Source organism: Gymnoscopelus microlampas, assembly GCF_963454915.1.
Source record: "Gymnoscopelus microlampas genome assembly, chromosome: 24".
Taxonomy (NCBI): domain Eukaryota; kingdom Metazoa; phylum Chordata; class Actinopteri; order Myctophiformes; family Myctophidae; genus Gymnoscopelus; species Gymnoscopelus microlampas.
Window position 1 is genome coordinate 30,358,355 of NC_139961.1, and position 72,089 is coordinate 30,430,443.

At 42.7% G+C, this 72,089-nt stretch overlaps 4 protein-coding genes across 5 annotated transcripts in view; 2 read left to right on the top strand and 2 right to left on the bottom strand.

Annotated features, from left to right (window-relative positions):
• Positions 1-5,960: 5,960 nt before the first annotated feature.
• On the bottom strand, positions 5,961-14,827 carry LOC311040636 (putative ATP-dependent RNA helicase DDX4; the record flags this gene model as incomplete). The annotated part of the gene is made up of 20 exons (XM_084050965.1): positions 5,961-6,018; positions 6,596-6,696; positions 8,700-8,807; positions 8,902-9,172; positions 9,250-9,349; positions 9,505-9,650; positions 9,735-9,901; positions 10,117-10,246; positions 10,423-10,577; positions 10,745-10,897; positions 10,987-11,129; positions 11,216-11,251; positions 11,340-11,352; positions 11,460-11,486; positions 11,846-11,890; positions 12,062-12,112; positions 12,226-12,342; positions 12,506-12,562; positions 14,361-14,399; positions 14,807-14,827. 20 exons carry the CDS (start codon positions 14,825-14,827, stop codon positions 5,961-5,963), a joined length of 1,938 nt encoding a protein of 645 aa, XP_083907091.1.
• Positions 14,828-18,365: 3,538 nt separating this feature from the next.
• On the top strand, positions 18,366-24,629 carry LOC311040637 (putative ATP-dependent RNA helicase DDX4; the record flags this gene model as incomplete). Its single annotated transcript, XM_084050966.1, has 20 exons — positions 18,366-18,386; positions 18,851-18,901; positions 19,447-19,497; positions 20,070-20,090; positions 20,196-20,282; positions 20,435-20,488; positions 20,597-20,612; positions 20,948-21,001; positions 21,222-21,257; positions 21,347-21,382; positions 21,476-21,618; positions 21,708-21,860; positions 22,072-22,226; positions 22,325-22,454; positions 22,873-23,039; positions 23,120-23,265; positions 23,623-23,722; positions 23,802-24,072; positions 24,170-24,277; positions 24,441-24,629. 20 exons carry the CDS (start codon positions 18,366-18,368, stop codon positions 24,501-24,503), a joined length of 1,863 nt encoding a protein of 620 aa, XP_083907092.1. The 3' UTR covers positions 24,504-24,629.
• Positions 24,630-27,691: 3,062 nt separating this feature from the next.
• Positions 27,692-46,790, bottom strand: kpnb3 (karyopherin (importin) beta 3). The gene is made up of 26 exons (XM_084051631.1): positions 46,603-46,790; positions 43,813-43,893; positions 42,629-42,821; positions 42,370-42,472; positions 42,028-42,124; positions 41,389-41,493; positions 40,916-41,038; positions 40,430-40,550; positions 39,559-39,646; positions 38,477-38,583; positions 38,158-38,282; positions 37,609-37,698; positions 36,739-36,912; positions 35,777-35,995; positions 34,708-34,791; positions 34,474-34,606; positions 33,322-33,443; positions 33,020-33,116; positions 32,468-32,640; positions 31,753-31,864; positions 30,937-30,992; positions 30,665-30,787; positions 29,298-29,517; positions 28,668-28,896; positions 28,131-28,272; positions 27,692-27,947 (listed from the first exon to the last, which is right to left on the bottom strand). Exons 1-26 carry the CDS (start codon positions 46,678-46,680, stop codon positions 27,861-27,863), a joined length of 3,282 nt encoding a protein of 1,093 aa, XP_083907757.1. The 5' UTR covers positions 46,681-46,790; the 3' UTR covers positions 27,692-27,860.
• Positions 46,791-57,070: 10,280 nt separating this feature from the next.
• Positions 57,071-72,089, top strand: part of LOC311040383 (semaphorin-5B-like) — a 95,696-nt gene continuing 80,677 nt past the window's right edge. For both annotated transcript variants that reach the window (XR_014600266.1, XM_084050633.1), the window contains exon 1: positions 57,071-57,198. The gene's annotated coding sequence lies outside the window, so the exon portion shown is untranslated. The remainder of the gene's footprint in view (positions 57,199-72,089) is intronic.

The following is a 72,089-nucleotide window of genomic DNA, read 5'->3' on the forward strand; positions in this document are numbered from 1 at the left end:
ACATAAGTCAGTCACCATAGTTCAGCCTTATTTTTATGATTCTCGAATATTAATGTTTAATCATAGTGGCAATTCATAGATTGTCGACCTCTCGTGGTAGTATCCTCGTTGTAGAGGTGAAGGTCAGCTCAATGTTCAGACCCACAAACTGTTAGAATCCTCTGCTCTGAAAACTGGTCCCACACACTGACCTTATCGAAGTCAGTGCAGCTTCTGAGATTATTGTGGGGGTCTGGATCTCCACAAAGCCCTTGTTGAAGAACAGGCACACTCCTGATTGCTGGCGAGAGATGGCCTTGGCTTGTTCATGTGAGAACGCAGGATGTTAGCCTGCTTTTTGAAGCTTCTTTAAGTCTGCACCGTCACAGATCCCACTACCCCTCTCCAGGTTGTCCTTTGCCTTGGCCAGTGCCAGGTTGTAGTAGTTGTGTATGAAGTCTTGCAGCTGCTGCTCTTCTCTGTTTCTCCACTGTGGTGTAGAGCTGCTGCATCTGACACACAAAATGCGTTCTGTCTCAGATCCCACTTCTGCCTCTCCAGCTTGTCCTTTTCCTCCACCAGGGGTATGAAGTCTCGCAGCTGCTCATCTTTACTCTCCAGTGTGATGTCCACTGTGATGCACTTATTCCTCATCTGACACACCTTTTCCTCAACTTGTAGGGTTTCCATGGCTTGGCTTTCATGGCTTGCAGCTTTCTCCAGGGCTTTCTTTGGTTGAGAAAGCTCTGTTGTCTTTATCTCGTTGTTGTTTCTCATTTTGTGCTTCTGCTGCTGCTCTGTAGAGAAAGACGTTTGTGACAACACCTCCTTTTCTCTGATGATCAGTCGGAGTCTCTCCTCTTCTTCCGCCCATTTATTCCTCTCCTCCTTCATCTGTTCCTCTACAGATCTTTTCTCTGCTTCATCCGACCTCTTTTCCATTTCCATGGCTTTAATCTTCCTTCTCATGCTGAAGATCTTGGCATCGGCGGTCAGCATCTCTTTCTCCATGTCTTTAATCTTGTCTGCTTGCCTTTCAAACATTTTGACTCTCATCTCCTCCCACGGGTCGGTTGTTGCATGAGCTGATACAGTGAGCTTGGATACTTCTTCCTCAGTGCGCTTGGATACTTCTTCCTCACCACTGAACGCATTTTCTCTTGCAATGTGCCCTCTCCTCCATCCAGCAGCAGCATGCCTGAATCTGTTCACCAGATGCAGGGATGCAGGGATGCTGATGTTGCAGGCTATCCTATTTTTTGCAAACCTCCGAGGAGTTTTCTCTGAGGTGAAGGTGCCTGCAGCTTCAGCCTGTGGTTCATCCTGAGCTGGAGGTGATGGAGGTGGTGTAGTGATGTTTTGAATCTCCTCTGAGGTGAAGGTGCTTGCAGCTTCAGCCTGTGGTTCATCCTGAGCTGGAGGTGATGGAGGTGGTGTAGTGATGTTTTGAATCTCCTCAGAGGTGAAGGTGCTTGCAGCTTCAGCCTGTGGTTCATCCTGAGCTGAAGGTGATGGAGGTGGTGTAGTAGTGATGTTTTGAATCTCCTCAGAGGTGAAGGTGCTTGCAGCTTCAGCCTGTGGTTCATCCTGAGCTGAAGGTGATGGAGGTGGTGTAGTGATGTTTTGAATCTCCTCTGAGGTGAAGGTGCTTGCAGCTTCAGCCTGTGGTTCATCCTGAGCTGAAGGTGATGGAGGTGGCGTAGTGATGTTTTGAATCTCCTCTGAGGTGAAGGTGCTTGTAGCTTCAGCCTGTGGCTCATCCTGAGCTGAAGGTGAGGTGGTGATATTTGAATCAGCTGTACTCTTTGATTTGCCAAAGAAACGCTTCACCGCCTTCAGGAAACGGGCTGCTTTTCCTGTCCTCCCCTTGCTGGATCCAGGAGCAGTGACAGTGCTGTTCTCCATTCTGAAGGATTCCATGTCAGTTGTTTCTACCATTATGGACATCTGTTAGGCAAGTGTTGGTAAAACTCCTAATGACACTATTCTGCTCTCTAGTACTAGTAGTCACGATCGGATTTCCAGTTTCACACTGGCAGCTGTCTGTCTGTGCCAGCCTTTTATAGTCCAAATCTGGTCCAATTTCAACAAAGTACGCCATCGCTGCTACCATGGTTACAGCAAGCTCCACCTTTCTGTCAACGCAGCAACGTCACCGCTACCGCTATGTCACAAGACACCACGTGACAACCAACACGCGACGCTCGCGCTGGTCCAAATAACGCGTTACCATGGTTACAGCAAGCTCCGTCAGCGTAGCAAGGTCACTCAATCACCTGGGTTCAACGCTACGTGGACGTGGTACGTACGTCACAAGAGACCACGTGTCAACCAACAACGTTTGAATGTTCTGCAGAACGGTAGTGGAGTAAAAGTACAATATTTGCCAATGAGATGTAGTACTTGTGGAGTAGAAGTAAAAGTATGAAATATTGGAAATACTCTAGTAAAGTAAAAAAATACCTCAACATTTAACAGTACTTGAGTAAATGCACTTAGTTACTTTACACCACTGATATAACGCAAGTGGTTTTCATCATTTTTCATCATCAAGGGTTAAAACAAACAAGGTGCCCGAAAATACCCTGAAATCTATCCCCAGACATCAGATTAACATCGAGATCATGGTAAGGAAACAACACAATGCAGGCATTGCAAGACCATTGTGACCAGTTGTTAATATTTAACTTATTTATGGACGTGAATTTTTTTTTTTATGGAATGGACGTCGGCACAGCCAGAATCCGTACCGTTTCCAGTGGTGGAAAAAGTACTACATTTTTTAAATAAGTAAAAGTAGTAATATTGCAATATAAAAATACTCTGTTACAAGTAAAAGTCCAATTGTGTTCAAAATGTTACTTGAGTAAAAGTACAAAAGTATTGGCATCAAAATATACTTAAAGTACCAAAAGTAAAAATACTAAAATGTTTGAAAATAGTAGATCTACAAGCTCACACAACGCCTTGTGAGCTTTTCAAATAGCCTATGTATAAAATAGTGCTGAAGTGGTTAATGTATGTTTTATGATATAATAATTTATTTCTGCAAAGTAACTAACTTAAGTTTTCAAATAATTGTAGTGGAGTAAAAGTACAATATTTGCCTGTAGTGGTGTAGAAGTAAAAGTACTGAAAATGTAAAATATTCCTCAAAATGTTACTTAAGTACAGTATCTTGAGTAAATGTACTTAGTTACTTTACACCACTGACCATTTCTCGTGTAGAATGGGCACCCTTCGTGGACTGCTTGTGGGCAGGAGGAGGGTGGGCAAGCAGCTTATCAAGTCGCAGGTATGCAATGTCCCCACGAGCGCCACCACGGGTAGCTTTCATGGCAGGCAAAAGTTCCTTACGTCAAAGCCTCACTGCCTCGGTGTAATCCTCCTTGATAAACATATAATTCGATTTTTGTTTTGTTTTGCCTTCTCCACAATGGCAAGCTTGTCCTGGAATTTGAGTAGTTTGACGACAATCGGTCTTGGTCAATATCTCCATTTGTTGATCGTTTCCCCCATCCTACTCACGTTCCATCTCCATGGCACGGTGGTCAAGTAGCTTTCTCTGACTGAGATTAGTTTCCGTACCTTCTCCTCGGACCCCGACCAGTTTCTGGGATACCATGGTCCCCCATGGTGAGGAGCTTCCTCACGGGAGGTTTCAGTCAGTGTTGCCATGTCCGTTTATTATAAGCGACCTTTTTAAATGCTTTTATTCCGTTAAATTGCTTGTAAATATTAGTAGGTTGAAGATTTTTAAATAGCCCATGTATAGCCCATGTTTAAAGTGCTCTCGTGGCCGCTTCTTTTGGGCTTGTCTTCCTAGACATGGTTGCTTATTTCTCTTTCAATCTGGCAACACTGGTTTCAGTGTGGAGGGAGGGGAGCTGGGGATCGACAGGGGGTTTAGTTCCTTCATAGATAGGAGGAGGGAGCATTGCAATGGTGACAAAAGTGGGCTAAAAGTATCAAAAACTGCAATGTAGAAATACTCAAAATTTACTTGAGTAAAAGTACAAAAGTATTGGTATCAAAATGTACTCGTTAGTAAGGAGTCGTTACGCAGACTGTCGGTAGCTGACAGTTGCTCAACTGTCAGCTACCAGAAGATGTTGGACAGTGCTTTGTGACCTGGGTTGATAAGTTCAGCATGTATGTGAGTTACTGCAAGAACAAACCTGTCTCCAGTCAACTTATTCTGGAACAGGCTGGAAGCTACTTTGACCACATCTGTCAATTAAAGCATTGGTTCTCAAAGTGGGGTCCGGGGACCCCCAGGGGTACTTGAGGGAGTTCCAGGGGGTCCCCAGCTAAATGATGGATAGTTAATATGGACCCTTATGGGTCTGTAACTCAGAGAGTGTACAAATGGAACCAAATGGACCCTAATGGGTCCATTTGATTCCTTTTGTACACTCTGAGTTAAATTAACATTGATTTTACAATATAAATTGGAGTCCCAGAGATAGAAATGCCATTCAATGGGGCTCCTTAACCTAATGCATGTCAAACTGGGGGTCCTTGAAATTAAAATGGTTGAGAATCACTGCTAGAGCCGTAAAAATCTTCATATCTGGCATATCTTTTCAAATGGGGGTCCGCAGGCTAATAAGTGTCAATTTGGGGGTCCTTGACATTAAAAAGTTTGAGAACCACTGAATTAAAGACACTTTGACCACATCCGTCAAAAGATATGGTCTGGGCCTGGCCAGTTACATTACATTAAATTACATTACATTACATCTGTTACAATTCCAAACATGCAAACATGACCCGCTTACATTACTATGTCTATATTATAGTAGCTTAATGACTAGTATTTAAATATTATTGTCTTTTTTAGGTCCAATGTATTTGTATTTAAGTTCATAAAGTTGACATAAGTATAACTAAATGCATTTGAAATTTTAAAAAAAATGTAACTTTTCAGGATTCAAATAAATAGCTAAAATAAATCAGGATTCCAATTCAACAGTAGAAAAAATAGCAGATCTAGACGCGTTTTGAGCTTGTAGATCGGCTATTTATGCTACTTGTGTGACATATGGCCCGACAGTATATGCATTGTGGCCCTCTGGAGTGAGTGTGGAAGCTGTGAGTACCTTTTCCACCACTGGTTAAATAAACAGATTGACAAATATATCCTACAGAAGACAACATTTTTTAAAGCAGCATGTTCACAGGCCTGGATTACAAGTAGAATGAATGGCGATATACGTGGCTCTGTCGGCAGACAGATATTGCAGCACAAGGCAACTTTTTCTCTGTCAATACAAGTAGTAAGATACACACACGCTATATATCATATGCATCTATATATATGTATAGCATATGTGTGTGTATGTATATATAGTGTGTGTACACACACACACACACATATAGATAAGCACAATAGTGTATGCACATATGATACGTAAATATAGATATGCATGATATGTAGCATAATATCTATCTATCTATCTATATATGTGTATGACGTCACCCCATTGAAAGTAATAGCTAAAAAGATGGCGCCACCTGTCCATTGAACTCCCATTGAATACTCAAGCTATATTGTGATGTGATCATGTTCAATCTTTTTTTTTTTTAAAGTGTGCTGCTTGGCTCTGTAATACAAACATAAGGTTTTCACATAGCAGCTCTTAGACACTTCACAAGCATGCCATAAAAAACATGACTGTAAAATCCTTTCTTAATTTAAGAGGAAACAAGAGCAGACTAAGTACAAAGCCAACTCAGGTATGTTTTACTAAGTATAGAGGGTTTAAGTGGTTCACTTTTTCACTGTGAAACACAGCTGACCCTCTTCTGTTCCTCTGCTCGTGTCTGTAGCCTTGAATCGGCCTCCTGCGGTTAACTGTCCTCGGTTAACAGTTTCACACCACCCTGGCTGGCAACCCCCTGCGAAGATATCTGAACTACCGTGACATTACAACCTATGGGGACACCTGACCCTGACTCAATAGACAGAGCCACCTCTACTAGGCGCCATGTCCTCCTGATGGGGGCTCCTCAATGGCAGGTGAGCCAGTAGTAGCACTGGCAACACATAGTGGGGAGTGTTAATTGACATGAGGGGTAAAAAGAATTGTTGCTCTAAATAAAATGTATTGTATGATTCCATCATACATGTGACAATGGCTTTGTTCCACAACACAGACACCGTCTCATCTTTCTTACTGCTTAACAACCCAGGTAATTAAAAGTCACGTTCACCACTTAAACTGTATAAATTAACACCATAGGTATTAGATAAATACAAAAAAAAACACCACTTCAGTATTACCAAGAAATATTATTTTTTTGAACCTTGAAAACCGCTAATGTTTGTTTACAATTTAACAGCCTTGCTCCACCCCTGCTTAAATAATTTGTAAAACTGCAATGCTAGCTCAACAAGATCCTCGACTAGAGGGCAGACTATTGTCGGAGTTTTTTTTTTTTGCTTTGTTTTGCTTTTTACCTGTACAGCACTTTGGTTGACCTGGTCATGTTAAATGTGCTATATAAATAAACTTTGATTTGATTGTCAATATTCAGGGTTAGGGTGTAGGTAGGCCATGGTGTAGTCTGTCTGCATTATTTGCGTTTCAATAAAAGGTTACCATTTATGTACCTGAGGGTTTCTGCGGCTCTGCCTCCTTTACTGGTGTTCACTGTATACGTGCTGCCTTTACTGGTGTTCACTGTATACATGCTGTTCTGTGGCCAGGATCTCTACATTCTCTTATGAGACAAGGTTTCTTACAGAGTTTTTGTTGAAGATGATCTTTGGTTAAATATGTGTGAATGAGGTAGATTTGTTTCCCATGTATGAGAGGTTTTGTTCAAATACTGAATATTCTTTCCTTCTTTTGATCGATGGTTGGTGTCATTGAAGTCTGGCAACTAAGCTACCAGGAAGGGTTGTCTCGAATTATCTAGACATACACTTTTTCAAAACAACTACACTACTAGGGTAGCTAATGAATTTTAACATCACCACTTGGATTTTTTTCCACACACACACACACACACACACACACACACACACACACACACACACACACACACACACACACACACAGAGTAGTGCAACAAACACAACAAGCATCTCCACTGTTTAAACACCTAAATTACTGGATATACTGTAATTCCAACATTTTGCTGGTATTGCCACCCCGTTTGCTGACTACGGTCTTAGGTTTCTTAGCACCATCTAATCTGACTAAATCTGTAAAATCACAACTCATTACATCACTGAATATACTTTTACCATTAACACATAACAATCAACAGGCCACACCATCATCCATGGAGCCACCACAGGACAAACTACTAAAGGGCTCATCCTCAAACACTCTTTTGCGATGTCACTGAAAATCATTTGAGATACTTCCCATGGTCAAAATAACTTCTGCAACACTCCCTTTGTCATTTCATTGTCCCTGTGATTAGAGATTAGGATTCAGCCAAGCTGATTCCTTAATTCCAGCAACATTTCTCCCATTCCGACCTGCAGGGCAGGTCTTGGCAATGTTTTAAAAGTCTCACTGCACACCCTCAATGCCTGCATCACATCAAACTGCCTTAAGGGAACCGTCTGCTAACCTAACATTAATCAAAAACAAACCTCATCAGCACCACATTCTGAGCAACTTGCTGCCCATTCCCTACTAGTCAACATGCCATCACATTATTCATTTCTTGCCTTTTTACTACCGTTCCTAGCCATCTTGACTTCTGTTTCAGCTAGCGAAGAAAGCTGCAGGACTCTAGTTCACTTCTAACACCGATGGAGCTATCACACTGCAAGAAGTCTGCAAGAATAGGGATGCCATGGTTAAAGTGGTTGAGTACACAGGCATGTATGCATACCCTTTTTGCATCTTCGTTAACTTTAACAAGACAACCAACTAAACACGGTCAGGTTTTCTAAAACATTTTAACGTCCAAAGAACTAGCTGCTAGATGGCCACAGCAGGCATATTGAATTTCAAATAAATACACTGAAAATATATTGAATTCTGCATGTGTTTTTTTTAAAGAAAGTTTTTCAAACTAAAATACAGCAAACAAAATGCAAAAACAACTTATTGTGACAACAACAGAACAGATTCATGCATTAAACTTAACACCATGCAAATTATTAAACTTAACACCATGCAAATTAATGTTTTAACAAACTAAAAATAAAAATGAAGATTGCTGGATAGTGGCAATCTATTCCCAGTCATCATCTCCAGCCTGAGCAGCCATTTGTGGCTGGCTGATTGCAGTTTTGTCAGTGTTGAAAGTTCCCCCCTAAGGACCCAAAAAAAAAAAAAAAAAAACACATGTGAGAATGTTGACTTCACACATTGTCCCACATAGGAAAAGATAAGCTTAGCTCTATTGCACTCGTTGTAGTGACTTACAGACACATTACTGTAGTGAGATCTTTGAGGCAATCCCAGTATCTGTGACATAATCTTGTAAATATACTTAATCATTCTAAAGCTGCTAGATACTGTAATTTGGGATGTATTTTTCTAAACCACCATGCTGGTCACTGTATGACCAGCATGCAATCTGTATGTTCGCATCCAGCCTTGTCGAGCTTGCCTTGCTATCAATCGTGACTCCTATTTTCCAGCTACATGTATATGACCTCTGCACATATACATATACGCTTAATTATTTTTAAATAAAAAAAACTTTAGCACATGCTGTGAAAGAAGTCTACAATTGACAACAATTACCTTCCTAGAGTCGGAGGAAGCAAAGGTGTTCCCTCCTGGGTTGAATGCTGTAGTTCCAGTGGCGCCCATCGCTGAATCCTCAAGCCATGAGGGAACCTCCTGCTGGGCCTATCAATCACAGTCAAACCAAAGGAACCATTAGGTTTTAAGGTTGTGCTTTAAAAGGTGTTGTCAGAGCAGTGCATCGAGTCAGGTCACCTACACTAGAGAGAATTTTAACCAGAGAGCGAGCCAGTTGGTTGTCCTGCTCAGGATCATAAAAGGAAATGGCCTTTCCAGTGTTGCCACAACGACCGGTCCTCCCAATGCGGTGGACGTATTCGTCAATGCCTTTGGGGAGGTCAAAGTTGACCACGTGCTGCACATCTTGTATATCCAGACCTCGTGCAGCCACAGAGGTAGCCACCAGCACGGGACATTTTCCAGAGCGGAAGTCGTGTAGTGCCTGCTCTCGCTCACGCTGCTCACGGTCGCTGTCAGAAGACACGGTACAGGTTCAAATTCTGGAAAAAAGAAAAGAACCGAAGCATTCTATCAAGCTCCCACTTACCCGTGGATGCTAGTAGTAGGAACCTTCTCCTGACACAAGAATGTTGCAATGAAATCAGCTTGTCTCTTTGTCTCCACGAACACCATGGTACGCTCAGTTCCTGCATCACAATATTGTGTTGTTAGTTACAGAGAAGAAAGCTTAAGACTTTTCCCCACAATAGCTGCCATTGTTTCTTTTTCAAGCATGTTCAGGTTATTTATTTCAAATGGCTAAACAGCTGAGACTTGGAGGTAGTGAGGTTAGAGACGTTACCTGTGGTCTTGAGGACATCAATTAGTTGTCCTCTCTTTGAAAACTTGGTGACCTCAATCAACTTCTGCTCCACGTCACTGCACGCTCCGCCCACCACACCCACAGCCAGGAACAAGTAGTCAGCCTTCAGGAAGTCAGCAGACAGCCTGTAACATCCACCACCATGCAGATAAATGAAGTATTGAGGAGTTTCACATAAATACAACCTTTATTAGATACATAAAGTGTACCTTTGGATGTCCTCAGGGAAGGTGGCACTAAACATAAGGGTCTGACGCTCCTCTTTTGTTGGCATGCCAGGAGAGCCCACCAACTTGCGCATGTCAGGTTCAAAGCCCATATCCAACATCCTGTCTGCTTCATCCAACACCAGGTAACGCAACTTGCTGAGACCCACCTTGAGGGCACATCAGTAATAGCTAGATTAAACTTTTATTTTCCCTAGGGGGAAATTCAGATGTTTAGCCATGAGTAGAAACATAGATATACACACACACACACACACACACACACACACAGCGCCTCTCAACAAGTATATAATAAGCTTTGAACCAAGTCAGCTGGAAAGGTTCACCACCATCATAACTGAACTACTGGCAAGGGCTTAATTACCAGTCCTCTTTGAATCATATCTAATAGCCTTCCTGGAGTCCCGCACAACACGTTGCATCCCCTCAGGAGGTCTCTGATTTGGTGTCCAGTAGCGATTCCACCGTATACCACAACAGGACGCACACATGTCCTACACAGATCAGAAGAGAAGAATGTGAACATTCACAGCATGTTCAAAATGCATACACCATAATCTAATGTAGTTTCTTTCAATTGCCAGTATGTATTTTAGTCATTTTACAGACTAAAATAATTATTTTTCATGTGCTGCAACAGAACAAACTATTAATTTGTGACAATACACACCCATGGGCAAACTTTCTAGCCTCCATGTAGATCTGGTTGATAAGTTCTCTGGTTGGAGCAACAATCACCACCTCAGGTTCCTGCTGCTCACTGAACTGACTGGCAGCCACTCCGTCTGTCATCAGCTGCTGGAGGATTGGCAGCAGGAAGGCAGCCTGTGGGGAGGAAAACACATGAACCAAGCTCACCTCAACTTCCTGATCTTCAGAGGAAATGTACAGTAGTAGTTTATTTGCACCACCTGTACTGACAAAAGTGTAAAGTCCTGAACCAAAAGTCATTCTAGAATCTAGATACTGTAAAAGCACCGGCTGAAGCTCACTGTTTTGCCTGATCCAGTCTGGGCACAGGCCATGAGATCTCTGCCCGCTGTGATAATAGGGATGGCATGCTTCTGCACTGGAGTTGGCTTCACATAGCCAGACTTGCTCACGTTCCTTTTCAGGGACTCACAGAATTGGGCCTCCTCGAATGTCTAAAGATGGAGAAAAACTGTTCATTGCTGTCCAAGTAAATTACCCTTTAACTATTGAACAGATGAGAATTCTGCCAACAGATCCATACCATGATGGCCTTTGGTGGGTTGCTGCCGCTAACATTCACCATGATCTGATCATACTTGTCAAAGTTAATTCCAGATTCATAGTGGGAAAAAATGGATTCTTCATCCTCAGGGAGGGCTGGAGGAATATAGGTCACCCTCGGTCCTGGGGAAGAGGTTAGACAGACTTAACAAAAGCATACTAGAAAATATCAACTTTAACGTGTGTTCAGAATAGATACTTTTACTTACTCTCATCACCTCCATCTTCCAAGTTTTCCGTTTGACCTGTCACAGATACACAGAATTACATCTTCACATCTTCACGCAAGCTGACCAAATCAAACATCATACCTGATACACACAAATATCCAACTCAAAGATGGAACCTGATTCACACCAATATTACCTTTAGAGAAGACTTCATCTTTGCTTAAGTTGACTTAACTCATGATTCACTATTTCAGTTTATAGTTATGTACGATGGTGCACGTACCTTCTCCAGAACTTTCTCTTCCATCTTCTGTTCCAATAACAAAAATTAAAAATGTCATTATGTGTCAATACACCTTTACTCCCAGCTAAAATATACCATGGGATTCTGACAACAGTGAGGCAATTTCACACATGTAAGAAAAACAATTAGTCCTTGCATCTCTTTTTTTTAAGATTAAAAAAAAAAAATATATATATATATATATATATATATATATATATATATATATATATATATATATATATATATATATATATATATATATATATATATATATATATATTTGTTTTGTTTGCTTAACAAACCTTTCAAAATAGAATTGCTTAGCATATTAGGAAAGAACTGAAGTTTGTTAAGTGGTAGTTGGCTTTTTAGTCAAAACATACCTTGACGAAAGCCCCCCCGGCCTCCACGACTACCTCCTCCAAACCCTGTGAAGAAATACAATAAAGGCTTACATTTTTCTGCAAGAGTGCCTTGGTCGAACATGCCTGGACAATTTGCCAATCACATAATACAGTCAAGGATAAATGTATGGTTAACAGACATGATCCACTGCCACAGTAACCCAGCCAGTTCATCCGACCTCTCCCCTCCATTACCTTCTCTGGATCCACCATCATCACCATCATTCCTACTTCCTCTACTGCCACCTGTGAAGTAACAATATCACTCTCAGAACCACTGATTTCAATGGATGCCTTGGTTAATGCACGTTTGCATAACCATTTTTACATTGATTTCATTTAAAATTAACCTGTCTCACCTCGGCCTCCTCGTCCTCTGAAGCTCTGCTCTCCTCCTCCACTGGTCCAGCTGCTTCCTTCTCCATTTGTCGAGCTGCTGCCTCCTTCTCCACTGGTCCAACTGCTGCCTCCTCCATCTAAAAGAAACAAACCACACAATTCAACAACTAGAGTGCATAAGGGGTTCATGATATTCAGTACAAAGATTATGCCATGATGTCCCCCGAATTGCAACCGACAAAATTGATCATGCGCAGGAATGTCAATAGTATACCATAACACATAATTAAGTTTGCTTACCTGAAGAAATTTCACTCCTAAATCCTCCCCCCCTTCCTCTTCCTCTTCCTCCACGACCTGTAGAAGACATGTACAACCTCCACTTGAAACATATCAAAGACAATGGTTCTTGTTACAGTGGCTCCCAAGGTAAATCAAGTCATCCCCATTAAGTCAAAACTTGACACATTGAATGACACAAAAACAAAAAATATATATATAAAGAATGACACAAGATTCCTCAACTTAGGTTGCCGTTTCAAACATCTTATGACCCCAATTCACATCCGGGCCACTGGTAGCCCTAGAATGGCTGACCATACATTGCATGCATTCCACATACAGCCATAGAACACAATCAAAGCAATGCATTCTCATGGAGGGATTCACCTCAATGGCATTCTATTTTGTTGTGCTCTTATGTGTACTCAGAAAATGTATATTTAGTAAGTTATATCCACAAGATTCATACAGAACACATTCTCTGTACTCAACGGCATTCACAGCAGCACTAAACATTTGTAAACTTCCTTCAATGAGCACATTATGGGACAGGTGCTTTGCAGTTGGTGAAGGGCAATTGTAATCGCACCTGCACATTTGTGTGCCCCATACATACGTTACGTGCTTATTGAAGGAAGTTGACCTGCGTTTAGTGCTGCTGTGTGAATGTTAAGACTGTGGTCCATGTGAATCTTGTGGCAAAGTGCAATTTGACCAAATGTATGTTTTCTGTCAAAACTCAAATTGATTTGATATCAGAAGAGCTTAATGACAGTCGGAACAACTTTCCATTGGGTGAGTACACAGAGCATGACAAATTAGAACGCTGTGGAATTGAAAACCTCTACGAAAACGTATGGAGTGACTGACTGTATGCAACAGTTGCATGGGCTCCATCCTTTCCTGCCAGAAAGAGGTAATTGCAACGGTTACACCCAGGATTGAAACTTGAACTAGTCCATACATGGGGGTGTGCGCACCCAAACAATGTGATTGTGCAGACTTCAGACTGAAGGCTGCAAATGGCACCACAAATACCATAGCACATTAATGCTAATAAACAACTTTGATAAAAATCTGTTTCAATCAGTTTTAAGATATATACCAGGCCACTCAGGAGAACAATGCATGAGAGCAGCCAAGTCCTGTCCCTGATTTGTCATTTTATCACTGTAGGAGGCAGAGTGCTACCGTGGGTTCTTCCCACACAATTGATGAGACTGTTTACAATTAAAGATTCTGCACTTTATTGACCACACGCATACATATTGCTGCACCAAGTCTACATAGGCCACGTGTAGCCCAGCCTTGCTAGGACAGGCCATTTGTTTAATCAAAGTCCTTTGTAACTTTGCATTGTTGAGTCAGCAATTTCTCTGCTGGCACCGGGGGTGTGTGTGAGTGTGTGTGTTGTCCTGAGCCTAGATACAGCATGCTACCGTGATTGGAAGCACCTCCCAATCAATTAACACTGGCACTGCCGCTGTGAGAGTGGAGACAGACTCACGTTAATGATATAAACAGCTTAAATTTGGGAAGCGAAGAATTTGCTTCCTCACACCCATCATATGCCAATGGTCAATGTACATGTCCGAGTTCAGATTGATTGGTTAAGTAAAAATGTACAGATGGTCACATTGGTCAGGTTTCCTAATGTTCAACCAGTGTCCTGCCGCCTATAGTATGCGACAGGGCCTACATTTCTCAATGGACCACCTCCAACCACAGCTGATAGATGTACTAGTTACATTGCATTAACATACTGTACTCTACCATAAAGATTGGTCAAAGGTTGTATCCATTAAGCTGTATTGCAGCTTTAAGTCTGATTAGGCATTAGTGAATGGATTACACTTCCAAAAATCAATATTACCTCTTCCACCATGACCACCTCCAAATGAGTCACCATTATCTATGGAAACAAACAAGTCATCTCAACACAACCTCTTAGATAAATGATGACCAAATAACATGTTAGTTATAACAAACATCCTAACATTCTGCTGTCCAGAGCCGTTTCCACTGTTCCATGAGGAGAACATTCCACCTACAGACAGTACTTGTAGTTGTAATCATGTGTAAGAAAATAACTTCACTCTGGCATGCATCTAGTCCATTTTACTAACATTAAACACAATTCACATCACTATGAAAGAACCTACCACTCTTGGAGGTATTGGTGAGTGTACTGGTCGCAGCAGGTCCCTGTACATAGTAATACCATTTAAGAAAACAACCATGAGTTGACTGACTTATCAGTTGTCATTACAATTAATTGTTTCAACCAGAACAGCTTATTTCTAAACAAATTTACGTTACCTCTTCTTCCCAGTCGCCCATGGTAGTCTAATAATCTAAAACAGAAAGGGAGGTCAATGTAGTCTACAAACAACTTCTGCACTGAGCTGGAATTTCTAATGTGTCATCATGGCTAACAGAGAAACTTTTTTTTTTTACCACCGCGCTCTGTCTCCTCTCTAGTGTGATATCCTCTTGGAGCATGGGTCTTGGACCCATAAGGGGTCTCCAGAGTTACTACAGGGGGGCCGCCAAATCTTTGTGAGATAGGATGTTTTTTTCCCCCCTTATGTTTGTTACATTACTTGAAGACCCCTGTCTTAGAGTCTATAAAACCAATAACATTTACAAAAGTGATGGGTCTCAATCAGAATGACAAGAGTTTCGGCAATCCAGCCTTCGTCGGCAAGAACTCATTCTTGTCATTCTGAGTGCAACGGCTGCCTGCCTGCAACCTAGCTAGCGTTGGATCAAGACTATTATCATCATAGATTTATTTGTATCGAGTCTGACTTTGACTTTCGTATCTATGATATGCAAAATGTAAAAACCAGTAACATGCATGATCTATGATAGTCTTGATCCAAGGCTATTAGCTGCGACCCATCACTTTTGTAAATGTTGTTCATCGTGGCTAACAATCACTATTTATCTGTAGGTAGACAGGAATTAAGCCGTCTAAATAACTAGCACAATTTTAGATGTCCAAAAAATAAATGAATACGTACAACACAATCTAGTAAAATGAGTGTCTTTGCGGCGCCATGAAGTGGAGCCTCCATGATGAATAGACTTCTAGCAAAACGTCTTTAGAATAGAACAGCTTTTAGACAGACTTTACCTCCAGTTATGAGGAAGACGTGGGTACAAACTGCTAATAAGACATGGTAAACTAACTACATTGTCAAGCCAACTTTAAAGTTGACAAAAGCTCGGACTGGCTTTAAAGTCCACAGTTTGTGGTTTGTCGTACATGAACTTCTGTATGTCGACAGTAAAGACAATGCCAAGTCTATTCAAACCCGTAACATAGCGCTGTTACATTACAAAGACCTACATGGTTTAGAAACTTGTTGAATTGTCCTGTTGGTGACGGGTCTTCGATGTCCACGGTGTACCTTACTGCTAGGCTAGTAGACTGCTGCTGCTGCTGACAGTGAATGTGTGTGTGCGTGTGGTCTATCTATTATATCTCAAGGACGGGTCGCGCTGATTGGCGAGTTTGTTGCCAGGTAGCCTCGGAAACCCAGCCTTTTTTAGTGGGTAACTAGGGACATCTGGGCACCTCGATGTAAAATGTTAAAAAATCAAAGATTTGGAAAATGGTCTTAAGTAATGTAAAGTATACATGATGTGAACATAGACGGACAAGACGGTACATCATTATCAGACTTAATTTTATCCTTCAACTTCTTGTTTATGCCCCAAAATAACTGGATAAAGTGGATATACAGGTTTTGTAGCAATTGTAGAACTATTAGATCTTAATTGTCGAATGTTTAAGCATGTTCTAATCATGTATACTTTACTTTTAACATTTTGGACAAAATAGCCAATTTTACATCGAGGTGCCCAGATGTCCCTAGTGCCCACCTATCCTGTTACCATCTATACATCGAAATAGCCTTTTTCTTTTTAACAGTGTTATTTATTTATTTATTCATTAACAACCAACTATTAAATCCAACATGACATTTATTTTGTATACAACTTTGAACAAAACTACTTTTAATAAAACCACTCGTTGCCTGGCGACGATCTAACCAATCAAGATGCGATCAACCGGCCGGGCTATAGGACGGAACGCGGTCACATCGCTTATCTCGCGATGCAGGGGGCGTGACAGGGCGGGTCTACCAGCACTTTGCTACCTTTTACAGGTCAATCAGCCTGTCAATCATCTCTGCGATGCAGCAGGGGGCGAGGCAGGGCGGGTCTAGCATTACTCCACAACCTGTTACAGGTCAACCAGCCTGTCAATCATCTACACTGAACGCTACGCAGTGACACACGTGCACTGATTAAAACTCCGCCTTTCTTTCTCAACGTTGAAGAGGTAAGACGGTCATCGGCGAAGTTAATGAAGCCTAATAATTAATGCTTTTATGCCCAATTTGCATGACTTGGTGTCCAAACACTTGTATGTAGATTTAATCAACGAGAGTAATTAGTAAGGATTGGAGTTGGGTTGGACTCCAGTCTTTTGAAAAGATTAAGTTAATGTAAAGTTGATTGATGTCATAGAGGCCGCAGCACCACGTGGAAGACAGAATGGCAGCAACACAACTACACAACTTTACAATAATGGCATTACAATACTTTACACATCAATAATGTATTTGAAAATAGCCGATCTACAAGCTCACAATGTGTTGCAAGTTTTTAGATATGCTATTCAAAAATATATACATTTTGAACTTGTGAAATGAGACATTCTACATAATGACTTGCTGCTTTCTACTTTTGGTACTTTAAGTACATTTTTATACCAATACCCTTTTACTCAAGTTATTTTTGAATTCCAGACTTTAAGCCTACTTGTTACAGAGTATTTCTACATTGCAGTATTGATACTTTTACTTTTAAGTAAAACAAATTTGAGTACATTTTCCATCACTATTCAAATGAGGATGACGCAGTTAGTCGCACACTCGTCGTCTTAATGTGATGTCAAAGTAGGCCATTACCTCCCATAACCAAAAATTGCACTATAAAATGAAATGCCAGACTACAGAGGAATTAAACAAACACGTTTATACAAAACAAAGTCTGGAGGGTATGAAGGCAAGGGGACATGGAAACTCCCTATTAGTGGTATTAACATGTTCACACGACGGCATACCCTGAAAGAAGAGTCTTTGGTTTATGTTTAATAATACATGTACATTGCATCGAGGCTACGAGAGACTGCTTCAATAACCAACTACAAATGACCACGAAGTTATGTTATCGACACGATGAGAACTGTTGAAAACACAAGTCAACTTATTTCACCTGATCTGATCTTCAAACAAGAGAACACTTTACAGTTAAAATTCAACGACGTGCAAAGATCCACCTCTTCTAATAAGTTGATGCACAATTCTGATCAACAGTCAGGTCAAACACATTAAATATGAGTGTAGTCAACCCAGGCCAGGTCTTTATGGGGAGGCGCTCTCAATCATTGGTTCTCAACTTAGGGTTCAGGGACCCCCTTGAGAAAGTTCCAGGTGGTCCCCAGCAAAACTTTGAGTTGAATTTCACTATTATTTCACCAGGTAGAAGTTAACCCAGTGAGAGAATGTATAAGAATGACCATTAAGATTATAGGTTTCACTCTCCACTGTTATCTCCCCACAGACAATGGTCTGTACTAAAACAATAATATGTTCTTATGGGTGTCTCAATGGCACAAAATCTTCTCAATTTGTGGTCCGCTGCCTAATATCAATGTGGACTGTCTTGACATGAAGATGTTTGAGAAATACTGCTATGAATACATTTGACGTGTTTGTGTTTAAGATTGTTTTTCTTTATTTTTTAATTATAGACTATATAGTATATATACTACATTTCCTTTGAAAGACTGCTGACAATCATGGCCGACTGGGAGGAAGAGGTAACATAAAATTGAGAGAACTTAACTGTCCTTTTTGAAACATTGAGACTCAGTTGAAATCATAACAGGTTTCATATCTGTGTCCATGTTTACAGGGAACCGGCACCGGTGGTGCATTCACCAGCCAGGCTTCAAGCAGTGGTGGGTTTACTTTTAGCAGCTACACAGCAAAATCCTGACTGTTCTATGACATTGTAAAAATGGACCCATAACTATCTGTTAGATTAACACTCAGAATATTTATCTGTTAGATTAACACTCAGAATATTACTGTATATTGCCAGTAATCTAGACCCTTTTCTTTAAACTAGTCATAAAATAAACTAGTCATAAAATAGAACATTTCTACCAGTGACTTATGGAGTACCTTCATGTACAGTATGTAACAGTGGGTGCAGCAGTTAAGATTGTTATCAGTTGAATGTTCATATGTGTGACAGTGATGGACTTTTGTTTATTTTTAGGAAGCTCCTGGAAAGACAACGGAGGTTTTGGAGGAGGGGACGACAGAAGGGGTAAGTGTTTATGGAAAATGTGATTCCTTTGATTTTGTTCTCCACCACTGGGTCTGGGCCTGATTATATATAGTTGCAAAAGGTCTGAATGGGCTCAAGTGCAATTTTGATAGAGGGACATCAGGTAGTTGAATGTCTTAGACTTTGCACTGACTTTATGGTAAATTCAAAATGGGGGTCCTAAATTGTGAAACCATCAAAATACTGTCTCAAGGGGCAAGTCGAGATAAACAAGTAGGGCTGTCACAATTATGACATTTTACTTGACGATTAATTGTCACTCAAATAATTGCGTTGAAAGTTTGAACATGAATTACATTTCTCTTTGGCTTTTAGGCTGCATAAACTAAAGTTGCACAGGGCAGCTATGACAAATAACACATTTAATGACTTTATTACTTTAAAAAAATAAAAATAATGCAACACAAACAGGTCTGCTCATAGTGCTCATTAGCATGAATTAACGCTCTACGCCTGTATGCACAAGAATAAACGTCCAGCATTAGATGCCATTTACCAAGTGGAGGTTTTTGTTTTTTATACAGGTCGTGGAGGAAGAGGCCGAGGGGGACGAGGAGGAGGATTTAAGAGTGAAGGTAAGGACACATTTGGGCTGCATACAAATATGTGATATACTATTGATATTACTGTGCATGATCAATAAAGACAGTTGCCAATAATCTTGAATGAAATCAAGCATACTGACTATTGGTGAAGGGCACTGAGGGCTAACACAGCAGTTCTGCTTCCACCGTTAAGGTCAACGTCATGTTATACATTTTATACTGAAAATAATTAACCCCTCATGCACACTGTAGCTTTTTTTGTGTTAAAAGCGGATTTCAGAATGAATCAAGTAAACATACATTTACATACAGGCTAGTCAAAAAAGTTCTGCTTTCACCATGCAGTAACATTAACTAATTGTTGTACTCAAACCATTAAACCCTTATGCACACTTGCATTATTTTTAATATTTCATTCTCTGTGTGCTAAAATAATAAGTCAAATTGGAGTTGTGGCAATGTATGCGTGAATCATGATTACATTATTCTGGAATACTATTTTCCAGTCTCATGAAGCCCTACCATACATCTGTGACAACGACATTGTTCCACAACACATTGATAGCTTAAATATAGTTAAACTTTTGACCTTTCTTTTGCAGGAGCTGATGAGAACGGGAATGGTAAGTTAAGTAGTATTATTGGAGTTGACTGTTGGCACTCTTAACGATGTACACTTATATTATACTATGTCTGAGCTGTGTATTTTGTTTGTTGAAATGAAGCAGGTAGCAGCTGGAACAGTGGAGGAGGAGGCGGCGGCAGTAGCTGGAACAGTGGCGGAGGAGAAGAGAGAAGAGGACGAGGAGGCAGAGGTAAGACAGGCTTTGGCTGATAGTTCTACATGTAATTCACACTGGTGAGGCAGCTTCTTTGATGAAATCCATGTGAAAACATGCATTAACAAAGATAACCATTGAAAACAGTGATTCTTACAGGTTAACACAATAATATTTGCATTTGACAGGAGGCAGCAGAGGAGGTAGAAGTGATGGAGATGATGATGGAGGATCCAGAGAAGGTAATGATTGATTAAACTAGATGAACTGGGTTACTGTGGCAATAGGCTGCATCAGCGCTCCTGTTTTCTGACCTAAAGGAGCGTGTTTAACATCTCCGGCGAGAACAGCCGTGTGATCCCATTGGTTCACCGATCTGTCCGTCAGCCCCCGCCCCGTCAACACAACATTACGAGCGACGCCCACTGCACTCTGGTTGGTTGGGGAAATGAAACACTTCCTATATCGGGTACACCGACGCGCTGCTCCAGGCTTTTATTTTTTAGCAAAACTAAACAATAAAAGCCTGGAGATCGAGGCTACTGTGGCAATGATTATATAGATTGTCCATAAATTATTTGCTATTGAACTGATTGTATTTTTCAATCTGTAATAGAATTCCTTTCTCAAGTAGTTAAAATATATGAATGACCGTTATGTCCTTAAAGTGAATGATGGAAAATATGATTAATTCTTCCCAGGGTTTGGAGGAGGTGGTCGTGGAGGAAGAGGAGGCAGGGGAGGCTTCCGTCAAGGTATACTTTTATTCAAGACCCAACTTAAGTTAGGGTTACTGCAAAAAGTTGATATTTAGTTGAAGTGTAATGATATGACGAATGTCTTTTAAGGTGGAACAGAAGGTGGAAGTGAAGGTTCTGGAGGAGGTAAATGAACCATGATACATAACTATGAAATTAATTACTGAGTCATGTTCATGAGTGAATGTCAACTGATGCTTCTTGTGTTATGCTGCAGGATATCGTGGCAAAGACGAAGAAGTCTTTTCCAAAGGTAATTTGTGTGAATCAGCTTCCATGTTTGAGTTGGTCAGCTTTCATTGGGAAACATGCTAAAAATGTAATTTTGTGTATCTGTAACAGATTCAACAGGAAACGCTGAAGATGGAGGTGAAGAGAGTAAGTAAATGTGTCTATTGTGAACCCACTGAAAGCTTTTCTTTTCTACTATGCCTTTGTTTAAAGTCAGCCTAACCTCGTCCCCTTCCCCAGGACCGAGGGTGACCTATATTCCTCAAGACCTCCCTGAGGATGAAGAATCAATTTTTTCCCACTACGAATCTGGCATCAACTTTGACAAGTATGATCAGATCATGGTGGATGTTAGTGGCAGCAACCCACCAAAGGCCATCATGGTATGGATCTTTTTGCAGCGTTCTCATCTGTTCAGTAGTGGTGAGTAGTTTTCTGACTGCAATGAAACTCTGTTTGTCTCCATCTTCAGACTTTCGAGGAGGCACAATTCTGTGAGTCCCTGAAAAAGAATGTGAGCAAGTCCGGCTATGTGAAGCCAACTCCAGTGCAGAAGCATGGCATCCCCATTGTCACAGCAGGCAGAGACCTCATGGCCTGTGCCCAGACTGGATCAGGCAAAACGGTAAGATTCAGCTGATGCTTTCTACTAGAATGACTTGTTATATAACTATGTTATAGGACAGGACACATTTTTCGTTAGTTGTAGGGATTGAAAATATGTTTGAGTACATCAGATGGTGTAATGAACCACTACATTCCCTCTGTAGATCAGGAAGTAGAGGTGAGCTTGGTTCCCTGTCAGGGAGGATTGTAATGTGTTTTCCTCCCTACAGGCTGCCTTCCTGCTGCCAATCCTCCAGCAGCTGATGGCTGACGGAGTGGCAGCCAGTCAGTTCAGTGAGCAGCAGGAACCTGAGGTGGTGATTGTTGCTCCAACCAGAGAACTTATCAACCAGATCTACATGGAGGCTAGAAAGTTTGCCCATGGGTGTGTATTGTCACAAATGCTAGACTCCTTAAGATTATGGTGTATTTTGAACATGCTGTGAACTTCATGTTAACACTTTTCTCTTCTGACCTGTGTAGGACATGTGTGCGTCCTGTTGTGGTGTACGGTGGAATCGCTACTGGACACCAAATCAGGGACATAATGAGGGGATGCAACGTGTTGTGCGGGACTCCGGGAAGGCTGTTAGATATGATTCAAAGAGGAAAGGTAATTAAGCCCTTGCCAGAAGTTCAGTTATGATGGCGGTGAACCTTTTCAGCTGTTTGACAAAGTTCAAGACTTGCAACTATCAATTATTTTCTTAGTGATTATTCTATCGATTACTTTTTAAAATGAATTGAATAATCAAGAAGCATTTTCAATATTAAATGTATGTACAGTATCTATGGATCAATTAACCACACAAGAGTTATTTTATACTTTGTCACACAATTTAGATTTTGTTTTTAAAGATTTTTGTCTATAATGACGTCATTAAATCGATTAGTTGGATCAACTGTTGCACCCCTACTTATATTGTTGAGATGCCTTGTGTTTACATCTATATTTCTACTGACAGTTAAACAGCTGAATTTGCTGGCAGGGAAAATAAACTATGCTATAATAACTCTGATATCTCCTCAAGGTGGGTCTCAGTAAGGTACGTTACCTGGTGTTGGATGAAGCAGACAGGATGTTGGATATGGGCTTTGAACCTGACATGCGCAAGTTGGTGGGCTCTCCTGGCATGCCAACAAAAGAGGAGCGTCAGACCCTGATGTTTAGTGCCACCTTCCCTGTGGACATCCAAAGGTACACTGTGTTAAGCATCTTCTACAGGTTACAGGTTGTCTTACTGTAAAACTCCTAATGCATGGTTATGTTTTTTACAGGCTGGCCGCTGACTTCCTGAAGACTGACTACTTGTTCCTGGCTGTGGGGGTGGTGGGCGGAGCCTGCAGTGATGTGGAGCAGAAGTTGATTGAGGTCACCAAGTTCTCAAAGAGAGAAAAACTAATTGATGTCCTCAAGACCACTGGTAACGTCTCTAACCTCACTACCTACCTCCAAGTCTCTACTATTAAGCCATTTGAAATCAACAACCTGAACATGCTTGAACAAGATAAACAATGGCAGCTATTGAGGAAAAAAGGCTACAATTAACCATGCCTTCTTTAAGCCACTCTCAATCCGCAGGATTCTCTTTCTGCGTGTCCTTTTGGTTTAAACCTTACAACTCACATACACCCGCACACTGTTTATACACTGATCCTCATCTACATTAACTGATATTTTGTTAATTATTTGTAGGCTTAAAAAGCCTATTGTGCCTGTGTCTCCCCATTTTGTTACAAACATATGGCAATAACTAAACAATTTGTTGGGGTTTGTGCAGGAACTGAGCGTACAATGGTGTTTGTGGAGACAAAGAGACAAGCTGATTTCATTGCAACATTCTTGTGTCAGGAGAAGGTTGCTACCACTAGTATCCATGGGTAAGTGGTGGTTTGATACAATGTTTATAGCATGCTCTTAAGCAGAGCAGCATTTGACCTGTACTGTGTCTTCTGACAGCGACCGTGAGCAGCGTGAGCGAGAGCAGGCGCTACAGGACTTCCGCTCTGGAAAATGTCCCGTCCTGGTGGCTACCTCTGTGGCTGCTCGAGGTCTGGATATACGAGATGTGCAGCACGTGGTCAACTTTGACCTCCCCAAAGAAATTGACGAGTACGTCCACCGGATCGGGAGGACCGGTCGTTGTGGCAACACTGGGAAAGCCATTTCCTTCTACGATCGTGAGAACGACAACAATCTGGCTCGCTCCCTGGTTAAAATTCTCTCTAGTGTAGGTGACCTCACTCCTCAACACACTGCTCTGACAATACCTTACTAAGCACAGCACCAGCCCTAATGTTTCGTATTGGTTTGACTGTGATTGACAGGCTCAGCAGGAGGTGCCTGCGTGGCTTGAGGATTCAGCGATGGGCGCCACTGGAACTACAGGCTTCAACCCAGGAGGGAACACCTTTGCTTCCACAGACTCTAGGAAGGTAATGTATTTGCAATTCACGGCAATGAGTGCACTAGAGCAAAGCCTTCACTGTATTTGTAATTCACTGCAATGAGTGCAATAGAGCAAAGCTTTCACTGTTCATATGTGGGGACAAGTTTGACGAAATCAACGTTCTAACATTCTTCTTTTTTTGCCCTCAGGGGGGAGCTGACAACTCTGCAACCAGCCAGCCACAAGCAACTGGAGACGATGAGTGGGAATAGATCGCCACAATCCTGCGGTTATTTTTTGTCTTAAGTTTGTTCAAAGTTAAATGCATTTAGTGTGGTTTTAAGTGAAATGCATTCAAGTGTGGTGTTCTGTTTTAATAGGATTTAGTATGTGACCATCTGTGGCATGCTATGTGATGATTAAAATTGTAATCATCACATAGGCCTATGCTGTTTTCCCAATTGGAGATATATAGATATATATCAGTGAATTTATTTGTAATTGTAACTCTGCAGCCACAAGCAGCTGGCTGCCCAGAATGAAGATGAGTGTCAATAGACCATTTGTACATTGTCAGTATCTTTGCAGTTGAGACTACATTTTTTGAGACAGATTTTTGTGTTAAGTTTACATAGTCACTAACCTGCAGTTAAGGAATAATCTTTGTTCAGTTTGTTTTTCCATTGACTTGAGACCATTACTGGCATATCAGTGGAGATTCCAAACTAATTATATTACAGCCTCACTCTTCCTGGAATGTTAGCATGCTGAATTAAGAAGCCATTGTTCTTGCATCAATAAAAAAGTTTTAGATGCCTATTGTTTATCATTGCTACTGGTAGGCAGATTTCGGAACTGTCCACAACCCCCCACAGACGGAACAATTAGACACCATCTTATGAGCATTAACAAGGAGCATCATATGACGGTACTACTGTTGAAAATAGTTTACATGCTCCTATAACTAGACCTTATGTCCTGCCAAGTCGAACATTATGGTAAAGAATTCAAATTTGCCAATGGAGCTTGTATTTTGTGTACAGGTGCATTAAAAAAAAAGAAATCTGAGTGCATTTTGTCCTGTCATTTTTCAAATATTCTAGAGATTCCATTACACAAAGTGAAACAATTCAAGGTTCGATAACAGCAATATAACTCATGAAAATAAAATAATGTATAATACAGAAATGTCCACAACTGAAAAGTATGTCAATACACTCAGTACTTGGCTGGGCTCCTTAAAAATGAGAAGCCCTGAAAATGTACAAATTTGTCAGCGTTGGTCCAGTGTGAAAATGTAGATTGGCTATTTCCGAATAACATTATGCATAAGACATTAAATGGAATGGTTATGTATTTTAAATCTGAAAAGTATAATTTTAGGAGTAAAATACAATAGTCTCTTTGATGCAGTGGAATAAGAGTATAACATATTGAAAAAAACTCAAGTAAATACCTGAAAATGTACAGAACTTAAGTATACGTGGTCGCTTTCCACTACCGATTTGGTATTGTGATCAATTGGCCAGCCAACTTGCCTGACCTGAACCCCGTAACCCATGGAGGACTGTCATGTTCGATTGAGAACTGTACCTTTATGTTTGAGTTTTTGCACCCTCTAGTGGACAGGGGTAATTGTACTAGTGTTCTTTTCAGTCTTACAAATTTGGCTTGATAATAGGTTTGGAGAAGTACAAACCCTTCAAACTTCACTCTGCCTCTGACCGCCACTTCCAAGTCAATTGTTATCCGTCTGTCTTTGTGTATCCCCTCCACACACATTGAGGACAGAACAGTAAAACAATACTTTACAAGGCACAAAAGTGTGAAGGAATCAAGATGATGAGACACCAGACCAGACAATACAGGCAAGCTGAAGGCCACTATCAAGGCAACCTGGGCTTTCATAGCACCTCAGCAGTGCCACAGGCTGATTCAGTATTTGTATTAAAAAGAGGCTGACCAAGCATTGAGTGTATACATGAACAGACGTTTCAGAAGGTCAACATTTAAATGATTCGATTGGTCTTGCATAATATTCTAATATTTTGAGATACTGGCTTTTTGTTTTGAGCTGCATACCATAATCTCTAGATTAAAAAATAATAGGCTTGAAAGATTTTCCTTTGTGTGCAATTAATCTAGAATATATTAAAGTGACACTTTTTGAAATAATTATTTTTCCTTTCGGAATGTACCTGTATAAAGGGGAATTAACTTCCATTACGTGAATGACACTCCATATAAATGTCAGCCTACCTGGCATAATCATAACACAAATGTAGCCACTTCCTGATGACTTCCAACTTCCGTGCCCTTTGCCTTTTCTTAAGAGGAATATCATTTTGTTCCAAACGATCCAGCAGATACTGCACTTCACAAGCAGAATGACACCAACAGACAGTCCAAGCGGATTGGTGAGATGGATCCCCTTTTGTCCCATGTGAGACAGACAAACTAAGCTGATTATTGAATGTCATAAATGTATAATGTACAACTATAATTCAAAATGTTGTTCCAACACTGATGTACTTGTTTTAGTTCCAACTAGCATACATGGCCTGCGGCAGCCTTTAAAACTTTCAAAGATGACACATTCTTCAAAATTCTCTCAACTGGAATTTTATTAGTAGGTCGATGGCAAATCTCCCAGACAACAATGATGTGCGTTAACTATATCAATTTTTTCCCCCCAGAAAAGGAGTGAGAGTTAGCCACTGACACACATGCTGTTAAGTCTTCTGACATTACCCCCGTGAGCTGGGGGCAAACAGATGCCATTTCCCCCCCAGGTCACACACTGGGAATTACAGATCGAGAAAATAAAAAAAAGAACAAAATAAAAAGAAATTAAACAAAAATAAAATTAAAACGATTCACAGGAGGCAGGCAGTGATCACCCCATGTGCACAGTGCACACGCCCCCACCACCTCGTACAATTCAGCAGTCAAAGTCTCAGTCTCAAGTCCCATCCCCCTGTTTCACCATCTCTGGCCACCCAGAGCACTGACAATTCCAACAGTTAGTTTTCACTGGGCAATATTGAAGTAAAAGAATATATAAAGATCATCTCATGAATGATACAGCTAACCGTCAGGTAATGCACTCCAAGGAAAAAGTAAAATGCCCTGATATGAGATAATTTCGGAACATTTGGAGTTGAGGGCAAATAATGATGTACTTTAAGCTTTTCCCTCGGCGCATGTTGAGAACCAACATCACTTCTGTCCGGAAGTAGGGAGACAAGTCTGCTCAGTAAAAGGATGGCGGGCGTGGCCCGGCGGGGTTGTGGCTTTGGAGATGGGAGGGATATCCTCCATGGAAAACCAAAAGCGAGGAGAGAGGGAGGGGGCCCTCCTTGTCGCTCAGTCCAATCTAATCCAGTGCTTCCGGTACACCCAATTTCTTAGAGGGTCATAGACTTATCAGGGTGGAAGGAAGGATTTGGGAATGGGGGGGGTTGGGAGTGTGTGAAACCGGAGCCAGGCTACAAAGAAGTCCATACATACACACACTTGCTCGCTACAGGTCAGAGCAGGAGGGATTCTATGAGCCAGATGTTAAGTCATGGTCTGATTATATGGTTGTTTGCAGGTGAGGTGAGGAAGGGGTGGGTGGTTATGATGGTTCAAGCCGTATTGAGGAGATCCTGGATGGCTTTTTGCTGAGTTTCGTTCAATGTCGACACACACTGCGTCCACAGTCCTCCGGACACCTGGCGGGGAAGAGAACAATATGGTCAATTGCTGTGGGAGCAGCCTTAAAATATTTCGTCTCTTAGAGGAACCTTAGTTTAGCCAAAGAAAGTTCAGTCTTTTCAAGACAATACTCTGAGCAGACCCATTGCCACCACACATTTCTAGGAAAAAAAGAAATGTAAAGGTTTATTTCTCTGTACCTGTACTTGACGGATGACATTTGCCAACCGTTTGCTGCATGCGTCCTCACTTTTGACCGATTCATTGGCTACTCCGTCTGCGATGATGAGGAATATTTTGGGGAGGTTTGAGTTGTCTGGTCCGAGGACGATAGGATTGTTGCTATAAGGATCAGGGATACAAAATTGTGAGGAAGGATCGCAAGGCTTATAAGAAAATAAATCAAGTAATGTGTGCATGCTCTACATTCATATACATAATAGATTATGTACAGATGAACAAACATGGCCACTAGGGTCAAGTACTATCCCACCTTTAATCAAGATCGCCTAAATTGCACTATAATTTATGTAGCGATGTAGTGGTGAATGGTGATGCCTCTTTTCATTTTTGTCCTTTATTTTTAAATCGTTGCAACAATTAAGATGGGAAAGAATTGTTTTGTGAATTCTCGTCAATATCAAAGTATGAGGCTGGTAGACAAGAGCACACATACAGTACAGACAACCTTACAACACCCGGTTAGCAGTGTTCTGTGATTGGCCCCTCCGCCTTACCTTTCAATGAGATCACACAGGAAGTCAAAGGTGTGCACGGCCTCTTCCTTGTCCTCGTTGAGTGGCAGCCAGTTCAGCCAATGGGGCAGGATCTCGTTGACGTTGGCACACTCGGGCCGGAACCTCATCACCTTGCCCACGGCCGAGATGCAGTTCTCTGTGGCGTTGACGTTCTCCTTGGAGCGAGCCTCTGCAGCCTGGATGACGCCCACCAGCAGGGGGATGGCCTCTGGAGAGGGAGGGAGAGGGGTACAGAAGGAGACCACGGTCAGGGGAAAAGATGGAGGCTTGAGTTGCCTACGATAATAGCACACAAGGTTTGTGTCACCAACAAGGCAAGGTGGCCAAGATCACTGGCTTTTAACCACTCGCAACGAATAGGCATACGTAGTAGAAAAGGGATGCTAGAGTTCAATTAAACCCTGGTTGTCAGGGTACCCACAGTGCTGCTGGTTTTATACATTACCAGGAAAAGACCTGGAGTCCCGGGTCCATCATGTACAAAGGAAACCAGAGGAATGCATTTCACTTTCAGGTAGGACAGTGCCAGGGTTCCTCCAAGGACTAGGGTTGGTAAAACGAATCGAAACCCTTTGAGCCCGGGGGGGGGGGGGGCAAGGGGTGTGCTACCTGTGCAGAATGGCCTGTAGTTCTCCCCGCCATTCTGGGCCATGACCCCAACACCATAGGCTGCTGCCTGCCGCACCTCGGGACTGGTATCACACAGGGACTGGAGCATGGGTCGCAGGAAGACTTCTGCGTATTTGAAGGAGGTGGGACTGCAGTGCTCCACCACATCGTCAAAGATGCACAGACCCCACTGTCTGTCTGCCCACGGTCTGCTGGGGCACTGGAGTAGAGGGGGAATGTATTTAGAACATAATAACTTAAAGAATATGAGCACAACTCGGTACCAATAAGTAGTCTTTACCAGGTGCACGGCTTGTACCGTATAAACAGAACAAAATACCAGCACTCACACAAATGTGCTTCAGGTCCTTTTTATTTAGGTAGGCACAAACCCAAATAAAAAGTATATTTGTGAGTGCTGGAATTAAAGGCTGAGAATACTCCATATTCAAATGTTCCTTAGAATATTAGACATTAAAGAATGTTCGACTGGCGAAACGCTGGGCGACTAAAACCTTACACGGCAGCTGGTCTCGCGAGATCACAGAGCCGTCTAGAGACGAGAAGCACCCAGGTACTATTAAGAGAGACCGCAAGCAGCAGTTTATACTTCATACGTACAACGGTGTCCCACACGAACGTGAGCCCATCTATAAGTCCAAAATGCGTCGCTGATGCAACGCATTGTGGCCTTGTAGATTGTCTGTTTTTGCCACGGGACACCATACGAGAAAGGCAAAATCAGCTGCCTTGCTGCGCTGCCTGTAAACACAGACTTCCCACAGCAGACATACCCACAGTAATCCGACACCCGAGTTACCAGACTCACTCTGTACTAGAAAGCGCACACACACACACACACACACACTTAATCACACAACGTCACTTTAATTCATTCAAAATGATAACAGGTCAAGCAGAAACGGGTAATTAATTTGGTAGTGATGACCGACAGTTTACGAGACTCACCGAAAATGAGGCTATACAATAAAATAAGTATGAATCATTCATTTGATCTCGCACCATGAGGTGGGACCAGCGCAAAGAGAGAGGAAGACTTTTTCAGTCTTTAAATAAATGTTTTTGCATACAATATTTTATTTAAAAAAAAATGCATTTGAAAATTGATTGTGGTGTTTAAAAGGAATATTGAAAAGCTATTTTTGTCCAATTCTAACAGCCAATTCTAAATTGTAAGTGATGTTTTTCGTTTAACAGTTTTGTTAATATGTTAAAGCTCTACGTTCTGATGATGCTCAATGCTGACGTAGGTGTGAGGGCCACGTAGCAACCCGAACTCTAGTTTAACAAAATGTTATCTCAATCTCATCACACCACCTTGACTTCTACCCCCACCAAGTACTCACTATTAGCTGGACGATTAGCTGCAGGAGTTGTTCGAACCAAGGCAGCACTTTCTCTTTGTAGCTGCTGAAGACTGAATGCAGAATGTCTGACACTTTGGTCAGGATGTACACGTCATTCTCATCCTGATTGAAAACAAAAACAAACATAACTAAGCGTATTGCAGAACACACACAAAAGTCAATAGCCTCCAGTAGGAATGTTTGAATAGTAAAGTTGTTCTTGAGGATTTGGTCAAGACAGATGGGAGGTCTATATAGTGTCAAATTCTCACCTCATCCTGTAACGTTTCCTCTACTTGCTCATCATAGTCCTCATCGTCTCTCTTAGCTGTGGGGAACAGAGGAAGGTTCAGGGAATTCTTGCCCAAACAGCAAAAAACAAAACTTCTCAAAAAAAAAAAAATCTAAACCAAATTTGCATACTTAGGGGGTGAATCTCAGTGTCAGTGAGCCAATAAGGATGCTTGTATCAAGATCAAAGTTTCGGTTTCATATAGTGAACACGTCACATGTAGTGAAAACAACTGTGCTCCCACATGTAGTGAAAACAACGTCATGTAACAGAAACAGCACTCTCGTGCGGCTGTATTTTGAGAGGTTTGACAACGCTGTGCGCCGCATGGGTGTAAACAATGTGTAAGAGATCAAAAGTGTGGCCCACTTATATCAGGTGATATGGCAATAGCACGCAATGCAATACAGTATGCAAAAATGGGATAAAGTATGCAAAAAAAGGACAATACTGCCAAGACAGGCAACAAGTCAAATTTGATGAAACAATATAACGTGCACGGAATAAATGCTTGATCCGTGTTGCAGAGGATGCTGCTATGACAACTGGGATTTTAGCAGGTAACAATTAGGTCATTAAATACTTTTGGTGGGAGACTAGTAGCCTACTGATGCAAACGTAGGCGCCCTTAAATACTTGAATTTATAAAATTGGTATAAAAATAATAAGTATTATTACTCAGTCAAGGTATCAACAGTATCAACATATTTGATCAGTCAAGGTATCAACACCAGTAACGAACATTTCTGAACTAAGCCCTACTAACGACAGGCTGAAGGAATCACAAAGGACGCACCATGTCTAAGCTCCTGGTTCTTAAAGTGCTCCTCTAGTTTCCCTTTCAGAATGCCTCCCAGCTCCTCAAAGTGCTCGTTGTTAAGGCAGCCGTCTCCCATCAGCTCGATGCACTGCCAAAGGAAGAAAAGATTAATTAGCAACGCAATAGCACGGAGTGGTTCAGGGATGACGTAATTCTGTATTCGGAAGCTAGCACCTTCCTGGTTCTCTTGAAATGAAGTTTTGCATTGGATTTTTGTAAAAAGCTGACTTTGAGCTATGAACAAACGACACCATGGTCGCATGTCTAAAACATCTCCATCATGAATGCTTGTGTGTTCGACGTGGAATATCCCTGACATCATAGAACAGACCTGATTCCAGGCATTCAACCAAAAGTCTGTTAAAAAAGCCTATATACTTGAGAACCAGGAAATGCAAAATGCTAACTCATTGCCACACTTAGTGAAAATGTTGCCAACATTTGTTAAATTTAGTTTTTTTTTTCCTCTTTTGAGCCATTGTGTCCCTAATTTAGTCCAACCCACAACCTCCGTGGTGGTGGGCAGACACATTACCTTTGCGCCACCCGAGCGCTCCAAAAAGTAGCACATTCAGTCATTTAAGGAAAGATTTAATGGCAGAAAATGCTATGTCCATATAGTATGTCAATAAATTATCCCACAATGTTTTTATACTGAAGGGCTTAAACCCAGGGTATATAATCACCTTACCTTGGCGAATGAGTGCATGATTTCTGATAGAACGTCGGAGTCTGGCTCGGTGCCGATGGCTGTGATGAGGGCGCCGCACATGAAGTGCCACATCTGGGTGAGGTACTCGGGGCCTCGAACCCGCGCACACTCCAGCAGCAGTGGCATGGACTCAGCGGCTGCCACCCGGACACGTAAGTCACAGTCAAGGAACATGGCGAACAGTTACAGCGTTCCAAATGCCTATACACCTAAACACCCAGGCACGTGACACTCGAGCACCCTTTAAGTATATTTAACCACATGAACTGGACACTAGCGTCCTTTTTATTGCCTGTCATAATAGGCAAACGTCAGCAAAAATAGCAGATCTACAAGCTCAGCTCGTTGCAGCACATTTTTTAAGAGATGTGGTGCAGAGGGAAAAAAGGAAGGGGTTCAAGTACAGACACCTTGAGGACCCCAGTCGACGAAGTACTGTATATAGACTTTAAATTAACACGTTAATTAACACAATATCTTAACAACAACAGGAATAATAACCCATGTGGGGGTCAAAGGTGAAAAGGATATCATCATGGAAGTAGAATTTGAGCAGAGGCACCATCAGTTTCACCACCTGTTCTGTGTACTCCACAAACCCTTCCTTCAACTCTTTGGCATAGCATACCTGCAACAGAAACATTAAATAACAGTTGACAATAGTTTAATCAACTCTTGCAAATAAACCCAACACAATCATTGGCTATTGTATGAAGCCATGTTGCAGTGTCTCAAGCAAATGTCAAAAAAGTGGCCTAGATGTGAATGAACACTTACACTATGACTTACTTACAGTCAAGTCATATATAAGTTTCTATTCAATAATGACTCACCAACATCTGGCAGGCAGTGGCCTTCTCCTCCAGGCCTGCCGTCTTAATGCCGAAGCTCTGCTGGTCCCCAAGGTTGACAAACTCCCAGCCATCGTCCTCTGACATGTTCTCCATGTCCTGGGCTAAAATAAATAGGGTGGGTTACAGACATCCTCAGTACAGTATACACACCAAGGGGCCAGCCTGAGATTTTTACATTGACGCCAATACGGAAGAGACAGTTCATATTCATAGGCCTGTAGTTTCGCCGTTTTACCCATGCGGGTGTCAGAAAGAAATATTAACGCAAGCGGATGGGTTTTTGACACATTTTAGACTAGATTTTCTTACCTTAATAAAAATTGTCATAAATACTATATGCTTCCAGTCGCTAGTTTAAAGTCTCCTTTCAATCATCATGATATGCGTTTTGGTAAACTATGGTCCCATTTATTTTAAAATTGACGATAAAGTAGGTTATGCTCTGGGAGGGGCGGGATGATTTGATTGACAAGCTACACAACCAATAGCATTCATTCCCCACCCCCGCTTTTGATTGACAAGCTACCCCAACCAATAATGGTCTGGTTTCATTCTGCAGGATATGACGCGATATTGAAAGATGGCGGATTGCACACAGCTGAACAATCGGCTTCATTTACGGTCTGTAGAGTATAGGGGCGTAACGCTGTCCATTCATTTTATACAGTCTATGATACAAACACGCAAACAACACATTGTGAGCTTGTAGATCGGTGATTTTCGCCACACAACACCATCATACGACAAAGTATGATGCGTACAGGTATTATGAAAGCTCTTTTTTTGCCATATTGTAATGCATTTCAAACTGCTTTACTAAGTAGAAAACGTCCTTTTGCACACCTACTGAAATGGACAGGTGCGTAGGAACTTAAGAGCAAAAAGGAGTCCCACACCGTCTTCACTTACAGAAAAATAGTTGAATGCAGATACTACGTTTCGGTCGCTCGGACCTTCATCAGGCAGACAAATCTTGCAGCCAGAGTGGCATACACAAACAGGTTTTGCACAGGCTCAAATAATGGCCCTTCGAGGTGCAGTAGAGGTCAGGATTCAATTCCCATGAAGGAAATTCAACTCCAGCACACACACATCGATTGACGAGGCCATCAGTTAATTTGGGGGACTTACTGTCCAGGAGAGCGACCTCGGGTTTGATGGAGGCCGTCTTCATCAGGGGACCCATGACCACAGGCAGGTACTGCTGGAACTCCTTACCCAGAATTTTACACATCCTAGCCCACGCCGAGATCATGTAGGAGATCTAACACACACACATAATATCAGTTTAGAAGAACTGTAACTGAATATAGAAATTCTCTACAGAAAAATGAAACCACTGTGTGGGTCTCTCCTGCTTCCTACCTGAGGATCGTCATCTTCCAGATCGTTGAAGTCCGTCTGTGTTTTGAGCAGCAGTTGCATCACGGCAGAGGCATCAGGCATGAACTATCACACACAGAATACAAGAGGAGGGTTAAAGGAGTTCATGTAATGTGATCTGGGAGCGCCACTTACACTTCAGTCCACTGGAAGGTGCTGTGGGGGGGGGGGGGGGGGGGGGTACTTTACAAACACCAACAACCACACACCTGCCCCTTCCCATTACTTCCAATTTCAAAGCCACATACAGATTTCACATTAGTTACTTCAAGCTGGTTTTAATAGAACCGTGGATTACTTACAAGGTGCTGTGTCCTGCTAAACACGCCAACCCATTGGGTGGATAGGAGTGGTATAATAACCATAATACCACGGGTACGGAGTCTAATGTCTTTTACAGTTTCAATGTCCAAAGCTAGTCAGTGAAATATTGTGAACGCATCAAAGCCATTTCATTGTCTAAAGCTGGTCAATGAAATGGTTGCGAGCGCATCAAAGCAGTTTCATTGTCTAAAACTGGTCAATGAAATGTTGTGAGAGCATCAAAGCTGAAGCGGTCATTGTCCAAAGCTGGTCAATGAAATGTTTCTATGCCAGTAACAGAAACGGCAAAGAATGACAGGCAGCGCAGCACAAGGATGACACTGATGAACTTCCAATCAAAAACAAAAGTGCATGGCAACCACAGGCAGTCTGGGACTACAAATTATTGCATGAAATAGAAACTGCTACTTAAAAACAGCATATGTCTAATTTTAATATTGCCATATATGACTTTGGCAACCATTTTATAAAATGAATAAGGGGGTTGTCGCCCGCTTAGTTGTGATAATGTGATATAGTCACATAATCACGGCCTATTGAGAGTTATTGCTTAAGTATACATTACAAATATTTAGATGGAAGCTGTAATGCCAGCGGCAATTTTTGACCACAGCAGCCTTGGGTAACAATTCCGATGTTTAACGCTGTTGAGTGCCTCTAACGGCATACCATGTCCTTGCCCACAGCCAAGCCAATGAGGCTGATGCACTCTGCTCTAACAGCATACCTTGTCCTTGCCTACAGCCAGGCCAATGAGGCTGATGCACTCGATGGTCTTGCCACGGAGCAGACGCAGCTCCTTCTGCACGGCGTTTTCCACGATGTGCTTGAGCGACGGCATGAACAGGTCGTAATACGGCACAAACTTCTCCTCCGCAGTGTCGGCTACCGAGGCAATGGACGTCACCACCTGCTCCAGGACCAGCTTGGTGCCCTTCTGGATCAGCTGGGAAGAGAAAGGAGTGTGTATTGAGAGCTTCATCTTAGTATGGAGACACAGTGGTTTCTAAACCATTACAACAACCCCGGTTTTATTCTGGCTGGACACCACCCTCCTGTCTTTCTACTATCCAGTATAGTCTAAAAAGGGGCCTCAGCTTAGTATGGCAAAGTTTCCAGGTGAAATAATGTTAACTTGTCTTTACCATGCAATTTTCACCATTTTATAGAATACAGTACATCAAGCACTAGCTAAACAAAAGCCAAGGCTAGCTAGAGATGTGTTAAGTTGAGCACTTAAGCACCCTCTGGTGGACAAATGTACAAATAGTATGACACTCAAAAGTTTTGCAGCGCTTTGCAGCTCAACTCATTTAAATTTCCATCCTTCAAGCACCACAGGTTTCGTTTGTACATAACACACACAATATTATTTAGTCTGATGATGCCAACAAATCAATTCTTCAAATACTGTCATCTTTGACTCACACAATGGATGTGCACACACACAGAAATTAAAACCCCAGGCACACTGTAGCATTTAGTCTGATGATGCCAACAAACCGATTATTCAAATACGGTCATCTTTGACTCACAATGGATGTGCGCACACACACACACACACACCTCAATTAAAACCCCAGGCACATGATGCAGAGAAGCAAAACAAAGAATTGCAATCATTAATATTCAAATTCGAGCCATGTGCCAAAAACAAATGGCACTGTGTGTGTGTGTTCACGTATATACCTCCTGAAGCTTGGCGACCATGATGACATGGAGATGCTGCACCAGGCTGTCCAAGTAGGGGAGGAGCAGCGACTTGGGGCAGTCCTCTGTAAAGTTGATGAGGGCGGCTGCAGCGTGAGCCTGCACCCTGGGATTGGTCTGGTCCTCCATGGTCTTCAGTAACGCTTCGATGACCTGGGGGTGGAGAGGGTGAGGGAGCGGAAAGGCCATGGGTTTATTTGTGACCAATTATTTATTAGATTATTATTTTACCATTTGTTTAATGCATTTAGTTTTACACCAGAAGAATCCTGGTTACGCTTGGCTATAAAAAAAATCTCCATCCATTCAACAAGCTCCACCTGAACAGAACACGATTTATCCATCTTCAGCACAGACACAAAACCCAACAATGTGACACCAGTCAGGCCCCAGCTAACATAGGGTGATTATGATACCGTTTAGCAAATCTTGGCATCGATTAATTTTCCACCTTGATTTCCACATGAAGTGATACTTTGTTCAGCGCTTTGTGCTGAGTGAGAAGCATTGTTCGCCGTCACCCAGAGGGGGACAGGGATGCACGATACAGATGATCGCACAAGGAGTCGATGATATTGTCATAGGAAACCAGGGTTTAAGGTTACATGTGCATGTGGGTCAAGCATCTATATCAAAAAATGCCTTTTTTTTACATTACACACACACACACACACACACACACACACACAACACAAAGAATTCCCGATCCAATGTGTGACCAAATCGATGCCATGAAACTCACATATTCCTGTCTCAATGGTGTTTAAGAGGCTATTGGAACAAGTTGATCTCCTTCACAGTGGTTTAACACGTTTGTTTTTTTAACAACTCAAGTGATTTGATACCAACCTTGTCGTGGAATTTCTTTTGGAAGGTGGGGGCGAAGTCTGTGGCCATCTGGCCGATGGCGTTGCAGGCCGCATAACGCACCCTGGGGTGCTGGAGACAGAAGAGCAGAGTCAACATCACTAAAATACCAGGGGGGACATTACTATACATTCAAAGCCCAAAAAAATGGCTTTTCATTTGCATCAAGCACAGAGGGTAAACACACACACACACACACACGTTAATCATCTTTTGCATCACTGTGTGAATGGCTGTGCGGAATGACAAATGAAGGGAGCAAGCTGAACTTGCTGTGCATGCAAATCATGACAAAGCTGTCCCAGACAATAGGCTGAAGTACATTTGACCATTCTTTATCATTTAATTGCAATACTGCAAATGAAGTAACACAAAGTGAAACAGAAATTTCAAATGTGACTGCAGGTGAAACAAACAGTTTAAGTGACATAATCTGCATGCCGTTTCTGTGTGGTTAGGCTATAAGCAAACCAGTTAAAGAGACAAAGCACTATTCAAACAGCATTACTTAAACATGCATGTGTGTCTTACAGGGTCAGAGCAGAAGAGTAGGACAAAGCTGACTATCTCGTTAAGGATCGCCTCCATCTGCTGGTGGCAGCCCTCTCCGATGGCCGACAGAGCCATCAAGCCTGCATGGCGATACTTCCAGTCAGCTGCAGGCAGAGAACGAAACAAAATATGTTTAAAAAAAAAAAGGCAATTGTTGCTAAATAAACATTAAAATAATTAATAAGTCTCCTTGCATGGCTGCCAACCCGTATGACATGAGCAAGATGGCTGCTATGTGAATACGGTCAATATGTTGTTTGAAAGAGCGTGTGTGTGCGTGCATCATGTGAAAACGTACGGTTCTGCAGCATTTGCATGATGTGCTGTTTGATCATCGGCAGGACGATCTTGCCTCCGAGCCCACAGGCGATCCTGTCCAGGGCGCTCTCCCCCGCCACTGCGTTACTATTGGGACACAGCGGAAAACACCTTTCAAACCTCATCGTATCCCACAAACAGAACATAGCCACCCAGAGGTGTGCATAGATGAACCACTTGGCTCACCGCCTTTCATTATGCAGGGCTTGAAATTGGAATAGTTTTGGTTGTATATTCTCCCGAAAATTGTGTCTGTGCAACCTTGAAATATAACTGGGAGCATTTGTGTGAGTGCAAATAATTGTACATTGTAGTTAGTACACACTGTATGTAGATTCTAGTAAATACATTCGGTGTGTCTTGAGATGACAGTAGGTGCTCTGCAGCATGGACAGTTTGCTCATTGGAACAACTTAACAGAGAAGTCACATGAATGCTGCCGCACCGACATTCAAATCACACGAGAGAGAGATTGAAAGAGGCGGCGCAATATTAACCAACTGTCCAGAACACCTTCTCGTATTTCTCAATCAAAACCGCAAAGGCTCTGCGCACTTGTAATCATCAGTAAGTTGACACCATGACAAGACACGCAAACTATATGACCGAGAGGCAAGGCTGCTCCATGTGGGAAACTGGATGTGTGTGCCTGTCGCTCAGTTTTCCACTAGGAAACTAGTGGTGTCACACCACAAAAGCAAACAACCCCACATTGACACAATTGTCGTGAACTGCAGAATTTTATTTAAAGCCATAGTGGTGGCCTATGATGCGTTTTTATGACCGTACTGTCATATCGTTTTTGTAAAAAAAATCATTTGTATTTTCTTTTATTGGTACTCCTTACATTTTGGTCTGGGTGTTCCTAACTTTTTGAAGTTGAGAGCACTAGTCCTACCAAGTAAAAGAAGAAACGTTCCTCTCCAGACCCGTTAACCATTAACATGACATACAGTGCACACTTGCATGGGCAGAGAGTAAGTCATTTCTGGGCAGGTTGTTGAAAAGATGTTATGCGTGTGGCGAACATAGGGTGTGTGTGTGACGAACAGAAGGTGTCACCTGTCAAAGTCGTCATCCTCAAGTTCGTCGGCCATAGCCCACTCCTCATCTTCCTCTAAGTCCACCATCATGGTCAACATCTGGGGCACTGAACACACAAACAAAATAAAACCCATGGTTAGCACTGCAATGAGCACAGGTTGAGTGAAACACCCACAGCACTGTACTTGGAACCCCTAGTGTGGCATTAACAAGACAAGTCCTGAATCTACATCCACTTACAATTAGTTGACCAGACTCCCCATATTTGGTCCACGCCCGTTTTCTCTCTACACCAACACCGCAGAAAATAGCCGGTCTACAAGCTCACAATGCAATGCGTTGTGAGCTTGTAGACCGGCTATTGTCAGCGAATGCTTGCCCCAGAATAGGGATGCTAGGGTTCATGTGGTTAAAATGCAAGGCCTGAAATCTACACATCTGAGTTAAAGGAGTAGTTCACCCAAAAAATTACTTATTTTCTATCAATTAAACACCCCATGAAGCATTGAATTCATGGATATTCTTTTGTTTTTGTCGTATTCCTAAGACAATAATATGACGATAATAAATTATTATCATCATATTATAATATATAATATTATTATTAATAATAAAGACCCTGATGTATCCGGTAGGAGACACAAGAGAGAGTCTCCTTTGTGTCTCCTACCGGATACATAAGGGTCTTTATTATCATCAAATCATTGGCTTAGGAATACGATAAAAACAGAAAAATATCCATGAATTCACGTCTTTATGGGGTGGGTAATCGATAGGAAAAAAAGTCATTTTGGGGGTGAACTATCCCTTTAAAGAGGTAGGTGAAAGGCAGTGATTCAAAGGACAGTATATGGGTTGGGTGCGAGAGCTGCTTGGCTTCCTCTCTCACCACTCTGAGCCACGATGGCTGTGTGCTTCCGCAGCATGGCCGCCGCCGTCTCCGACAGTGTGACGATGACCTCCAGGGCCAGCTGCCTCTGCATGTTGCTGAGGTTGGTGTCTGCACATAACTGGAGAGGAGGGGACCGGGTTAAGGCAATGACTGACAATTAACAAAACAGGACCTGGTCACCTAAATAGAAATGAAATGATTTTGAATCGTACATTTAAGGGTAATGTTTATCTATTACATGACAGAGGACAAAGCTGAAAAATATGAATTGCATGCATGTCCAGAATTAAATCTTACATAATGGAGCTAAAATGTTGAAACAGTAACTTTGTACAAGAATTTAAAAAGCAGCTGCAATCAATCAAAACTCTTTGAACTGGAATCATGCAGCAGAAATGCCTTTTAAATGGAAATGCCTGCTAGAAAAAAGATGAACCGACACAAGGGGAATATGATATGAGCGATGGAAACATGTGCACTCACCTTCAGACTGAGCTGCAGTGTGGCCTCCAAGTTGGGTCTCAGGTATTTTGGCGCCGTGTCTGCGATCTCGACTAGAGACTTGAGCACAGAGTCATCTCCCTGATAACATGACTCGTTCACCGCCTGGTGGGAGAAATTATGTGTGGTCACTGGTCAACCATTGTCAATTACGTGTGCGGAAAATACATGGGTAGCTGGCTGCCATCAAAAAAAGATGTGCAGTGTTATTGTCCACACACATGGAAACATTAAATTTACATTGGTTCAATTTGCCACATGAACCCTACTGTCCTTCTTCTGTGGAGAACATTCAGCGAAAATGGCAGACCTATATGCTCGTAACGCATCCCGATGCATTTTGAGCTTACAGTTCGGCTATAAAAAAAACTCTAGTGAAATATGACCACACCCACTGTGACATCTTGACTCGCTGAAGCATTGAAGATAAGCAGTTTTTAAATGTGCCTACTGACCTGCAGAATGCCAGGCAGCAGGTCAGCGAAGTGTTTAAGCAGGGCTGTGTTGCTCTCATTGGATAAGACGAAGGATGCAGCAGCGCGTGCCGCCAGCATACGGATCTGAAAAGAAAGAAATATACATTTTAATTCCTCTAGGGCTAAATTCTAAATTTTCAGGCAATCATAACACATTTCCTGCCATTGACGGAGATCGCGCAAGTGTATAATCTTTGGGGAAAATTATGCTAGAGGATGCTCTTCCCCAACCTAGGAATGATCCCTCGACTCAGAGAGAATGATAGAAGCAGAAATGAAGTCATCCCAAAAACAGTCACTACATCCACTCCCATGTTATGAGATATAGAAAAACACATCTAGCTCGTATTTCTTTTTTTTTAATGAAAACGAGCCATATTCAACTGCCGGTAACAGAATTGCGGTAACGATTGCGGCAAAAAAAAAATGTTCCAGTGGATAGACGAGACCCTCCCCCCAGACAGCCTTTGTTTACATACGTGTCCACAACGTGGCTTCCGTGGCGCTCCGTGGATCAAAATACGGATTAATTCATTAATACCTGGCAGAGAATGTGTTAAGATGTTGTGCTCTAGTCTAGTGTTGAAATCAGTACAATCAAGTATCCTGAATCTTTACCTGTGGGTTCTCCTGGTCCTGCATGCACTGGACCAGCATGCGTTTTATAACCTCCATGTAATGCTGCTGCTGGTTGCCAAAGATCCCAGGGAAGTTCCTACACATATGTAAAAGAAAAACATGTGTCAGTGGCCAGTGACACATGGCTTAACAGTTATAAAACTATATAAACAAAAGAACTCCCACTTGCTGTAATGCCTGGATAAAATTGGCAGAATATCTTGGAAACGTCATCATGATTTGATCTACAGGTTGAAACCATCTGCATGCATTTGGAGGTTCTGAAGAGAAATATCTTAACTGCTGCACCACTGACAAAAACATGTTTTAGGTGGAGCTCACCAGAATATGTGCAGGGCAGCCTCTCGCAGGCCCACGTTCTGAGAGTTGACAGAGTCAAACAGGAACTTAAGCAACTCTGGCCATTGGTTGTTACCGTCGTCATCTAGAGATGGGAGGGTGCATTAATAGAAAATACAGCTTCAATGGAAATCATTATGGTCAGCACTCAGACATTTCTAATATCTTCCGATATGTTCTTCCAAAACCATGACTCCCTGAGTGAGGGGGACGTGTGAGAAGGAGGAGGAAGTGTCTTTACCGATGAGATTGCGACACAGCTCGGCAGCGATGTCGCAGACCTTCTTGCGGATGGTAGGCGCGGCCTCCTGCTGGATGCTGGTGACCAGCTCTGTCTTTATGGCCGTCTGCATCTCCAGCGTCAGGCCGGGGTAGATCTCCTCAAACGACGATGAGAGCAGCCGCCGGAGCAGCACTGCCGCCATCTGTTTGACCTGGACCAGGGGGTGATTTGATGTTATACACAGTTATGTGCGGTCACCAGGACGATGAGTGCATTTAAATGGCTCCATGTCATTCTAGCAGTCTGTTCTTTAGACCTCTGGGTCAACAGGTAAATCGAGCCAAATGTAGAAAACTATCAATACCAGGGGTCAAAAACAGTGTTTTTTTTTAAAGGTATGGATCGTTATGAAAACAGGAGTGCTTTGACAGTTCCAACAAGAACTTGCAGCATCTCACAACACAAAAAGGCAGAGTCACACTCTGCCGGGCCAACCATCCATTTAGCTGCTCCCGTTTCAAAGCTCTAAAAATAATCAGTCATGAGGTAAAAGGAGGAAGAGAGAGAGGAGGCACGAAAGGGCCAGGCTGCCCCGTTGACGACAGCGAGTAGCCACTCGCCAAAATCATGACGCGCACCAATAAGTCTTGAGGGGGGCCATGTGTACGCGTATTTCCTAATAGCGTCTCAGCTCAACAGGGGCAGACTTCAAAGCAAAGTTAAACCAGATTTACACTTAGCTGCATCTTGCATGCCAGTGTCACGTATCGAAAATAGCAGATCTACAAGCTCACAATACATTGTGCTGCTATTTTGTGACACAGCAGGCAGGCAACAAAGTATAAATCAGGCATTGCAGTGTAAAAGAAAGAATGCAAAATGCTTAACATCAAATGTGACAAGAGGCATTTATGCACACCACATAATTACAACAGTTAGCACACAAGCAGCTCATGACCTGCCAGTCACTCATCTTACAAAGAAAAAGAGGGTACAAAACATTCAACCATCTTGCCTCTCCCCACTAGCTTTACAGGGGAGATGAGGAGATAAACAATAAGAATGTTGGAAACACAGTGACATCCAATTCTCTGGGGAGGAGTGATTTCCTTTCGAGTCGAACGGGCGTAAATGGATAAAGGCCTTGTGCACTAGTGGTAATAGCTAGGGGGACCAGAGATGATGTCGTCGAGCTTACATACCTCCTCTGTGGCGGCTGCATCTCTGATAGCCTGCAGCAAAAATGTGATCTTGTTCTGGCCAGGGATGCTGTCGTAGGTCTCCTGCAAAAACAATCACAACAGCAATAGGAAGGAAATTAGATTGTTTGGATATGGATATGATCAACTACACGTACATCATGCCATTTTTGGTGCAAGCAGCTTTTACAAAGCAAGCCGAAGTGTGTAGCCAAAGTGTGTAGATTTGTAACATGGTTGGTCCTGTCGAGGGCTAAACTCACTGACCCCAGCAGGTTTCAGTGCAGCGTTTCACTAGACTTGATATGGAATAGAACCCTCAACCCTGGCTTTGTTGGTGTCCTGCCCATTTAAGTAAACTATGAGACCCAGCTAGCTAATAGAACAAACAATACACTATAGTAATTGAGCTACACAGCATTTGTATACCTGTGAATAACAAGAGCCTTGGAGGAACATGCTTTACCAAGAAACAACACATTTCACTGGACTAGTGCGCATCGAGAGGAGCCATGCCTGTGGATGAGCTTCATTTAACACACTGATACATGCTTTAAATTCACAGGCTTCTTGAAAAATTCAAGGAATGTGAGGCTGGGATGCTTGGTGATGCAATGGGGTTTCTCCTGCCCCAGCTATGAGAGAAGCCTTGGGGGTGTGTGCTAGGCTAGCACACACTCTATGTACAGCTGCCAGTTGCTTACTTCAACCAGCTCAACGTGGTGGGGTATTAAATGTCTGATGGGGCATGGGAGATCCAAGCCTTTGCTGTTGTCATCGCCCAACCTTGAGTCACTGTATTCTCTCCAATCTGGCCTCTTCCTTGCCTCACATCATAAGAGCACCTACCCAAAACTGTTGTACAGCAGAAATGCTTATCGACTCAATGGCAATCTCATGACAGTCTTGATAGCCTGCAAGTCTTGGTTGTATACACAAACATGCCAGCTCAATTTTGTTTTTTTCCATGTAACTAACTGGTGTGAATTTTTAACTGTTTTTCAATTAAAATGATGCTGATGTCCGGACACAGTCATACAACAAGCCTGGCCATATTGGTTTTATGACCCATCCAGCTGGATCATTCCTCTAGTGTGTGTCTGTCTCTCTCTCTAACAGGGTGGATTCCAGTGAGCTTAGCCATCAGGCCAGTGATTGTGTATCAGAAAGGAAAGTGCTGACCACTGGGTGAGGGATGAGGGCGATAAGATTCATCCAGCTGCCACCCAAAAAACGAGAGAGGAAAGCGGTTGGCTAACAATACCACGGATCCCCGGATGATGAGGCTAATCGCGGTGTGGTGGTGGGGGCAAGAGAAAGTGAATAGGCCAGCTAGACTGTGTGGCCATTCAAATCCCCTGGGATTGACTAATCCACTGACTCACACCAGACAGTGTCCGGTCAGGGAGGGAGCAACGCGCCAAATGGAGCTAATTAACCCCACAGATTAGCTGTAATCATAAACTATACAGAGGTTTCATGTACTCTGTACATATAGTGTGATGATAGTGGTTTTTGGTGTTATTTTTGTGTTATGTGGACGAATTGAATACAGAGGACCCCAATGGAAACAAGTCCACAAGGACTTTTTTGTGTACATCCTTTTAGACCAAGTGTATGACTGACTGTACTCGTCCTGTATGCATTTCTGTCTAATAAAGTATTCAATACAATCAAAGACACGATGGGTAGTTCATTTGGTCTTTCAGTTGTGTTTTTTTAATACTTTAATGAACCAAATCCAGGCCACAGCAGGGGGTTTGCTTGTGGTCGGCATACATAGTGATAGTCCCCCCGCAGACAGACACCTGAGTGAAACATTATTGAGCTTTTCACGTCTCACTGGAACGTGTTTCCATTTAAAGCTGGCTCATCATCGCTTTAGCGCTGGCCAACACACATTATTAGCCTGCTAGCCCAGCGGCTACTACGACGTGCTAGCAGGTAGACGCTAACATCTATGTGTGATTGTGTGTGTGTGTGTGTGTGTGTGTGTGTGTAGAGGGAGAAGGACCGCCACTTCCATCTGGACAACCCCAACACGGGCAACACGCCGCCTCGTCGGGCATCGTGTGCTCTCGGCGTCCGAGCATTGTGAGGCCTCAAGATGGTTGACGGTGCCAACAAACTACGCAACAACATGGTTGAGTGTGTGTGGTTAGCTGTGTGCAGCTAGCGGTAGTTAGCGGACTAGTGCTGTCTGTGTGAGGCTTCAGCGAGCAACTCACACACGTGTTGCTACCGGGACTGTGCCAGTGTTGCCAGAGTTTACGAGAGAGATAAGCAACCAGATCTAGGAAAACAAGCCCAAAAGATGTACCTTAGGCCACATGAGCACTGCAAACTGTATACATCCGCTTTTTGTATCAACCCGATCTACAAGCTCACAGTGCGTCACGATGCAACGCGCTGTGGGCTTGTAGATCTGCTATTACATACATGGATGATTTTTGAAAACATTCCAACACAAATATGGTATGTGGGGCTCCAGCTGGCCCCGCATACAAAATATCACACAAAAAAAACTTACACTTCAGAAACAAGACAAAAAAGACGCAACCCACCAACATCCACAAGCAACTTTACAGAAAAAAACAAGTCGCTTATAATAAGCAGACATGGCAACACAGGGCTGTGCTAGGATAGATAGCTCCGGATAGCAGGGGCGTGCTAACGCAGGCTACAAGCGAGCCGAGGGACCCGGTGGGGCAGCCAGCCAGCAGCTCCCCGGCTCTCCTCTCCTCCTACCCGGCCTAAGGGAGGAACGATCAACCGGGGATAAGCGACGCTCACCTCGGACTGTTTCCTGATGCTGTTGTCGGGGCTCATCAGGTTGCCCAGGAGGAGGTAGAACTGCTGCTGCTCCGCCATTGTGGAAGAAGATAGAAGAAGGACCAGGGGTAGGAAGGAGGGCCGTGAGATAAAGCACCCGGCTCTCACACTCACTCAACGTTATGCCTGGTGCCGAGTCCGACTCGCCTCTAGTCTGCTCCTTACCCGGACACACAATCAGCGTTGCCAAATTTTGAGAGAGAAATAAGCAATCAGAATCCGTGTACCTTTCGTTCAATTGATTTTCAAAATAAAATCCGACACATTGAAAAAGCATTCAATATTTGTTTCTAAAACCAAGGCTTTTTGAAAATAGCCGACCTACAAGCTCACAACGCGTCGCATCTTGTAGATCTGCTATTTTCAAAAACATTATTTGGAATTTTGGAATATATTTTTTATGTTGTTTGATGTTAAAAACACAAATCTTGTATGGGGGAGGGGGTTCTCTGGCACAAAAAAGCAACTACACTTGAGAAACAAGCCCAAAAAACCGCAACTCACAACTATCAATATAAGCGACTTAACAGAAAAACAAGCCCAAAGTCGCTTATAAAAGGCGGACATGGCAACCCTGCACACAATGCTGCCCCGGCCCCCATTGGCTCTTCTCCACGGCCGCACTCGTCGCTGGTTGGCTGCTCTGTGCTGCGGTAAACGCACCCGATTGGCCTCGCAGAATCGCTGCCACGCGATTGGATGGAATCCGCGCGGAAAGGCGGATGGGTTCTCCCGATTGGGCCAGCGCGCGAATTGTGAAAGCGCGGGAAATGGACACATGTTGAGGAAAGTAGAAAACAATATAGCATTCAATAGACATAATGAAGCCCGCCTGATACGCCTGTTGATGATGGTGAATCTGCGTTGTCGTCATGAGGAGGCAAGGCAAGTTTATGTGTGTATTGCATTTCAATAAGAAGGCTATTCACACACAGTGATTTACACAACATATTAAGCATTATGACACAAACACATGAGCAAAAACACACAATAAGACATTTGAGTACAATAAAATAGAAAAATATGAGAATAAAATTACAAGTCAAATAATACAAGATGAGCATCTGATATAGAGAGATAGATAGACAGACAGACGGACGGACGGACGCATGGATGGATGGATGGATGGATGGATGGATGGATTATGGATGGATAGATGATGGATATACGGATGGAGAGGGACCGGGACGGACAGACAGACAGACAGACAGACAGAGAAACATCTCCATAGCTGTGGTGATAAGTACAAAAAAAAGTATTATATAAGTATACAGGAAGTGATCACACAGTAAATTACTTTCGTATCTGTAAACTGAACCTAAATGCACTGGGTGGGTACCAGATTACTGAGATTAGACCATAAAAGCAGTCTAAACCTGACTGCTACAACACTTTAAGTGCTTGAATGGCTAAACTGTAAATTGTAAGTGTAAGTGTTTTCTCTATGGTTGTTGCACTATCACCAAGTGGAAATAAATACAGTCCTCTTAAGAATCATTAGAAAGTAATTAACCTGGGGTAATGGTGTGGATGTACTTTACTGGTTGTGTCCCTCCACAGGCCTAGAGAACAGAGTGGGTAAACCCACTGTTTGCTGGAAGGGTTTATCACTGTGAAGCTAAAACCACCACTATGAAAAAGTGTGCCCTTTAGGCGTTTGGCCATACTACTTGCAAGCCCCCTATCTGTAATATGTAATTTATTCTGAGGCAATACCCAAATCCATGTATGTAATCTGACTATGTTCAATGTCTTAATTGAGAGTGCAATGCATTTACACATTTGGTTACGTGAAACTATATCTTTACTGAGTCCAGGGCTAGGCAAAGATACAACAAATATTAATTTATATAAAAATAAACTACAAAATACTACAAGAGGAGCTTTAGATCAGTGGTTCACAAACCACCACATCTCCAGTCACCCAAAAAAAGTCCTTATTCAGTTGAATAAGGACTGCAAGTAGTATAGATCAAATGCATCTATTGTATAGTGTATGCTAAAATAATGATTTTACTGAAAGACGTAGTAATGCCTGCACAGTCACACTTGCGTTACATATTTTTAAGATTTTTAAAAATAAAAAAAAATAAAAATAATGTTTCTAGCGCAATAAAACATCACCATCAAATAGACAAATCTGAGGCCCTAGTCTACAGGAAGGGACCATGCAAGCTGTTCTTCCTTTGGATGCTCAGGGCCTTGAGCACAGGCTGTTGCAGATGTTCTACCAATCTGTAGTAGCCAGTGTTCTCTACTTTGCTGTAGGGGGATGAGGAGGAAGCTGGATGGTATTCTGGTGAACCCCTCTCATCCCTTCTAGGATGTGCTGGTGGGGATGAGGATCACATTGCGATAGACTCATCTTCCCCCAGCACAAAACAAAACAACTTGGACAGCCCTTTGTGCCAGTAGTAATCAGGTTCCACAACAAAGCCTGACCTCATTATTTTCTGTTCTGTTCTTGGATTAATGACTCCTGCTTGACTCTGGCACACTTGCACATTGACTACTCTACAGAACCATGACAGATGCCTGTTAAGAATAACTGTTGTGAGACTCACTTACAGTATTCATAGAGTGCACTATTATCCAGACATCCGTCTGCCATAATACCAACCGTATTATGGCAATATTCTGTATGTGTATTCATGCATATATTCACTCATATATTGTACATTTATACTTATTGATTATTTATTATATGTTATTATTTATAATATACAGTTTGATAGTATACATATACCTCAGTCAGACTAAGTGCAGATGTCCAGAGTCAGCCTCTAAAGTCTATTTTATTTTATTATCTCCCTACTCTTACCTGTACCTATCCTGTGTTGGTCGTACTGCTAATGGTGCTATGGCACCTGAATTTGCACACAGGGATCAATAAAGGTTTATCTTATCTTAAAATAAAAATACACATATCAGAAATATTGCCAGTTATTGACTGATTAGAGCAGTTGTAATCACCAGTGCTGAATAGTACTTAATAGAAATATTAAGCCCTGGACTGAAAGGGGATTGTTTATGGTTTAAATATAGATATTCTGTATCCAGCGTGATATATTGCACATTGATATTGCCTTCCTATAATGTAGTGATCACAATTTAACACTAGATGGCAATGAAGGACTAATCAATGACCATCTCAACCAATTCCTTTGTTCATAGTTTCAACTTGAGACTTTTTCATTATTATCTGTTGTATTCATTGTGTGTTCATTTTCATTAATTTAATTCCTCACATCAACCTTTCTTTAAGCAATTAATTTTTTTAATTGAGACAAATGTCTTTTTTTATATATCCTGATTTCAACTTGACTGAACCATATTGTAAAGGCACAGTTAGCCTACTACAGCTTTATTATCTGTTGTTGTCTGCTGTTCAGGAGTGGTAATGTTTTTTTTGTCTTCAACTTTATGTTCACAATATGTACTGTACCTGTTGTGAATGTGAAGGCACAGTTACAACTTATATATCTGTTGTTGTCTGATGTCTGTTTGTAGTTAAGGGGTGGGGATCTTTGGCATTTATGAGTTGGTGTGCAGTCTGTGGTCTACTTTGTGGTAAGGTTGTTTAGGTTACTCGTGTTGTGTTGGTCTGCCTTGTTGAGGATACTGCAATAACAGAATGCACACAGGTATGGCTTTAGTTATGGACATCTGTCTTTCTCTCTCTATCCAACTCTCTTGCTTTATTTGTTTCTATCAGAGAAAGACGGAGGACAGCTGTAAAGAGCATAACAAGAGGGTTTGTGCAGGGTCACACAAGGTTTCATTGAATATGCAAAACTCATAAGGCATTGCTAATCCAATCCTGGCTAGGTAGTTTTTGAATACACTTTGAATAGCTGAAAAACAATGTTTGTGTTAATTTGAAAGGAATCTATTTCCCTGTTGGGCTGGCTCTGTGTCTGACATTAGTCAACCCTCAACTCTATAACAGCAACTGCCAAAACAAGCCTACGTATTTTCACCTTTCATGCAGGAATGGGCACACGTTTTCACATTCATACAATTATATGCACACCCAGGTGTGCATCCATACCACATCAAGTGCCTTGCTCAAAGACAGAGATTTGACTCTCAACAAGTTATTGAGAATGATAACATTCTAGTGACAGGGCAGCCTCTTACTGGGAACCCATACTTCCTAAACTGACAACTCTACATATATATTCTTATATGTTAAAACATGTCTTGTGAGCAATCCCTAGAGCAGATTTCCTTGTATGTAGAAGACCTACCTCATTACAGTAAACAATGCTCTAGATCAGCGTCCTTATTCTATACTTCCAGCAGGTGTCAGTCTCCACTAAAAAACTGTAGACAAAATAGAAACAGTAAAGGTAAAAAACAGTATGCATACAGTATGCATGTGTGTGTGTGTGTGTGTGTGTGTGTGTGTGTGTGTGTGTGTGTGTGTGTGTGTGTGTGTGTGTGTGTGTGTGTGTGTGTGTGTGTGCGCGCTCGCGCACGTGTGTGTGCGCGTGTGCGTGCATGCGTGCGTATGCGTGCGTGCGTATGTGTGGAGACGGCAGGCAGACTGGGGAGGGAGATACTGGTGGTGGAAGAGCCACAATGCTTGCACTATCTTACATTGCTCAGTGGGCTCATTGTGCTCAGAACCACATGGCCCCCCTCCTCTGGCATGGCTTCAGATGGTGAAGGAGGGAGAGAGATAGAAAGTGAGAGAGAGAGATTTGGGGGGGGGGGGGGTCAGGTTTTTTACACTCTTCAGATACTTTTGTAGTGTGCACGGATAACAGAACCTTGCACACCACGCCATCTGGTCAGTGCGTCTTCGACCCAGCTGTTCAGCCAGTTAAGTGAGCGTACACAGTAAACACTGTGCACAAATGAAACCCAATAGATCCATTTGGTTTCATTTGTGCAGTAAAGCACAGACATACAAAGGGTCATGGGTTCAAACCTGTGGTGTGGTACGCTTGCTCCGCATTTCTTTCTGCTCTCTCTCTCTCTTTCTGCAGAGAGAGAGAGAGAGAGAGAGAGAGAGAGAGAGAGAGAGAGAGAGAGAGAGAGAGAGAGAGAGAGAGAGAGAGAGAGAGAGAGAGAGAGAGAGAGAGAGAGAGAGAGAGAGAGAGAGAGAGAGAGAGAGAGAGAGATTTGGATCCAGGTTGTGGAGGATTTTTGCTGAGATACTGGGAGCATAACGCAGACATATGGTAGAAAGAAGATAGCAAGGCCTGTTGGCATATAGTACAAAACATGTGGCACAGAGAACGAGATGCTGAGAGGGAATTGGATCCAGATTTGCGGTTATTCTCAGGGGGTTAACAGGTGCAACAGTCACTGGGTGCAATTTCATCCAGATTTACTACCATTTCTATAGCACCTTTATCAAGGCACTTTACAATGTGCCTATATATTTCACACACTCACACACACACACACACACACACACATCCAGAACACACACACACACACACACACACACACACACACACACACACACGGGAAAGGCAATCATGCAAGACACCAACCTGCTCATCAGCAGCAGGTTCAGTATGATGCTCAAGGACACTTGGAGAGTAAGCCAGAATGAGCCGGGGATCGAAACAGACCCCAAATGGCCACTCTATCTCCTGATCCACCGCTGCCCCACACTGTATTTTCTGCTCTCACTGGTTTTGCACAATGTCCCCCTCTCATCACTGTGATTCTTGTAGGTCAGTGGTTTTCTACCCTTTTCATATCAAGGTCCATTATTCATTCACCGTTTGATGAGATTTAGACTCTCAGACCCAAGACTTAGAATACTAAGCTCTTTGAGAGTGTAAAATGAAACGGGTCCATTGGTTTCATTTTACACTCCTAAGAGTTAAAGATCTATAAGGGTTCATTACCAACTCTCCATTACCAACTCTCCATCCTTTAGCTGGGGAACACCTGGAACCCCCTCAAGGACCACTGGTGGTCCCCGGACCACTGGTTGAGAACCACTGCTATCTAATCCTTTCTATCCAATCTTGTGATTCTCAAACATTTATGTATGTCAAGGACCCCTAAATTGATATTTATTTGGCTGCGGACCCCCTTCTGAAAAGTGTTTGTAGAGACCCCATAAGAGAATATAAACATTTGTATGTTCAAACTTTTCAAAATTGTTAAAACCTTCAGAGAATTTTAAAGAGCAAAATATTAATTTGATTATAACAAATAGTCAAATAGTCTTTGCAAATAATAATAAATAATTCAGTGGGCTATTATCTTTTTTTATAATTGTCTGGAGTGCCAGTGGGCTGGGGTGCACATTCAGGGTTTATCATGGTAGTTCAGATACTAAATTGTCAGTCACAGAAGAACACATTTATTCTCAAATTCTTTCGTATTATTATTAGAGATGCCAGTGGCTCAGGACAGGAGTGGCAATTGGAAGGCTCCTGGTTCAATCCCCAGCTCCTCCTGGGTGCACATCGAAGTGATAACATTGATGTGTGAATGGGTGAATGTAGCTAATGCACAAAGTGCATTGGAGAAAGGCACTATACCGTATAAATGCACCATTAGTATTTAAAGGTGGTATAAGTGAGCGGTCTCCCTATCCCCATCTCTCCAACTCTTTGCTAAACTGAAAGTTATTTTCAGGTTTTCAGGTTTTGTTTTAGTTTTTTTTCAAATGAAACATATCACCCCCTTTAACTTCTCTGCATTCACATAAGCTCTCAGTAATATCCTTGCGTGTCCATTTTTACACTGTCAGAGTTAAATAAACATTGAGGAATGTGCTGTGTGTTATAGTGCCTGGTAGCATGCGGGTACTGGCCTAGTTAATAACATCACATGTTTTAACCTCAACTGACAACCAGCATACAGCATTTCTTTCTTTCTTTCTTTTTTTGCATTGCATGTCACCTCTTGTCTTACTTTTTGCAGATTACTTTAAGCCCTGCTTTGCCGTATGACAAAGAGCAAAAATTGATCGATCTACAAGCTTACAATGCATCACGTCATGATGCGTTGTGAATTTGTAGATCTGATGTAGATTTGTTTGAAAACATGTAGATTTGTTTTTGAAATGTTAGAAAATGTGACCAAAGTGGGAATACTAGGATTAATGTGGTTAAAAGAGTTATCTGCAAAACTTCCTGGCACTTATTGTAGCATCCTATACCGAACTATACTCATCATTATTGTGGGCCCTCCAGCCAGATCAAACAAATGCAAAGTATGGAACCTATATCGTTGGGTCTGGCATTTCAAGGAGCAAGGATGAATGGTGTTTCAGTGGCACATCTTATCAAGGCTCAATGAGTTCAGTGGAGCAGCTGGCATGGTGCCTGGCAAGGTGGGCAATGCCAGCCTACAGTATACTGTCACCATGCCAAACTCTCCCCCCTGCTATTCTCTCTGTCTTTTTCTTTCATTCTCTATGCAGAGAGAAAACACAAGAGAGGGAGGGGGGGTTGGGGGAGGGGGTTGAGTGAGAGAGAGAGAGACTGTTTTAATGTGTTCACTGTACAGTGAAGGCCCACGTTTTGCCTAAAGCATCTGCTGCTAAAATTGCTTTTTCATTCTTCATCTGTTGGCTTGCAACAGCAACGACAGTCCTACTCCTTTAGTCCTCATTGTTAAACAGACGGTAAATCACTATCAATCAAAATGAAATTTGTGTGTGAAGCCTCACCTGGAAATGAGGACAATCTAGAAAGCCAGGTCTGGGAGTGTTGAGCGAGGGTCAGCACCTGGCGTCAGCCTGGCAGGGCAATCCACATTTAGGCTAAAATAGGATATGTTTTTATTCATCTGTGTCTTCTTGTCACAACCAAGATCAGGATCTTTGACAGTAACATGAAGTCAATCCTACTTGACAGTGCCGGGACATGAGTAAACTACCAACTAGACAATCCAAACATTCATCAACAAAAAGACGAAAGGATTCGCCTACTACGAATCCTCCAGATTTGCTGGCCTAACACCATCGGCAACAAAGAACTGTGGCAACAAAATAAGCAGGATATATACTCCAATGGCATTGCAGATGGATAGGTCATACTCTCCTCCACAAACCAGCCTCGGACACCAAGACACACTAAGAGACACTAATCACGAAAAACCTAGTCTTGCATTGTCATAGGTATCGTAGATCTCTGGCTAGCGATATGTCTGGTGACATCTAAATTCAGTGTAGGGGCTAAAACTGTGTGGAAACAATTTGTAGATTTGAAAAATAACTGCATTACAGAACCAATGGAAAGACTTTAGGGTGGTCCTGGATCAGGGTTGGTTTTCAAAGCAGTGAGTGTGTTACCGGGTGTTTTTTCCGCTGGTCTAGTCCTGCATTGAATTTATATTTCAGGCATATCGGTAGACAGAGATCTCTGATATGTCTGGCTATGCAAGACTTACAAAACACCTGGTGCCGAAACTTGAATGTAGATGCCATGAGGATGGGCCACACCTAGGAACAGCTGGATAGGTTGGCTCAGGACCGGGATGCTTGCTTGGAGAACCCTTATATTGACAGCCTATGCCCCAGGAGGGGTAATAGGTGTTACATAAGCAACTAAGTCTAGTTTGGAATTAATGTAACATATTGTCGACAGGAAGCAAATTGAAAGTCAGCAGAACAGTATCACAGATGTGCAGTTGGCCCAAAGTAGACACATGGGTGTGTTGAAAATGGCACTTCATTTTAAACAGCGTGGTGCTGCTGATTATGGTCTTAACATTTGGATGACCTCAGAATCAAGTGTGACACATTATGAGTAGCGAGTAAAAAAACAAAACATGAATCCTATTTGGAATCCTGCTGTGATAAATCACCCCAAACAAATCTGACAGTGAGTCAACTATCTGTGGATATAAGCTTTGTGACTCTCCATAAACAACTTTTTAATATTAAGCAGTCCCACTGAAAAATCTGTAATTTCTGTTCTCAAGAGTTTAAGAGAGAACTGTCTAAAAATGAACACTTCACTATTCAATCGATTAATCTTGGTTGGCAACTTGGCAGGGCAATGCAATGCAGGCCAAACTCCAGAGCTCAGGACGGGGTTTCAATTAAGTGAAACAAGCAAAGAAGATCAGCGAGGACTGACAGGAGGAGATAGGGAGTAGCCTACACCAGAAGAGTCTGCTGTCACCATGGACGGCTCATGTCCAATAAATTGTGTCTGGTCCAGCAGTCACCGGTGCAGTGTTGCATTGAGCTGAGTCAGCAGAAAGCAAGCGCCACTTGCTGTGTATTTACAAGCACCCGTTAACTGTCACTGAGTCATGCACCACCAGGAGCTGTGAGCAAACTGCCTAATGCCCATCGCTGACTTGCATATCCGAAACATTTAAAACGTATCCCTTCAAAACAAATAAAGCTTCATCTCTATTAGGCAGGTGACAGACAAACTCATAACCCACTATAGGCTAAATGGCAAAATGATTAAATCAGTTTTGGAGGGTTATAGAATAGAATAGTCCCCACTCCTTGTTTTTTGTCACTTAAGTTAAATTTGTCTTTGCATTCATCCATCCTATAACTACTAGGAGCCGTGAGCAGTCATTCTACAGCGCTTGGGATCTTGCTCAGGGACACACACTGAAATCGAACCTGGGACAACCAGGGCTTCTGGCTTCCCAGGTTGGCTCACTAACCACTCAGCTATGGACACGCTGCTGATTCTTACTATATACAATGCCTACCTCCACAAAGAAAATTATAGAATTGAAAGCAGAGCCTTTAGGATGTCATAATTCTCAATTTACGCACCTATACTGGAAAATGACCTCCAATCTTACAGACACAGATTATTGACCCTTGATTTAATTCTGTCCAGGCAGTGTTCACATGTTCACCACTTGTCAATGAAGTGATGTGTAGCCTACTATTAGATGATGATCACAGGGCAGAGAGCGATGGGAACAGGGCTACTTTGGATGGACTCTTGCCATTCAGTTCATCCCATCAGAAAAATAAACATGCACAGTAAGTAAACTCGCATGTTGCCCAGTGTCTGCTTCTGAGCTCTAATGGGGCACCCTATTAGCTTGACTGATAAATAAATAAATGGTCCCAATATAAATGTATGCACTCTCACACACACACACACACACACACACACACACACACACACACACACACACACACACACACACACACACACACACACACACACACACACAGTATACTGTATATGTAATAATAGCCTAAAAGTTCACTAGGCTACTGCTACTCCACCCGTCGGACAATCTGCCTTTCACTTTGCAAAGCTTGAACGGTGAGAGAGAGAGAGAGAGAGAGAGAGAGAGAGAGAGAGAGAGAGAGAGAGAGAGAGAGAGAGAGAGAGCGCGCGAGAGCGAAAGAGGGTGGTGGGGGGTGGTCGAGAGAGAGAGAGAGAGAGAGAGAGAGAGAGAGAGAGAGAGAGAGGGAGGGGGGTCGAGAGAGAGAGAGAGAGAGAGAGAGAGAGAGAGCGTGAGTTGCAGTGTTCTCCGCGGCCGTGCACCTCTGTGCGCCATCTATCGCCTCTGGGTCTGCAAGTTACAGCTGCGACAACTTGAATTCTGCTGGAATCCCTGAGTTAAAACGCGTCGTCTCAGGTAAAGCAATGTTATTATGTAGTACTCTGATTGCGTGCAGCTGCGCTGAAGCTTTGTTGTGGGGAGGGAGTGTGTGCACAATCATAGAGTTATAATATAATATCGTGCACAAATTGCACAATGGACCCTCAGTCGCAAATATTCGGGAAAGTTTGACCGCTTGAAGGGATTGGGCCACGATTCGCACCACTTTAGATTGATGTCACTTACTTCGGTTTGCAGAGGGAGCCTGCATGTTGTAAATCTATGTAGGCTACATTCTGAAATCAGTATTACTATCAGAGAAGTGTTAGTTGTGTATTGGCCTGTATAGGCATGTACCAAAGAGAATTGCAAAGTTAACATAATTTTTAGCATGTGACTGGCAGGTCATAGACTGGTTTACAATCATCACATCAAGTTATTATCAGTGCTGCCATGTCCGCTTATTATAAGCGACTTTGGGCTTGTCTTTCTGTAAAGTTGCTTGTAAATATTGGTTCGTATACTGTAGTTGCGGGTTGCGTTTTTTGGGGTTTGTTTCTAAAGTGTAGTTGCTTATTTTGGCTTGTTTCCTAATGTTGTTTAAACCAGTGAGTGGTTCTTAAACATTTTCATGGCAAGGACCCCCAAATTAATATGTATTTGTCCACGGTCCCGCATCTTGTCATGCCACGGACCTCCCATACAAGATCTGAATTGTTAAAAATATTCCACATTTTGAAAATAGCAGATCAACAAGCTGTGAGCTTGTAGATCAGCTGTTTTCAAATAGCCAATGTAGGCTGCATTATGTTTAAAGGGCGAAGGGTTCGCTTTCTTTTGGGCTTGTTTTCATAGACCTGTTTGCTTGTTTCTCTCGCGAAACCTGGCAACACTGGTTTGCAATCATCACATCACATTATTATCCATCACCACTAATTGTATAGTGGCGTAAACAGGAGGTGACAACACCAAAAGTTCTGTTTGCATTACAAGTTGGTTAAGCATAAAATATATTACATTAGCCTGTGTAGCCCCGTTAAGCTACCAGCCAGCCCTCCAAGTTGTAGGGTTTGCAGATGATTTATGAGGATAGATGTCTGTGAGACTTGCCCTGTCCACGGCGTCTTGGCATTTTGTTTTAAATATACAAAATGACTATCCTTTTTGGTCATTGATGGTATGGCAGACTTAAGTAAACTGCTGGTAGTCTAGAGTGACTCTTTTAGTGATTTTAGGAAGAGGGGAAAATCCACTTACAGACCTTCTGTTGTGCAAAATCAGGACACTGCTTCGGCCAGGTGTTGAGCAACTTGAGCTTTAAACATCTCTGACTCTGAGCAGCAGTGTCAATTCAATTCAAAGGGCTTTATTGACATGAGAAAACATATTGCCAAAGCAAAAGTGTAACAATACAGTCAAAACAAAATAATGTAGGCTTTGTGCAATTAAAATGTAATAGAAATGATGTATACACAGAGCTGTTGCATTGCAACTGAGGGAAAACTTACAAAACCATAAGAATTGTGCATTTGCTGTCAGAAATAGTATATAGGGCAGGCTAAGAAGGCTATAATAGCCTATAGGCTATAGCCTATATCCACATAGGACAAGTGTCTCTCAGCCAGTGGGTCCGGGACTATTGACACTGGTCCTGGACCTACTGGTCCATACAAATGGCCCAAGAGTGGACCTTCAACACTGGACAGTTTTAATAGGTTTGGTGTGTTTTTATTGTCTTCAACGTGATGACTTCACCTGCAAATTCGGGTCCCAGTGAGAAACCTGCATTGCACTGTACAGTATAATAGTTACCTTTAGTCCTAGACAGTAGTAGGCCTCTACTATTGTGATTGATAGTAATATACAGTAGATACAGCTTTAGGTGCGTGTTTGTGCATGTTATAAAGCTGTAAGTCCTGAGGGGAAGACTTCTATCTAGCTGTCTCTGCCTCTGTTGTGTCTCTGCCATATTTCTCCGCTGGAATTGCTTTGCTTTTTTAATTGCTTTGTTTTCTCAGCAACAAACAGATTAAATAGACTATGAATATGAACAACACTTAAAACCACTTAGTGTCCATGGTCTACTGGTTTAGCGAGGAATTCACAATAGATATATTGATAGCTGTTTTCAACTCAGTTAACAGTAGCTGCAGTGCACCTTAAATTCAGAAATTGTTTAATACATGGACATGCCTTGACATCTGGTCTCAAAGGTGACATTTACATCTTATGTTTTAGTGTGGGTAGGTTACTCAGCTTATCCATGTTGTAATTATGGTATTTTGGCTTGTGCGGTATGTACTTTTTCATACTGTCCTCACTTTTTGACATTTCACCTAGGTATACCATAGGGCACACATGGGCAACATACGGGGGCTGGACCCGGCCCTTTGACCATCTCAATCCGGCCCTCGGAGTCCTCAGAGAAAAACTAAATGAAACCCCACAAATCTACATCAAACAAGGCAGCATTGTGTTCATGGTTTTTGGAGAACTTAATTTAATTGACTCCAATTAATTATTAGTTATTAATACGTATGTACAATTTGAGCACATACCTGCATTCCATATTCCTGTATGTACTCCAATGTCAAATGTTTATAATGTAACAATGAAACAGTCTGCCATGGATCCATATTTATAACATAATGCAATGGGCCTTATGTCTTATAACTAATCTTATTATTGTTTTTTTTTTTTTTTTTGCATTTCAAAATAGTGAAAATACAGTAGCTGATGTACAGCGACCCTATTGTAAAGTAGTCTATCGTGTCTATCAAATTCATGCAGTTTTAACATAATTCAGCACTATGAGTTTCAAGTTTCAATTCAAAAATCCAATGTGTGGCCCTTCACTCACTTTATTGAAGTCAGTATGGCCCCCTGGAAAAAAATGCTGCCCACCCCTGCCATAGGGGGTATACGGCACATGATGGTCCTGTATTAGTCTTGTGTACAGTGACAGTGTATTTCATTGTTGCTCCTCATAGCATTTATATGTAGAAGAGACTTATAATGTTGCACAGGTAAAAACGTATGGTAAGGCTAATAATCTCTGGTAAATGTCAGACTGCAAGAATGACTTCATGTTGGCATAATTTATTGCTCAGGCACTCTCACTGTTTTCTCAGGATTTTAAAAGAAAAGGGGGTTAGAGTTAGTTCAGGGGGTCATTTGGAATCCCACACCCCCACCCAGATATTTACTAAACAATAAAATCTATTAACCCTGGTATCTGTTTGAGGGCCCTCCCTTGTCAGCTCAGGGCCCCTTGGGACCTTTTCCAATTGTTCACCCCTCTCTGTCCCCTCTTTAAGGGTCCGTCTGGGTCTCTTCTTACACTCTCAGAGTTAAATTAATGCTGAGGACTTTACTGTGCACCTGGCTAGGCCCTTCCCTGGGCAAACAGTGCCCCCCTCTGATAGAGGTTCAGGCCTTGCTGCCAGACAAGCGACAGCCGAAAATATATACGAGCACCTCCCCCACTGGCCCCGAAATGGAAGTGGCCCTTATATCATTTGATTGACCTGCCCTGCGGCACACGCAGACACCCGAACCTCACAACCATGCTGACCGCAGTCCTGCTCCAGCAGCACACACACACACACACACACACACACACACACACACACACACACACACACACACACACACACACACACACACACACACACACACACACACACACCTTTCCCGCCAGGATGAGGTCAGGGAGAAGTAGAAAAAGGGCATAGAGAGGGATGGATGGAGAGAGAGGGATTACCGTTTACCCGCGTAGCTGGCAGGGTGGCAGGTGGGGTTTATGGGTGTTTGGGTGGATGTTGATCGTTCTGTGAGTGGCAGTGGCTTAGTTGCTGCTCAGTGCCCCCAGTGTTTGCATGCGCTCCCTCTGTGTGTGTGTGTGTGTGTGTGTGTGTGTGTGTGTGTGTGTGTGTGCGTGTGCGTGTGCGTGTGTGTGTGTGTTTAGGCCTATTTGCAAAAACACACCTCCTGGTCTCGTGTGTGTGTGTATTTTCTACATTCGTGTGAGCATTACTGTATCTCCCGAGCAGAAAGGTAAACCCCAGTGACTCCATCATGTGGGTTTGTCCAAAAGCAACACTGCTATGCTTGTCTTCTGATGTATATAAAGTCAATATTTCTGCACTACGTGTGGCAGCAACCCCCCACCCCCCCACCCCCCCACCAGCTCACAGTGGAGCGCTATGTAACGGACAAGGCAACCATTGATGACCAGCATGGGGTGGGGATCAGGCAGAGGGTGTGTGTGTGTGTGTGTGGGGGGGGGGGGGGGGGGGGGTTAGCCCCCCTTTCAACTTGTCGTGTTGCATGGAAAATCTAACCATTTCCGTGGTTAAGATGTGATTGATATGTATGACTGTGACTAATTTTAAGGAGAGCGGACCGGTCCACACCTCTTTTTTGAATGTTTTGTGTTTTTATTTTTATTTGCCTCTATTCAAACAGACGATATAATATAACAATATAAACGACTGACTCCAAGACAAATTTAAGTTCCGTTTTGAATCACAACTTTTGCGTGGATTTAGTAATAAGCACAAAATGTGGAGAAAAAACACTTCATTTGTGATGCTCTGGTAATGACGTGTCAACTTGTGGAGTCTCTAGCATGATGATGAATCGGATGCATCTTGGCTATTTCCGGAGATTCACACATGTGCACGTGCGCGCACGCACACACTCACACTCACACACACACACACACACACACACACACACACACACACACACACACACACACACACACACACACACACACACACACACACACACACATGCATACCGATGTTATGAGAATAGAATGTACCTCAGATGGCTTTGTTCCTTTTGAACTGATTGGTGTACGTGGATCGGTCAGCCGCAGGTTAATTTTCTTTGGTCAATTATGCTAAGCATGTTTTAATCCCATTCCATTTCCATATCAGATAGGCCTCTAATGGCTGTCAGGATTGTACATTTGCATTCTATAGCACGGCTGATGGGCGCTCGGGGTCACGGTCAAGATGATCTTACAGGCAGAAAGGTAGATAGGCCCAGAAAAAACCCAATTACATATAGGCGGCAGAGAAGCTGCATGGCTGACATACAGACAGACAAACAGACAGACAGACAGACCCTTTTTTTAAAAACCTTTGTAATGCTAGTATCTACTATCAATTCAATGGTTGCTACCCTATTGGTTGCTACTGTACCCTCTATCTGTATCTTCTCCTTTATGTTATCTGCGTATCTGCCCTATGTTTTCTTACTGCTGTGATGCCATTGGCAACTGAATTTCCCCTGTGGGATCAATAAAGGTCTATCTGCCAGGATGAAAGTGGGTAACCAATGAAAAGTATTGGAGCGTGTGACTAAATCTCATAACTCCATCGATTGAAACTTCTTTCTTTTTTTCGTTTCATGAAAATGTACAGTTCTGGACATACAAGGTTTCCACCTCGGGTTGCTGTCATGTGGAAACCTTGTGTCCAATATAAAACCCACAGACAGACTTAAAAAAATAATAATAATAATCTAAAATTGCGAATAGCAAATCTTATCTTGTAGTGTTTCTCTTCCTCTCACTCTATTTTTGCTACTTTTGCGTGACATTGTCATAGGACGATGTATAAAATGTATGAAAAAAACATAAAAAGATGAACTATGGAGATACATGGTTTCTGCATGATACAATATTTAGTAGTATGTATATTAGTCAGACAAATAATTACACACAACCATGTTGGTGCCCGCTGGCCTAGCGGTCCAGGCACATTCCACATATAGGCTCTAATGCAGCTTGACAGTGTGTTGCCGGTTCGAGCCCCGATCCCGACGACCTTTGCTGCGTGACACTCCCCGTCTCTCTCTCCCTGTTTCCTGTCAATCTGCACTGGTGCTATCATGTTTAACCCATTCAATCCGGGAACAGATCTTTGTCATTCTAGATTTTATTATTTTATACTTTGGCTATTCAAAAACAGCCGCACTATGAGCTTGTATATCTGCTGTTTTTGAATAGCCAAATAAATCTACAATGACATCGATGCGTTCCTGGTCTTAATGGCTTAATTTATGGTCCGTCACACAATGGGGTCACGTGTTGAAAATAGCTGATCTATAAGCTCTCAATCCACTTGCAAATGTGTCTCTCTCTACCAGCCCCCCCCCCCCCCCCCCCCCCCCCCCACGGCTTCCATTGTGGACACATGCATCATATTTATCTGTCAGAGCTCCATTAGGGAACTTCGAGCTGATGGCTAGTAGGCAGCAGAGCAGATATCTGGCAAATGTCCAGGCTTGGCGGTGCTCAGTCCTAAGGCATGTACCGCGCACTACCTGGTATGGATCTGGGGGAGGAGGTGTAGTCTTTCATGGTACGGGGCCAACAAGTGTTGACAGGCTGAAAATTGGTTTTTCGAAGTCGCAATGTTGGCACCGGTCTCTCTTGGTAGGTTGTCTCCGTGGTCTCAGCGGGTCCCTTTTGCAAGGGTTCGGTGGCTCCGAATTCACTGCTAGGGTTAGTGTCAGGCACTGCAATTACTGTGGGAGCCACCCGTGCTAACAAGTAACCAACTTGCTTCACCGTAAAGCTGTTTCTGGCATTGAAATTGTTGAACAAAAGAGCTGTACTGTATGCTTTCATTTCCACTGCTGTGAAAGCCCTGAGCCTTTGTTTGACTCGAATATCTCCTTTCTCTCATTTGCATGCACAGCAAAATCCTGACTGTTAATTTAACTAATTTCAGAGTTAAATCAAACGAACGGTATGTTCTGTCTTTCTCTCAGTTTCTCTCGGTTTCTCTCTCTCTTTCTCTCTCTCTCTCGCAAACACCCTATGGGTCATGAAAACATGACTGAAATCCATTCCTCTCTCTTTTTTTTCTACCTGCATGTTCGGCTCGTTGCTCAACCCCCCCCCCCCCCTCCGTCTGTCTCCGCCTCCACTCTTCTAGCCATGTAGCGATGACAGGCGGAGGCCTATGAAAGCAGACCCGCGGGTCATCACAAAGTTTGCACAGGAGATAGAGCCCCCCCGCCCCCCCTCACCCGGGGGGCCGTGAGGAGGCGGGTCAGTGCTCTGTGGCAACCGAGAGGCTTGAGAAAGATGAATCGCCTGGTCTGTAAAAGGTTGGGGGACGACACACAAGGGAAGAGCTATTTGTCTCCTACGCTCCACTGGGCACGCCGGCAGCTAAATGGTACCCCCCCCCCCCCCCCCCCCCCCCCACCCTGTTTTCTTTTTTGTCTCCCAACGGCATCATGTATGATTTATGACCGTCATTAATTGCCATTACGTGAAGCTGAACGGAGGTCATTCCCTTTTTGCCCTCGCCCTAGCTTCTCCAATCTCATCTTGGATTGGCACCTAAGTCCACCAGGGCCTGGCTGTTAGGGGAGAACGCACCCTGGTGATCTTAGATCTTAAGAGGACCAATCACAGTTGACCCCCTCCGCTTCACTTCTTAGGCTCACTGTCATTGGCCTCTCACTCTGCCAGTCAGGCTGTCCAGTGGCGTGCTTCCAAGTGGATGAATTGCGGTCGACCGTCTCTGCTGTCCTGCCCTGGATGCCACATCTCAGCTGTTTGGATAGTAAACAAATATTAGCCATGGCTAACGGTATTCGTTATTGACTTTGTCTCCCGGCTCATTTGCACGTTAATGGTGGCGGTGCTGTTCGACCAGCATGGTAATGCGAGGCTCATTTCGCAGCGAAATTAATTAGGTGTCACTGTGGAGAAGGGAACCCAAACAAGTCTTCCAGTGGGATGGTCGCTGGAAGCCCTCGAGTTATTTACAGAACACAGGGAGTGATTTTATACTTGTGCTCCGTTATCTGGCTAAAGGGTGTGTAAACTTTGTAATCTGTTTTAAGTGTCTCAGCCAGCTAAACACATCCTCCACACCTCAACGTATTCAAATATTTGAAAGTGAAAAGAAGCCAGAGATTACTGTAGCCCAGAGCCAAGCACAGACAGACACAGTTGGGCCATTAAACAAACATTGGTGTTTACGTTACATGCTGTACCTTTACTTGTATAACTATGCATATATATACACACAGTGGCAGGGATGATTAGTTGTGTTAGTTGAAAGGAGAGAGATGTCTTTGGTGATTTTTCATAACTTATGGCAGATCTCCCTGGAGATGTTGGCTGTGTTTGGTGGTCTTGAGATGAATGACCGTCAGAATTCATCTGGAGAACAAGTCAGATTGAGCTGTTTTCCAGTGTCTCTGTCTCAATCTATCACACACACATGCACACGCACAACACACCACGCATGCCTTCAAAGCTAACCTCAAACTGTAGAGATACCAGATGCTAGATGCTTCATGTATGGATTCCCTTTTCTTAGTGTCTTTTAACCCTCCGCACTAAGACTTGTAACAGAAGCTGGTCTATGAAATACCCACTAGATTTGTTGCATGAGCCCCAGCATTTTAAAAGGCCGTAAACTTTTGAGCAACAAGAGCAGTAACTCACAAGGTAGGCCCAAGTTTCTCGACTGTGTGGCACTCTTGGGTGCACTCGGCCATGTGAAGAGTCAACATTCTGTACTGTAGAAGGTACAGGGTTTGTTATTCACACGCTTGTGCCATGTTTGTACATTGTCATTCATTTCAGAAATGCTATTAATAGGTTTATTGTCATTTCAGAAATGCTAATATAGGTTTATTCTGAGAACTCAGACATGTCAACACACTTAATCAAGGTTTTCATTTCAATTTATCGTGTCAGAATAGCCTGCATTGATTAAAGTTTATCTTGTCCAAAAGCATAGCTAAGAAAGCAGAACTCACTCAACTCACCATCTCTCATCATATTTTAAGTAATGATAATTTTGCACAATGGTTCTAAATATATATATATATATACTGTATATATTATTTTATAATGGTTTGGTTCAAGGACACATCTATGGCAAACTAAGATAATGGCTTCAATCTGTCTCTCTCCCTCCTCCGTAGGGATGGGGATTAGAAAATGGCAATAAACAGTGTACACACAGTTAAATGTTAAACTTACCGTAAATGAACACTATGGATTTGACTGTGCAGTGGTAGTGTGTGTGTGTGTGTGTGTGTGTGTGTGTGTGTGTGTGTGTGTGTGTGTGTGTGTGTGTGTGTGTGTGTGTGTGTGTGTGTGTGTGTGTGTGTGTGTGTGGGGGGGGGGGGTCCCTCTTGTCCTAAGGTCAAAGTCTACTAATGAATAGATTATTACATTTCTTAAACTCAGAGGTGTGTGTGTGTGTGTGTGTGTGTGTGTATGTATGTGTGTGTGCATCTGCATGTGTGTGGTTAGACTGAGTATGCCAGCGGCAGGGTCAGTCTGTTTCGAGCTGCATGTGCAACTAAACATCTTTAATGAAGCTCTGTTTTTTTGTGGGGAAATAGCAGTATCTGACTCAGTGTCATCACCGTGACAAACGAATAAGCAGTCTATTGTGAAATGTGTTTTGGGAGAAAAACAACAATGGAATCTCTGAAATGTGAAATATATGTTAGTATTTTCCAGCCAAGGGCTTTAAGTCAGCTTACTGACTAACTTTTAAAAATACATTTTTATTATAATCCTCTGCTTTGAATACCCTCTGCTGCCGTGTATGGGAAACAGACATGGAATTTGTTTTGCCATTGCTGCATACACCTCACATTAAACATAAAATAACAATGTGCATGAATTTACTGATGGATCACTGACGACAAAAGTTGGGAACCACTGTTATAGGGGATTTAATGGCCATTCACACTGAGCACTATAACTATAAAGATAACTATATAACTATATCGTTCACTATTGCATTTTGTTTATAGTTGGTATGAACTCTGCCATCCACTTCATTTTTAAAACTATATATTTAAGTAAGTAAGTGAGAATCATCAGGTGTGTGTGTGTGTGTGTGTGTGTGTGTGTGTGTGTGTGTGTGTGTGTGTGTGTGTGTGTGTGTGTGTGTGTGTGTGTGTGTGTGTGTGTGTGTGTGTGTGTGTGTGTGTGTGTGTGTGTGTGTGTGTGTGTGACTGTGTGTGTGTGCGTGTGTGTGCGTGTGGGTTGGTGGAAGACATTTAGGGTCGGGATGTTGGTATAGGGTTGGTAAAATATGTAGTCACATCTATAATTAAAGTGTTCTATGATGACAGCTTTACGTAGCGGAGAGTGATAATGAAAGCAACCATCACGCAGAATACTGGGTAATAGCATCTGCCCAATTGGCCTAAAATTTCAAAGATCAGGCTGTCAGTCCACTGCCATTTATCTGTATTGAGCTCGGCAGTGGGAGTTGAATTTCGGTGGTGCTCTGAACCAACCTGCGTGGCTGCTACCCTGTCATTACAACTAATAATTGACCTTGTTGTTTTGCAAGGAAAAGTATATGCGCCAGTTGTTGACTCGCTGCACCCGACCGCAACCGGCGAGAGGCTTTGTCATCAAAAAACGGACGCTTTTTCTAATTTCCAACCCTGAGCACTGTGTCTCACAACTAATTACAACTACACAGCCGCTTTGGGCGCTCAACCCCACTCCATTATTCTCACTTTCTCGATGGGCGGAAATGAAAAACAGCCGGCTTTCACATCAATCAGGGAAATTGATGGTATCGGCAGTGTAGCTCCTGGTTTTAATTTCTCGACACTCAAATAGGTTTTAATGGCTTTGTCATGTTTTATGTATGGAATAACTCCACTGACAGGAACCGCCAGAGAAACATGGAGATAGATTACAGTTGGTTGCAATAGTGTCTGTCATCCACCTGTCATCATCTGCTGTACCTGCAGTCATCACACACAGTCTTAGTATAGTAATAAACACTTTTACTATGTACATGTATACTATAGTATTAAAGCCCCTTTTGTCCTTACAGTATTGTGAGTGTACAGGCATAAAAACCCACAAATCAAAGCCCCACACACACACATGTATTACATACTAACAAATCCCATACAAACAATATCAACTAACGTGCTCGCCACAAGTTCCAGTCAAATACAGTCATCCAGTCATTACCCTGCTGTGTCCAATCCTCATTCTCCGTGGTGACACAGTTCCCAATGGGGATTTTTACAGAAGTGTTAAAAAACCCATCTACTCTGAAAATGTCTTCTAGTGGGAATGTCTTCCTTTTTCGTTTTCTCACTTCAGTGCCATTTACATATCAACTGACCACAATTACTACTGCATTTTAATCAATTGTATTTACATTTTCCCATCACCCCAACACATTAAACCTTAGAATTTGCCTATACCTGCCGTCATGGTGTCGAACTTAGCAACTCGATGCATTGTTTGCATTGCCTGCACTGCAGCTGGCTTACAAAAGTGAGCAGCTGTGCACCATTAAGTTGTACTGATTGGTTTGAATTAATGTGGTTACATAATGTTGTGTCTGTACTGTACCACATGTTTTTGTATGACATCTTTAAATATTGAGTTGCAAAGAGATGTTGCAAAGAGATGTGCATGTGGTGATGAGTTTTGCTTTGGGTCTTTCCGCTCCTAAATGGTGGAGCGCTCTCGTGTTAAGCCATGGTGAGCTTAATCTAATTCCACAGCGGGTTGCTCTGAATGTCATCACAACTTCACACATTACTAGTTTTAATGCCATTAACCAATGTATTCATGATTTGGATTTCTGTGGCATACCTTTAGCTCCATCAGGAAATCATTTCCCCTTTGATTCACACCACATACTCCAAATTGCTTTTAATATTTGGAACTCTTACATGTTTTTAATGGTTTAAATTTAAAATTGTGTTATTTTTTGCATTTATTCTATTGAAATTCAACTTCAACCAAAGTTTTTGGTGTTAGGTCTAGAAAGAAACTACTGTCAAATATTGAATGCAACACATTGCAATATATGACAAAATACTGTGTGTGTGTGTGTGTGTGTGTGTGTGTGTGTGTGTGTGTGTGTGTGTGTGTGTGTGTGTGTGTGTGTGTGTGTGTGTGTGTGTGTGTGTGTGTGTGTGTGTGTGTGTGTGTGTGCGTGCGTGCGTGCGCGCGCGTGCGTGCGTGCACGTGTGCACGTGTGCAAATGTGCATGCGTATGTGTGTTTGAAGGGGTAGTTGGAGAGATGCCCCCCAACTGAAGGATGAAATGTATGTCAGACAGACCTACAGTAGTGTCTAAAATGTAAAACGTATAACAATATTTGCCTGCTAATATAGATATACTGTACTACTGAAGATTACTCCCCTAAATAGAGCATAATACTGTAAATCCTCCAATAAACCTCTGCTTGCTTATGTTATGTTTTGGGTCATTCTCCATGGCTGACTTGCTGGGAGGTATTTTTTACGCACAGAGAATGATGGAACCCATACCAAAGGATGATCCTGACACTCAACCTAAAGAACTTCACAGCAAGTCTATTAACAGCTTCGGCCATATATCGTACATACACCATTTCCCTGTTAATGGCTTTACTTTTTTGATTTTTCAGTTAATGGACCATTTTTCATGTAATGGACCTTTTGAGTTTCATTTTTCTGTCCATCTTTTCTGCAAATGCAGCGATAACTGTAACGTTGACAAAAAAATTACCTTGCAACTTGAAAAGTATCTCCGCCAGGCAGGGTTGCCTACTCAGGGCTGTGTAAAAGTCGTGGGTTGCAGCCGTCAGGTCGCAAGGAAGCTGGGGTCGGGGGGAATAGCACTTTTACAATGGGTAATCGGCGTAGCCTGCAATATATGGGGAGTTGAGTCATGATCCAAGGAATCCAGGGATTTCGTTTGTTTTGTACAAAGAGTTATAGGCCAAAATGTACAGTCAGTGGTCTGTTATAGCGCCACAGTGAAGTTGATTTAAGAAAATTGGCATGGAGTGTCTTCCTTAGCCTACTGGGAGTGTGAATGCACAGTTTGATGATAAGTCCAGCAGTGTCTAAGGTTAGCTGTGCACAGATGGATGGACACACACACACATGGACAGGGGCAGAAACATGATCTCCACCTCACAGCATGTCGGCATGGAAAAGATAATGATATTTAGTGTGATGGATTTTCTATCTCAGGCATGTTTCAAGTCTCTGCAAGTTGACTTTCATACCGTATTGAAATTAATGAATGGAATCCAATGGCTTACTCAAAATTCAAACAAACCACAGAATGCTTTGAGTTTTCTTTTTGCAGAAACGTCAAGTATACCGTGAGTCATAATCAATGGACTAAACATGCCAGACCACCAGTGCGGCTGGCCCTTCTTTGCAATCACTTTAGACTTTCTATAGTCATTTCTATTTTCGGTGAATTCAAATGGATCATTCTCCTCCTTAAATGACTGGTCTATTTGAAGAGGAGGAGGCGACAGAGTGTGAAATGTAGTGGCTTGGGCTAACGCAACAGGCTAGTGATCTCACTCAGCCTTTGTCTGTGATGTGAACCCGACTGAAGAACAGCCAGGGGGGAAATGCAACAGTCTCACTTTCTATGAGAGACAGAGCGAGTGAGAGAGAGCGAGAAAGAGAGATCCTTTCCTCTCAGCCCCCCAAACTTTTCTCTGTCTGGGTGTTGGACACAGTTGGGCAACCTGAGGTGCACATACGCATACGCGTACATTGGCACGCACACACACATGCACACACACACACACACACACACACACACGCGCGCACACACACACACACCGCACGCACGCACGCACGCACGCACGCACGCACGCACGCACGCACGCACGCACGCACGCACGCACGCACGCACGCACGCACGCACGCACACACACACACACACACACACACACACACACACACACACACACACACACACACACATCCAAAATGCACACTCCTCTCTCCATTCAGAAAGTTAACGGTTTGTTTTTCACAGACAGGAATGCTTTGCAGCTCGCTGCACCCCTTACCACTCCATTACCCTCCACACACACACATGCACGCACACACACACACACACCCTTCCCACGCTGTGATCGGCTAGTCAGTGTTTACAGACGGATAGTAAGGTCTCTCTTTCTCGCTCCATCCCTCCTCCCTCTCTCTCTTTCTCTCTCTCTCTCTCTCCTTGCTTCATGGGTTTTTACCATGCTGAGAAATGGTACCCCTCGTGCATCTCTGCAATAATCTAACCATGCTGTGTTGGTGAGTATCCCCTCATGTATTCAGCTTTGGCAGTGATCTATGTGAGTGCATGTGTGTCCCATGGACAGGTTTTTTTTGTGTGCGTGTTTGTGAGTAATTTTTAATTATTTTGCTTCTCTCTCTCTTTCTCTCTCTTTCAGTCAGTTCCCTACTTTCTCTGTCTGTCTGTCTGTCTGTCTGTCTGTCTGTCTGTCTGTCTGTCTGTCTGTCTGTTCATCTTTCCATTACCTGCTTGCCTGCCTGCTCAGTGCTCCCCTCTCCATCTCTCTCTCTCTATAATCATTGTCATCCCTCTCCTAATGAACCACATATCGATCTGTCTCTTTCAGTCTCTCTGACTGTCAGCAGAGGTATGTCAATGGACAGTCTTGTCAGTGTGCCAGTAGGTGGGTTAGGTGTGTGTGTGTGTGTGTGTGTGTGTGTGTGTGTGTGTGTGTGTGTGTGTGTGTGTGTGTGTTTGTGCATGTGCGTGTGCTTGCGCGCGTGTGTTGATTAACATCTGCCTGATGGGAGGGGGTCTATTGTGTGGTGGCTCTGCCTTTGTTCTCAGGCATGTGTGCAGGAACGGAAGGGAGAGACGAGAAAAGAAAAAGAAAAACTGGACAAGAGGAGAGACAGAGAAAGGAGATGTGGAGAGAATTTGATGCAGAGGAGAGGAGAAGATAGTATGTGAGGGAAAGGAGGGAAAAGAGAATGGGGTGGAGAGGAGAGGTGAGATGAAAAGAGATGGCAAGAGAAGAGTTGAAGCTGCAGAGGAGAGAGGGATAGGTGGAGGTGAAAAGAGGAGGTTGGAGAAAAGCGCTGTATAGAAAAGAGAGAAGATTATGGG

Excerpts from the sequence above, each read along its gene's own strand:
- kpnb3 (XM_084051631.1), bottom strand. The coding sequence starts at position 46,680 with ATGGCGGAGCAGCAGCAGTTCTACCTCCTCCTGGGCAACCTGATGAGC. Across the intron at positions 38,584-39,558 it reads GAGGATGACGACTTTGACAG|TAACGCAGTGGCGGGGGAGA; the intron begins GTGACACCTTCT and ends GTGTCCCAATAG. Across the intron at positions 32,641-33,019 it reads CAAATTCTACTTCCATGATG|GTGTCCGGGTGGCAGCCGCT; the intron begins ATATCCTTTTCA and ends ACTGTGACTTAC.